This window comes from Arachis hypogaea, chromosome 5, assembly GCF_003086295.3.
Source record: "Arachis hypogaea cultivar Tifrunner chromosome 5, arahy.Tifrunner.gnm2.J5K5, whole genome shotgun sequence".
In the NCBI taxonomy this organism is placed as follows: domain Eukaryota; kingdom Viridiplantae; phylum Streptophyta; class Magnoliopsida; order Fabales; family Fabaceae; genus Arachis; species Arachis hypogaea.
Genome location: NC_092040.1, coordinates 6504084 through 6572837, shown reverse-complemented (window position 1 = coordinate 6572837; position 68754 = coordinate 6504084). Strand labels below are relative to the sequence as shown.

At 33.3% G+C, this 68754-nt stretch overlaps 4 protein-coding genes and 2 pseudogenes across 8 annotated transcripts; 2 read left to right on the top strand and 4 right to left on the bottom strand.

Annotated features, from left to right (window-relative positions):
* Positions 1–16762: 16762 nt before the first annotated feature.
* On the bottom strand, positions 16763–24945 carry LOC112804094 (uncharacterized). The gene is made up of 8 exons (XM_072237964.1): positions 24795–24945; positions 24181–24366; positions 24007–24087; positions 23831–23884; positions 21395–21833; positions 20355–21277; positions 18715–19932; positions 16763–18438 (listed from the first exon to the last, which is right to left on the bottom strand). The coding sequence occupies exons 1-8, from the start codon at positions 24943–24945 to the stop codon at positions 16763–16765; spliced, it is 4728 nt and encodes a 1575-aa protein (XP_072094065.1).
* A 1598-nt stretch (positions 24946–26543) lies between these two features.
* Positions 26544–27686, bottom strand: LOC140184791 (uncharacterized). Its single transcript, XM_072237963.1, has one exon. The coding sequence runs from the start codon at positions 27684–27686 to the stop codon at positions 26544–26546; it is 1143 nt and encodes a 380-aa protein (XP_072094064.1).
* A 12096-nt stretch (positions 27687–39782) lies between these two features.
* LOC140184790 (tubby-like F-box protein 3) lies at positions 39783–41967 on the top strand (annotated as a pseudogene).
* Positions 41968–43035: 1068 nt separating this feature from the next.
* LOC112800463 (inactive beta-amylase 9-like) lies at positions 43036–45588 on the bottom strand (annotated as a pseudogene).
* Positions 45589–46316: 728 nt separating this feature from the next.
* On the bottom strand, positions 46317–47442 carry LOC112800465 (probable ribose-5-phosphate isomerase 2). Its single transcript, XM_025842751.3, has one exon. It carries the CDS (start codon positions 47440–47442, stop codon positions 46642–46644), a length of 801 nt encoding a protein of 266 aa, XP_025698536.2. The 3' UTR covers positions 46317–46641.
* Positions 47443–51252: 3810 nt separating this feature from the next.
* LOC112803189 (uncharacterized) lies at positions 51253–67465 on the top strand. Of its 5 annotated transcripts, none has more exons than XM_072236645.1 (10): positions 51253–51484; positions 52040–52206; positions 52490–53414; positions 53539–53734; positions 53891–54002; positions 54074–54228; positions 63117–63334; positions 63563–63591; positions 63823–66841; positions 67227–67465. In XM_072236645.1, the coding sequence occupies exons 3-9, from the start codon at positions 53402–53404 to the stop codon at positions 63844–63846; spliced, it is 747 nt and encodes a 248-aa protein (XP_072092746.1). In that variant the 5' UTR covers positions 51253–51484; positions 52040–52206; positions 52490–53401; the 3' UTR covers positions 63847–66841; positions 67227–67465. The 5 variants fall into 5 exon arrangements, with proteins under 5 accessions (XP_072092746.1, XP_072092749.1, XP_072092750.1 ...); XM_072236648.1 differs by lacking the exon at positions 63117–63334 and adding an exon at positions 58250–58301; XM_072236649.1 differs by lacking the exon at positions 67227–67465 and adding an exon at positions 58250–58301 and having other exon boundaries at positions 63823–64049.
* The last annotated feature ends 1289 nt before the right edge of the window (positions 67466–68754 follow it).

Here is a 68754-nt window from a genome sequence, read left to right as displayed (position 1 = left end):
TATGAAGTTATGAACAATGTACATCCCTTCTAGAGCTTCTCTAAACAATAAAAAAAGGAACCAAGAAAGAGGTTGAAGGCATCTGGCAGAAAATTTTCAACCAAATAAAACCAAGTCCTCAAAATATTCTAACATTTGCCAGACTCATAGAAGTAGAATACATAGAAAGCATAGATCAATCAGAGCAATTGTAATATCATACCATACAGTCTTACGTTTAAGCCGTAAAGCAGTGGTAGCAAAGTATTACGACTTCTGAAAAAATACAAATATAGATATAATTGAAAGGAAATTGTAACTAGGAGTCTTGAAGAAAAAGCTAAACAAGAATGTAACAGAAAATCGCAATTACACACGTTCAAATAAACATAAAACAGATAAACCAGATCGAAAGAAAGGGTAAAACATATATAAAGACCAGAGTTCTAAAATATACACATATCGAGTTCTAGGCTTAACCTGCGAAACTAAGGCTGGTTAGAGTATACATATATATATACAACCCAAAAGTATCCCAAAAGATAAAAATACAAAATTTGTTTCTCCAAGTCATCTCTAAGAGGGACAAACATACAAGTTATATACAGAGGAGAACATAACTACAAATATACAATCTAAATACAAAAAATAAAGGCCCAAATATAGTTCTTTGCTTCCAAAGGATATCCAGTATTCTCAATGAGGTGTCTCTTGATTTGCATCTGAAAAACACCAGAATATATATGGAATGGGAACCAGGGGTTCTCAGTATGGTAAATGTGCCCATATAGATAATATATAAGGCCCTGGAAAAGCTAGAGGCATTCCTAGAACTCCGACACTCAGAATCAAACTTAAAATTTGTTTCTAAAACAGAAATCTTGGGAATCTATCTAAGGGATTCTAGTTCTAATCTAACTATTCACTTTTCATTTCCTTCACATCTCCTAAACACCGGGTGGAATAACCCTCGTCAAGTCTCCACCATATGAGAGATTTCTCAGATACAAACACAAACAAAACAGACAAGAAAAACACATATATAGATAGCACTTACAGCAAATAGGACAAGTAGTAGTTAATTGCAGTCAAACAATTAGGCAAGCCAAAACAAAACATACAAATGCATCTGATGTACGCCTGTCCTGTAGCTGATAAGTCTCATCTGTCGGTTATATAGCCAAATCCAACATGTTCGGTATCTACCCCAGACATTGTCTCTTTGTTGCGCATAATTTTCTCAGCATATCGGCTGACTGTTAGAGTGAGAGTACCCTATCACCATTAGAGAGAATATGTGCCTCGTCACCATTAGAGGGAATATGTGTCCTGTTATATATCATTTACAATCAAAGAGAATTCATAAACATATTCATCATCAATCATCCTCACCTCTCATTATCATAATCATTCTTATCATATTTGTTGAGTTTGGAAAACTAATATTAAACTAAAATGATGAACAAATATTATTAAAAAATTATTAAGTGTTTATTAAAATATTACCAATTGGTTGTTTAATATATTTAATCAAGTGTGAAGGAAATAAAAAGAAACAAGTTGGCCCAAAGAACAAATGTCGAAAGCCCAAGTCAATACTCTATTTTGTCCATCATAACCAAGTCAAACCCCATCAAAAATCTTTGATCCAAAATAAAAGAAAAGAAGGAAATGACCAAAATTCTTCAAAGCACTTTTCGGTTACCTACTCCCCTGGTTCAAGAAAATTAATTCCTAAGTTCCAATTCATTTTTAATTTCCTTGAAACTTCTACCGAAAGCCATCACTTCTTTCTTCTTTCTCTTCCCTCTCTTGCATCGGTCAGATCAACCAAAGATGAAGAAAGAAGAAAATGGAAAGCACAGAAGAAAGGTTATGAAGAAAAGCAAAAGGGGTATTGCCAAAATCAAGTAAGAAAGAAAGGCTACAACCAAGTAGCTAATCTCACTAGGTCAAAGCACATCAAAAGTTTCGTTCCTCACTTGTGCTACGCCGAGGAACCAAGAAAAAAGCTACAAGGTCTTAAGCACAGAAGAAGCAACAATCGAGAATGTGAAGTCAACTTTATTCAGAAGCTCATCAGCGCTCAAAATCAAAACTTGAACCCAAAGTCAAGTTCAATGGTCATGATTGAAAAAGCTTGAAGAAAAAAATGAGAGAGAACAGGTGAGTTGCATGCAACAGATTCAGTCTTCTCTCTCCTCTCTGATGAAGCCACTGCTAGTCTCTGAAGATGAAAAAGAAGACAGTGGTAGGGTTGAACTTGTTTCAACCTTGGAAGCTTCACTCTTCTATATTAAAGATGAACGGCCAAGGGTTGAAGACAAGGAGAGTAAGTGAAAAGCACAAAGTTCACTCTCATAGCTACCCAAGCTGTTTAAGTCATTCTCCTTCATGTAGTTCATTTAGTATTTTCTTTTTCTCAGTTTAATCTATCTGAGTCTCATTGTAAAAGGCAAACATGATGATGTTTGTATGAAAAAGTCAATGAGAGAAAAAAGACAGTGAGTTAAATTGTGAGAAAAAGCCATAAAATGTCTCAGGTTTGCTTTATACATCTTTCTGTTTTGTGTCATGATCCTGTGGGGATTCCCTTGCAAGTTGGGTTAGCACTTTGTAGTTGAAAGCTAGGGATAATTCTAGTCAAAATTCAAATTGGGTTAGAATCTGGATTTGTCCCAGATATGATTAAAAAGATCCTACGGAAGCATTAGTGTTTGTAATCATGAAAAAGAGATAGTGAAATTCCATCATAATTGTGATGGAGTAGCTGTAGGCTACATTGCATTAAATAGCCAAACCAAGATACATCTGTGTGTTTTTTATTATTTTCTACTTTATTTTTGTTTCGTTACATAGAAGAGAAAATAAAAATTCCTCTTAGTTAATCACGAGACAAAAGTAAAAATATCTCCTAAATTTGTTTGAAAAAGCAAAAGCACGTTACAGCAGAAAAAGAAGCTAAGATTCAACCTCCATTCTCTTAGCCACTGATAACCATCAATATCTTAATCAAACTCACTCATCATCATCTCATAATGTCATAACTATTCTCAATCGTGTCTCATTCATCACTTTTAATATCTAGTCAAATCAATCATTCACTTCTCAATTCTCCTTCGTTACAAATTCTAACTTCCTTAATATACTCACTCTTATGTTGTAGCCTAAAACCTAACTATCGGACCTTAAATAGAGTTTACAGAAGTTTGAAAAATTATATGAATGATTGATAGCTCAAAAATTGTGAATTTTTAACAAAACAGTGGTTACGAAGGTTTACAAACTTGCCGAAAAGGTCAAACAATTAAAAACAAGGTTTTAGTGCAAAATAAGGGCATCATGCGTACGCATCATACTGTGCATATGCACGCACCAGACAACTTTTCCAGCATGTACGTACCCATCAAAGTGTGCGTATGCACAACTTGCAAAACTTCCAGAGTGTGCGTACGCACGACCCTCCCCACACGATTTCCTATTTTTCTGCAAATTCTGTTTTTAAACCCAATTTTCAAATGCACATAACTTTTTCGTTAAAAAATTATATTCCGTTCGTTCTTTGAACGTCATAAATTTCACAGACTCAATTTTCTTTCAAAATAAATTTCACAAAGTTTGGGAATCCAAAAGCCAAGTTATGGTGCGTCAAAGTTGGTTAAAATTGTTGATTTTACCAAAGACACAAACCTCAAGCTTTTTCCAAAGTTTCTAATCTAAAATCCAACCAAATCCTAACCAAATCCATCTCAAGCATTACCATTACTCACCTAAAATGCAAATACTTCATTATCAATTCAACATCATATTCATTACATAGATATGCATATATACGATGATTACCTCAACTCCAACTATTTTACCATTAAATTCAACATCATACTTTATATTCAAGACCAACCACACCACATTCATCTCAACATATAATTTATCAATGCCACTCACTAATTTTTCACTACAATTCACATCAAACTCATTACATACATACATACACATAATTCCATTTTTACACACACTTCCATTCACTACACCATTCAATATCAACATCCAACCCTTTTAATTATTCAACATTTTCATATATGATTTCCCTACAAACTTAACATATATCACCACTAATCATAAAACATCAACAATTCATATAATTCAACTTATCCGATGGTCAACTAGCCTAAGTTTTTACGTAACATTATACATTAACTACGAGAAACCAAAATCATACCTTGACCGATTTCTCCCAAAGCTCAAAACGTTCAACTTCAAGCTTCAAAGACTATAATTCAATTCCAATAAATTCCAGCCATCCAAAGCTAAGTTCCAAGCGTTCCAAATTCCAATTCACCAATTCAACTCCAATTCAACACAATTTCAATATAATCCATACAATTCACCACAATTAATGCCAGAGTTCACAAAATTGGACAAACCACAAGGATTTAGAGTTTTTTTACCTTACCCATTGATGATGGGGTAAAACATAACAATTATCAAATATTAGATTGTACCTAAACTACCGAAATCATCAAAATTCCTCAATACCCAAACTAAAAATGTAGAAAAGAGAAGAACAGAAAATTGGGCAAAAAAATTAAAGGCCCATGCCATTTTGTTGGATTAGAATTGAAGAGCTCGATGAGACGAACGCGTGGCCGCAAACGGTGCGACGATTGAAACTCCGATTTAAAAGTTATGGAAGATTGAAGTTGGAGGTAATTTTGGGAGGTTAGGTTTTCTTTTTCAATCTCTCTTCTCGCCTCCCCCTCGTGAGTTATGAAAGAAAGATGGATTGTTTGCAATCTTATATATGCTGGGCCTTGGGCCCAAAACAAGTCCAGTCTAATCGATTTAGTCCGTTTACTTAATTTTGGACTAAAATCTTTAAAATTATTATTAAAATTCATATTTTAAATAATTTTACTCTTTTAACTTATTAAATTTAATTTTTTAATTTCTTTAAATAATAATTAATTTATTGGTTAATTATTTATTAATTATCCAGAGATTACAGTAATCACTGATAATTCAAAATAGGAGAAAATGCTTACCAGTTCATTGGAAAGCTCCCTCACCTGGATGGACCAAAATCAATGTTGACGCAGCATTCACCCATAGCTCCAACTCTGGTACAATGGCGATGATCATTCGAGACAGTATGGGTGTGATTCAGGGTGGTGCTGCCTCTACAATCAAAGCACATCTATGCAATGCGAGAAGCTATTATCTTGGCAGACAATATGGAGATGAAGAGTTCTTATAGAGTTTGATTGTTTACCTTTGGTTGAGGCAATCAAGTCGAGTTCCAACATCTGGGAAATAGACGCTGTACTTTAGGATATACGAGATTACAGAGCAAAACTCCCCAATTGTAGCATCACATGGACTCTAAAGGCAGGGAATGAACTTGCACAGACAATTACAAAATTTAAGAGTCAAAATCAACTATCCCTCAATTGGACCCTTAATCCCCACCCCAGGTAGTAGAACTCATTAGGAAGGAGAAGATTAGAGTCGTACGATGCAATTCTCAGCGACATTCCCCCTTTACAGATGTTAGTCCAATAGTGCTGGGTTTCACAACTACCTTGATAATTAATGATAACCTCCTATACTGAGAGGCTTTTCAAATTAAGCAGGTGTGGATGAAAGAATAAGAATTATAGTAATGGGGAAAGCATAGTGGTTAGCCATTGGAGCTCATCTCAATTTTTGTCGCGGCAGGAACGGGTCTCATTTTGCATTTATAATATCCCTTGAGCGTCGATGAGACTCCCGGTCAAGCAGTTCTGAGTTGTCTCAAGACTTCAACAATGCAGGAAACATTAGCGCGTCAAAAATGCTCTCTCACCTCTCTCGTGACAGCTACTTTGTTCTCCATCTTTCCAATGCTTTATTTTGTTTTAATTGCCAGTAGTTATTGATTAGTGCTATTAGGTGCAGGGAATTAAAACCAATTCTAGTTGTATTCCTTAGCTAAGTTATTGTCTTTGTGGTGTAGGTTGGGCTTTGTCGTAACCCACAATCAAGTCCAAAAAAAAAAGTTCAATCATTAACAAATTCAACTAAGTGATAATTTTCAGCAACAGAAAGATTTAGTTAAGTAATTATTTGAGCAAGATAACAACAAATTGAAATTTCAATGATGATAATTAACAACAAATTCATCTCAATAATAATTTTCAACAAAAAAAAATCTAGCCCAGTTATATTTTCAGCTACAAATTTTAGCAACAAATTAGGTAACAAATTCATGTTAATGATGATTTTCAGCATTAAAAACACTAGTTCAGTGACATTTTCAGCAACAAATTTAAGCAACAAATTCAACTTTCAGCAACAAAATCAAAGTGCAATGATGAATTACAGCAACAAAACAGAAACAAAAAGAACAGAAGATTTTGTTGAAACTCACCAAATCGGGTTTAAGGCTTCTGGTTGCATGAAGGAAGTTGATAGTGAGACTCGAAACAAGAAGACGACAACGACGACCAGTCCCGGCACCTGCTGCTTCTGCCACCGGTGACGACAAGCGCAAGGAAGACGCGCGATTGAGTGTTAGACAGTGACGAGATAGAGAGTAACGATGACGACTAGTTTCCAGATCTGTTGCTTCTTTTGACGGCGACAACCAACGTAGAGAAGGTGCACGAGCGCGATGCGAGACGGTGATGAATGGCAACACAGAGAGTGACAACCAGCTTTAGTGTGAGACCAGAGACAGTGAAAGATCGGAGACAAGAGAGGGAGAGAGCTTGAGTGCGACTATGCGAGAGCCAAAATACCACAGTGAGAGAGATAAAAGAGTTCGAGCTTCAGTGAGAGAGTGACAAGAAGAAGGAGATGAGTAACGAGAAGAAGGAGGCGTTGAGGGGCTAGGGTAAAAGGTTTTGATGAATGGAAACGACGTCGTTCTCAAAATTTGAAAAAAAATTAAACATGACCGATCCGGGTTTTAAAAACCGACCGAGTCACTGATTTTAATGAAAACTGGATGGGTCGAACCGATTTTTACCGAGTTTGATGGTTGGACGGTTTGAAGGATCTCTCAATATGGCCAAGTGACTGAATTTTCAGTTGAATCGCCCGGGTCGAGCCGGGTGATTCTACCTAAAATCAATATAAAAGACAGTGCTACGGTGTTGAAGGTCATTTAATTACTTCTATACACGTGGTTTATATGTTGGGTAGTGAAAATAATTACTGAATCGAAGACAGAAACATGATGAGCTTGTCACTTCAGATGTTATAATTAGCATAAGTTAATGCTAATGTTAATGGTGTAATTTGTAGGCCATTTTTGGTGAGCCTAAAAGTTTGTACAAAGTGGTTATAGGTCTCTTTTTTTCTTTTAAATTCAAAAATAGAAGTGTTATGGGTAGTTTTTTTAATCCAAAAAAGAGGATTATGGATAGCAAAAAGTTAAGAAAAAAAATCTGTTGCTGAAAAATAAAACAAAAAACACTTGTTCTTGTCCCAAAAAAAAAAGAACATGATGATGAATATAACAGTGATGACATGAGCTGAAAAAAAGTGGCAATTATAGAAAGAATAACACTAGCAATAGCAATAATAATAATAATAACAATAATAATAATAATTAGAGAATTATGTTTAAGATTTAATAAATATTACAAATTGTTCGACTTTTTGATTTAGGATTTAGAGTGTGTTTTGAGTGTGATAATTTTTGTAGAAGAACAAATTTTTTATTTAGGATTTAAATAATAAGATATATTTTAAAATTTTATTTTTTAGGTTTTATATTTTAAAAAAATTGAATAACCTTTTTTTCAAAAATTCAATTAAGATGTCTCTCTTGCTATTTATATTAGTAAATAATTATTTAAAAATCTACTTCTCATGTAATTAGAAGCCAACTCTTACTAATATTTATAATTAAAAAAATTCTTTAAATTAATGCAGTTGCTACCGAAAAAGCTCAAACTAATTTCAAAATAAGATAAATAATATTCTTTTGAATTAATTTATAACAAACAACACAAATTCATTTAAACTGAAAATTGATCATTCTAATAGACATCTAATATAAAATTTTTAAATTGACTATTAAATATCAAAAGTTAAATAACAAATTATTATGGGATCAAATTTAATAATTTAATAGGATAAATAAATATTATTATCATATACTACTAAAAAAAATTTAAATTATAGTAGAAATACTTGTCTCCACAAATTAGTACATATAAAACTATCTCTGCTTAACAATATTCATTTTTTTTCTAAAATCATCTAACAAAAATTTGTTCCTCCACAAAAATTATCACACTCAAAACACACTCTAAATCATAAATAAAAAAGTCGAACAATTTGTGATGTTTATTAAATCATTCTCTTATTATTATTATTATTATTATTATTATTATTATTATTATTATTATTATTATTATTATTATTAGTGTTACTCTTTCTATAATTGTCACTTTTTTTTCAGCTCATGTCATCACTGTTATGTTCATCATCATGGTTTTTTTTTTTTTGGGACAAGAACAAGTATTTTTTGTTTTATTTTTCAGCAAAAGATTTTCTTTTTCTTTACTTTTTGCTATCTATAATCCTCTTTTTTAATTAAAAAAATTACTCATAATACTTCTAATTTTGAATTTAAAAGAAAAAAAAAGAGACCCATAATCATTTTGTACAAAATTTTTAGGCCCACCAAAAATAGCCTACAAATTACACCGTTGTTAACACTGCTAATTATAACATCTGAAGTGACAAGTTCATTATGCTTCTGTTTTTGATTCAGTAATTGTTTTCACTGCACTCAGCATATAAACCACGTGTATAGAAGCAATTTTAGCCACGTATTTTCATCACATAACAGCACCGTAACACTGTCCTTATATAAAATCATTTTCATTCAAATTCCAATTTGACAAACGTTAATCCAAGTACACACTATAAGTTTATGATAACTTCGACATTTATCTACTATAACATGTTTATTTATGAAAGATCGTCATGTAAATATATTTATGAAAGATTATTATGGTTATGCAGATAACAATTTTTAGAACAAAACTTCATTTATTTTGATAGAATTCGTAATGAATAGAGAATAGTTGATATATATTATATGAAAAGTTAAAAGATAATAAGTATTTTATTTTCTAAAATTACATCGTTTTTATATTCATGTAATAGTAATGTACCACTATAAATAACAAAATATATAGACAATTTCATTTTCATACTATCTATTAACAAAAAATATACATATCCATTGTTTATTATCATAAAGAACTAATACTTTTTTTTCACCAACTAATTAGCCTAAAGTTAAAATTCTTATAATCTAATTGTCATTTTTTTAAGTATAATTAATCTATGTATCACTTTTTTTTTGTTTTGGTATCCCACAATATTCCCAAACCCGACAGATCAAGGACTAATCCGCTGCGGTACTGAGCTCCATTTAAGGGTTTGTCGTTGGTCAATGGATTACTGCATGCACAAGGCGGGATTCGAACCCCCGACACTTACTTAAACGGACTAATAAACTAACCACTATACCAACCCAACTTGGTTAATCTATGTATCACTTTGCTCCTTACCAAATAGACCAACATTTTTCTTATAGTTAGTTATGTTACTAACTCTTTTTGTTTTGGTCAGGGGATCTGGGCCAATTACATTACTAACTTGACATAAGAAGCTAAGAAGCATAGTATTTTTAACGTTTTTTCTCACCTTTTCTTGTTAGAAGTTCTTATTCATTTGGGTCAACGCTTCCTTTCTTGCTTAAGGTATGGACAAGTTTCATTGGCTGGCGCAGTTTACCAAGAACTAGTGGAAGGCCCGCGCTACGCGCGGGGCATTTGTGAATTCATTGTAAAATATTTTTATTATATTTTGAATGTTATTATACATGTAATCTATGAGTACCAAAAACATTTGTTATATAAAATTATAAAAATTTATTGTAACATTTTATAGCCTATTCTATTAGTGGCCCATTATTAATTTTTTTTGGACTCACATTAATAAATTTTTTAGGCCCAATATTTTTTCATTACATATAACCCATAACAGCACCTATTATTTATAAAAAAGGTTTAAAGTTACCCATTACCTACAAATTATACTAAAAGGGACAGTTAACGGTAAATTTTGTCCCCACCGCTAATACATATAAAAATATATATATAAATAGTATGTAAAATTAGAAGTTGAATTTAAATGTTTCATTTTTTGAAATATGAATACGTTAAATGAAACACAGTATCCAACGTTCTTGATAATAAATGTTAATGAACATAATAACTCCCTTTTCACCTACCAATGTGCTGCTTTCATTACAGCAAAGTTCAAAAAAAAAAAAAGCATAAACAACAGTTCATCAAAACTTCTTCCTTTCTAATCCACAGCAGCGAAAGTTCAGGAAGAACTTCACTAATTATCAGCATAAACATTGTACTGGGATATGAATTTCAGATCTGCAAGTCCCAGTGAGTGTTCCTTTGATTGAGATTGTTTTGCAATTGTTCACTTTCATGTTATCAGTTAAGACTGTTTGTCTTCTTCAGCTATAGCCATCAAATGATTTTGGTCCAAGGTAAATCTTGTAACAAATTTTGCAATTATCACTTGAGAAAAAAAATCCGTCACCTATTCATAACATGTATTGAAATCATGCCTTTGATTAGGATCTTCATGTATTTCTTAAACAGTATCTATATTGACTCTTCTCTGACCTACATACACTGGGTAACAGATAATGGAAAAAAATATGAAATGCTACACAATCTATCTTCAATATAGCTGATGCCTAAATGTTCACAAAATAAGTTTACTCATTAAGCAAATTCACTGCTTCATTGAAAATACATTCTTAAAAAATCCATTCGGTATCTCCATCCTCCAATTGAAAATTTCCTAAAAAAAGGGGAAAAAAACTGATATAAATTTTTGTTTTCACTATGAATGTATCTCTTAACTACATATAATTTTGGTGCTGAAGCAATATTATAATGCTTGATGTCAGTTTAAATCTTATAATTGTTAGGTTTCCATTATCTAATATAATTGGGGAAACTTATTTTTCTCTATGTATCATATATGGTGTGTGTATCTCACTCTTCCTTTATTATTTTTTTTGAACTGGTATTGACCCTACTGATAGTTTTCAAGCGTTGTTAGTTTGTTTAATAATGTTATGAAAGTGTAAAAATTCTGAAGTTTGTTAATGAATACTTGAATGAAACATTGAAACATGAATGAAATGTTTTGTATGGGAAGAAAGAGGGATTAAAAGACAGAGTAGAGGCAAATGCAACATGCATGTCTTGGAAAAAGGATATAGGTTATAAGTTTAGTGTGCACTGCAATCTAGAATTTACTTTTGATCTCTAATTTGGTTGAAACTGGGGAGCATTTTTGTGCTGTTGACAGAGAACATTTCCTCTTTTTCCTTCTTTTCCTATTTTTGTATAGAGGATAGCTGTTACTTTTCCTAGGATTATAATATCTTTCATTATTTTATACACGTGAAGCTAACAATACTTTTAGATTCCATCCAGTGTGAACATTTTGGACAATGGCTAATGGACAATGCTTTCCAAAGTTAATCCTCAAACATGGATCTTTTCATGTAATTAATGCATGATCATAATCTAACTAATACCCTTACAAATTCATTTTATTGTGGCTGAGTTAGCAAACCTATATCTTATATCTCGATCTACACCTAATCATCATATCAATTATCTTCAATTTTCAATTCTCAAACTTAATTAATGTATGATTTATTGACAGAGTTAACAATCGATTTTTCCGCTTAGTGGAGACTGAAACCAATCAAGTTGTCTGCTCTTGTTAAAATCCAAGTAAGTCACTTATATTCTATGATACTCATAAGTAGCTTATATTATATGTGATTTGTTTAAGTGGCATATGACCTTTGATATACAGATGTACTTGATAATAATGGGTAAAGGATTTTACCTCTATTTTCAGCTCAAAACAAAAACAGTTTTGTTTTCACTTTCAAGATGTGAAATTCCTGCTTAAAGTGACACTTCCTCTAAGAATTTTAACGGTTCATTGATATATTTAAGGTTTAAGTACTCTATTGATCTTTATAATTTTGCGAAGTTTTTAATTAGGTATTTATACCTTCTTTTCCTTTTAATTGAGTTTTTGGACTGATATTTTTTTTTAACTGAGCCCCTACACCTTTTTTTTCTTTTATTTGGGTCCGTGCATCTTATTTTTTTAGTTGGGTCCCAGTAAAATTAAGTCAGTTACTGTCAAGAGGGACCTAATTAAAAAAAAAATTAGTGCAGTAATCCAATTAAAAGAAAAAAAAGGGATAGGGGCCTAATTAAAAATCGTACAAAACTATAAGAACCAACAGAATAATTAAACCCATATATAATAATAAGAAATAAGATCGAAACTTATATTATTATATGCTTGTTAAAAATTAATATTTTTCCAACAACGACTGTTTTATATAATTGCTTAGGCTTTGTTTGGTAAAATTTTTACTTTTCCAATGCGACTTATGAAAGCTGTATTTTAAAAGACAGTTTTTTAAAAGTTGCAGCACTTGCGTTTGGTAAAATCAAATTAAAAATGACTTTTAATAAGTATAAGTACCACAATTGTGTTTTGTAAAACAACTTTTAAAAATTTAGAAGATACATATTTATAACGAAAAATAATTTGTTGCTTTAAATTCTTTAAAATTTGATATAATATTTTAAAATAAAAAATTTATAATAAACATAAACATAACAAATAAACTCTTTATTTTTGAACATTAAAGTTTTATATAAGTATTTGTGATAAAGATGTATTTATGAAGATTAGGTTGAAAAATAAAAAATAAATAAAGATTGTGTTAGAGTTGGTGAAGGTTAGGATGAGAAGTTAGAAATACATGAGGATTCCAATGGCAATATCATGGCCAGAAATATGTCCAGGAAATATGTGCAAGAAAATAAATAAGATTTGGTAAGCAGAAGTCAGTTTTAAAAAGCTCCCTCTCAGATTCTTTCGGAAATACCCTAACTTTTAGAAGCTGCAACTGCAAGTACGTACAAGTACTTTGACTCTTTAATTTACCAAAAACAAATAAAATGAGGTGTTTGTACCTTTAAGCACCTCCTCAAAAAGTTTTACCAAATAAAGGCTCAGTCCTAAGGAAATTTTTTTAATAAATTTTTATTGAAAGTTAATATATGTTATATTGACAATGTCTTTAATATGACTTACCAATAGAAAAAATCCTTTAATGTTGGTTTAAGAAGATTTTGTCGTAACATATTCAGTTACAAAATAATAAACTTATTTGAGTTTTCTTCTCTGTAAATTTGGTATATTGTTTTTAATATTTAACTAATGCAATCTAATTCTACATTAGTTATGGGGTTACTGTTGGCAGAGAAGACATGTTAATTATTTATGAAATTCTATAAAAAAATGTGTCTTTTTATGAGTAAGTGTTGACACATTTTAGTATTTTATGTTAAAAATTTAAACATTTAGAATAAAAAGTTGTGCACGATTTTATGCTTTTTCTGAGAAAACAGTGCACATTGACTGATTTTATGCTTTCTCTTAAAAAGTTGTGCACATTGATTGATATCTACTTATTCAACCAATAAGAGATGGGTTTTATTGACCCAAATTAAATTCTATGATATTTAGAACTAACTCCACATTCATCAAATATATCCTTTTGTTAGTTGAGAATATTTATAGGACGAAAATCAAGTTTAGCTTCAGGTAGACAGTTCTGATAATATCATGTAAAGTGAATTTATTTTCTATCTACTACACATGTAACAACCAAAATAACCGGTTAAACCGGTAGATCACAATAAAATGAAAAGAAATTTGTGTCATATCAGAGCCAATTAACCTTTCTTCACCATTCACGAAGACCCTGGAGCACCCTAACCGTCCCCTGCAAAAGTTAGCATAGTGGTCTCTATATTTTTTGAACTTCTATTGGATTTCATTCTTTTTGTTCGTTGTTGGAGCTCATCAAAGGGTGAGAATCAGGATTTTTTATTGACTGGTATGGCAGGAACTTTTAAAAATCTGTGTCGACCGTAGGTACAGATGATATATGCATGAAAGATGAGTTTTTTGCTGGTTATTTTATGTAATAAGCAAGATGAAAACTCCGACTCTACCAAAAAAATTTAGTTTAGTTTTCGAAAATATAGATAGAAAAATCATTTTTTGTATGATTAATCAAGGAATTTATGTAGTCAAGTTAACAAAGACTGCATCCAATTTGAATGATAGCTTTTGATCAATTGTAATGATGGAGTATTTTTTATAGAAAATTTACTTCACCAATTTCAATAAAATGACTAAAGGTTTGTCTTTATCCATGAATACTAAACAGAACCGGGAGGGTTGGAGTTTGGAGATGTGACCAAATCAACCTAGTTCACTGCTTGAAGATACAACTTTTCTGGGTGACGATAAGAATTGTGCTGATTTTGTAAAGGTAGATCCACTTCCTTCTCGTCTACTTGTATATGGAATCTCATACTCTTTTTCTCTCTTGATCGGTGATGACATACATCCTTGCATCGTGTAATAGTCGGACTGTTCATTTCATTTACTCTCTTTAATTGGCATCACCCTACACTTGGTTGTGAGTTACATGATTCATTGTTGATTTGTTCTTTAGCCGTGTTTATAACTTGGAAAATATGGACCAATCCAAAAAATTTGGATTTTATAATAGTGGTTGTAGGTGTTGTATTTGCCCTCATTCAATCTCTCTCGGTTATTTGAAGTTATTTTTTCGGGAAAAAAATAATCATGTCACATTTTTTTTTCTAATTAAAAATTCAACTCAGAAGGTAACCTAAAATTGAAGACTCAATTCGCTGGAATGTTATCTATCAAAGAATAAAAAGAAATCTGAAGACTATTTACTTTATTTGATATTTCAGCTATTTTAGTTATCTATTCTAGCTTCTGTTGGTGTTATATAATGTGTTTAAAATATAAATAACAAAGTCAAGCTTTTTGCAACTTGAATATTTATCTTGTGAATGAATTATTAATCCCTTAAGTGCAAGTAGTTGTTGTTGTTGTAAGAATTTGTTGATGTACATTTTTTTAAATGGAGAGTTGAAATCTTAGGCTTCAAAATGGAGGCCCCCTGCTTTGTGAGAACCAACAACCATTGAATATTAACACTACATATTTACAATGTTGTTCTTTCCATTTGATTATTGCATAGCATAACAATGTCAATGTGTTTCGCAGTAGCCCACCATGTTATGCCGTTATGCCATTATGCCACTTATCAATGTCTTTGGAGGTGATGTGGTGTCGCTAAGCGGATTGAGGCAGTTTTTATTACAAAAGGTTATTTTGCCAAACTAATTTGTGTCTAACGGATGTTCTTAAATAGATTTGACCACTAAATCAGATGAGGTTGTATTAGAATTCTTTTGTATTGTGAAATGATGACCTATGAACTCTGAAGGGGATTAGTTTTATCATTCCTTCTAACCCAAATTTTGGAAGACGGCAAATAGTAATCTATGGCTTGATGTTTTGGTAAAATGAATGGATTAGTTGAACCATTTAGCAATCCAATGGATTGTATGCTGCTTAGAGACATATTAGGAATATGCGAAGTTATAGCAAATAATTAATGTTTATAAATTTTTTTAGGAAAGATGTGAGAATGATTAAGTATGGAGAATTATACTGGTGTTAAAAACATCTTTCAATTTTTTTTTTGTGAAATGAGGCAATAACATTTACGCAATAGAATGGTAACTCAAGATCAAGTTATTCCCTTTTAATAATAGTTCTTTTGAGTGGTCATGTTGAAAATAAATTAAGAGAATAGTTGATATTGTGCTAGAGAAAGGAATCAGTATTGCTACTTAAACGATTTATTTGGTCTCGATGTTATTGTTAGCAATTATTGGGTAATTTAACCATTCTGAGTCTAATTTACAATTGTTTCATTTTGTCAATAAATATTTACAGCTTGGAGAATCTTCTAAAATGATGATTTATTCGTGTAAAAGCTGCTGGGATGTAGTCTCGAATGGCACATGTTGCAACGGAAGTGTATACCCAGAAACGGTAAAGTATTTATGATTTTGAAGTCTTGCAAAATTAAGTTAATATGATTGACAGACACTGATAGATATGACATACTTTGTTGTTGGAAAACTTGTATTTGTTGTGATGACAGTTTTGACGAATAAATCTTGACATTAATATTAGATAAGTAGGTGGGTGTGCGGGCGGCTCTAATAGGAGGTTAAACAAAGACTATTTAAGTTTTTGAATGGTTTAGGGGTTGGGTGCATGTTGGTTATGCAGCAAATAAAACAACAAAAAGAGAACTGACATAATAGCATGAAAATGTGATAAAACTCCATACGAACTAAGGTACAACACATCTATTATTGGAAAAAACGATAAGATTGGTGCCTACATTAAAGACTAAATTCCATCCATAGAATCCTTAAGCTGCAATGGTTAATTGTAGGCCGCAGCTGTCATTAAGTCATGTGGAATATCATGCTACCAAGAACGTTGGAGTACTTAGCTCGAAACCTGCATCAGAATTTAATCAGGTGAGTATCTATAAATAGTACTATGGCTATGGAATACAGATAGATTGAATATTGATGAAACTGTTTTGACATTTGGTGGAAAAACATAATTGGTTAGAGCTACTATTGCCCAATTAATGAGATAAGGTTATAGTGGATAGTGGAGTCTGGTAATGCATACTCCATCTAAAACTGGTGATCATATTTTTTCAGGCAACATTTCTGAATACTTCCTTGAAAACCACATTGTCTGTCTCTTTGTTATCACCTTCCTCATGACATAACAAAACCTTTAGCCCCTTCTTGTGTGTAACTCTTGAGAGGGCAACATATAACTGACCGTGGGTAAAAACTGGCTTTTTTAAAATCAAACCAACTTTCGAAAGTGATTGCCCTTGGCTTTTATTGATAGTCATGGCATAGGATACCATAACGGGAAATTGTCTTCGTTGGAACCTGAATGGTATTCTGTGATCCGAAGGACTTAAGGTCATTCTTGGGATAAACACCTTTTGGCCAGAATTTCTCCCTGCTATGCTCCTTGCTTCAATGATATGTTTTCCAAGTTTAGTGATTACTAAGCGTGTTCCATTACACAGCCCGGCAGAATGATCAATGTTCCGCAATAGCATTATAGGTGTCCCAACCTTCACAGTTAACTCATGATTTGGTACTCCAGAACACTTGATTGTGTTTAGAAATTCAGGAGTATGTATAGATGCTAGCAAGTCATTGTTGGCTTCTGTTGCACAAGCTTTGTCAGAGCTATAATATGTTATAGTTTCAGCTGGGTTCAAGCTCATCATATATTGGTTTATCTCATCCACAATTTGCAAGGTCGGTGCTAGTATGGCTCGATCCTCTGCTCTATATTCAACATTTGTTCCTCTAAACATTTCCGGGTAAGTAGCTTTACAAATAGCTACAATAGGATCATCCCAATCATTAATTAGGATGTCATCCGGGATTTTTACACTATCAACTCCATCATTAGATGTACCATATCTTCCATCCCCAATAGCCAATATCCAATCTGCAAACTGCTTTAACTCCTGACATGTTGTATGGCTCCCGTTTGTTTGTAGACGCATATTTTTTGTTAGAGATAAAATCTTGCAGCTGTTCCATATATACGATGAATTTATCGTTGCATTGACAATTTCCTGTCTAGTACCTTTCGGTATCACAGGTAGTATTTGACGAAAGTCACCTCCGAATACAATTGTCTTCCCTCCAAATGGCTCGTTGAGGCTGTTAGAATTCTTGAATCGTAAGATATCTCGCATAGTCCTATCAAGAGCTTCAATACAGTGCTTGTTTACCATTGGTGCTTCATCCCAAATGATGAGTTTGCTTTTAATTAATAGTTCAGCTAGATGACTACCTTGCTTTATGTTGCATGTTGAGTACTCATCTAAGTTAAGTGGAATTGCAAAGCGTGAGTGTGCTGTCCGCCCACCTGGTAATAGAAGAGATGCTATTCCGCTTGAGGCAACAGTTAGTACAATTTCGCCTTTAGATCTCAATGCGGAAGCCAAGGTCTTCCAAACAAATGTTTTTCCTGTTCCACCATATCCATAAAGGAAGAATACTCCCCCTTTCCTACTATGAACAGCCAACATGATTTCTTTGTACACCACTTTCTGCTCATCTGTCAATTGTTGTAAGTAAGTAGCATGTTCTTCTGCTAATCTTCGCCTATCATATCGAAGCTCATCACATATCAGCCGATTAGTCCCACTTGCCATCAACTGCAATGAACATGCGTCCATGTTTGGGAACGGCATTGTTGGGAAATCCTTGAGGCTCCTGTTATAGATATTCATTATGTTCTCAACATCTATTAGAGTTAATTCCTTTAACTCTTCATCTGTTAGGTGCAAATCTGTACAAAGAAACAAAAACCAAACCATTCATTATAATAAAGTGTTCTTATAATCCGTGTAGAATAAAAATAATTTATTAAGATATGCTCCGATTATATCATGTTGTTATTCCAAAGTAACTTTATGCACATGTGTACACGACATTTGAAATTTCTATGTAAAAACCATGTCTAATTTAATTCTTTAGAGATTGTATTAAATAAATATAAACTCAATTTTTTAATATTAATAATTGTATCCCAAAACTATATACATAACTTAAACATGGTGCTTACCAGGGTTGTCGAGGAGGGTTCTTTGACGATGAAGTATGTCATCGGATAACAAACTCCATGTGTTTTCCCATACATGTTCAGGCCTCTCCATTGAATTTGAAAACAACAATGTCGCAAAGAGTTTGCGCAAAAATATTCCTGAACCCCAATGACTTGCTTCCTCTATTGCATCGATATATTCTCTATCATCATCTAGAAGACCTCTTGCATAGCATGCATCTCTAAAGGTTGGGTACAAAATTCCATCAACAGTCCTGATATCTTCATAGCATGTAGGTCCTTTGGCAAAGTTAAGTAGTAGCCTTAGATAGTATACTTCCCCAGATCCAGGTGGTACAAAGAAAATCCTGCCAATAACCGAATGAGATTTACGTGGACACCATTCCCTTTCTTTAGCCTTCCAAACAAACTTTGTAGGAAATTCAGCATAGGTTAGGGATCTTGCTGCAGAATATTGTTTATTTGCATCAAACCATCCCAAAAACATAGATTCTTTAATGGAGGCTTCTCTAGCAACATCGTCTATGTTTTCATGGTCTTTGAAAATAATGGTTTGCTCATTCTCCAAGTGGAACCCCAGCCTTACAACAGAGGGATCTCTATAATGGAGATTGTATCCAAAAATTCTCCAAGCTGCTTCACATGGAGATATGTATCTACAATCATAATACATGCTAACTTTATCAATTTTGTCATCTTCAGGATCTTCAGTAGCACTCCTATAAAAAGAAGCTGTAACACGGTCATTTCCTTTGTTCACATACTTAAATAAGTACTTAATTGACCTTGACTGATTACACCACTCCACATTAATATGTGCTCCATATTTCAATAATAATGATCTATTGTGTGGTACGACATATCGGTTGTCAAGATCAACACCGGACTTATTTATTGTTTTGTCATCATCTCTTCGTCTATATATTGGATACCCATCATCATCGATTGTTGTGGTGTCAACAAATCTTTTAGGAAAGTGGCGTATGCATTTGCCATTCTCCATGCATGGAGACTCTTTCCTAAGTGTACCACATGGACCATGCATCATGTGTTTTTCAACAGCTTCGTAATATTCTTGATCTTGGTACTTGTCCGGTATCTCAGCTGAAATAATTTTGTCTATGTCATCCGCAGTTGGATACTTATCATCCCGATGAAGGAAAATGAGTATGTGGGCATGTGGGAGTCCACGTTTTTGAAATTCAATGGTATAAACAACTGAAAAAATACATAATTTGTCGTTAGTAATCTACAAATAACCCTAAAAAGAAATCATATTTCAAATGGCGCAGATAAATTTTCTACCTTATTGAATTCATAGAAATGTCTCCCACAGTAACCGCATTAACTTGTAATTTAAGAAGTGTGTTTGAAAATTATTTAACATCCTTTTCCACCATTATATTTTTATTTATGTTTGAGATAGCTAAAAATGGACTTTATAATTTTGGAAAACAATAAATTTATTAATGACAACAATTGTGAACTAATAATCTAAACTCTAAGACAAAATATTCTCTTTGATGCTTCATGCAATCTTTTGTCATGAAAGTCCTGAAACATTGTTAAATAGGATGTTCTATAAATATTTTCTTATATTAATAGCTTGAGAATATAGAAGATGAGTTAGAATTGATAACCTGCACAAACTCTACCGAATATCTTGTTTGTTTTGATATCTTTTATTAAATGATCCAATTTCACTTTGAAAGCCCTGCAAATCATGTCTGGACGGTCTTCTGCATTTAGTTCTCTGTTTTTTAGGAAGTCTTCCAGCTCAGGCCACTTAGGATTGCATGTGAATGTAATGAACAGATCGGGATAACCAACCACTTTACATATAGCCATAGCATCTTGGTAGTTTTGGATCATATACCTTGGTCCTCCAGTAAATGATGAGGGTAAAATAATTCTTTTACCACAGGATGACGGTCTAGTTTCTCCACTTAAAACAGCTTCTTTAATTCCCTTGTACATCTCACATCTGAACTTCTCTTGATCAAGACGTATATAATTTAACCTTGCTGACTCAATCATGGAGTAACCATCAACCAGAAACTGTTGGAACAATCTTCTTGAATATAGTAATGGGGATCCATCAGCCAATCTCTCTTGTATTCGGAAAGCAAAGAATTCCTTCATGGATACCTCTTGTCTTCCTTTTCCTTTATTAGCATTACTCTTATTGAGGGGTATCTCTTCTTTGTATCCATCCTCTCCATAGGGAAACAATAACGGATATTGTAAGCCTAAATATGCAGGATTAAGTTGAGTAATCCGTTGCAATTTATGACTTTGTGTCTCTACCACGATGTCCCTATCAGTTCTGTTTATATCAAAATCACCCACAATCAAAGCTGCCACCTCGTTGGTTGATGGTAAATTATACCTTCTACCATCCTTGCCTCTCTTACCCAATAGCCTCAATTTCACCATTGATCTAGGCTCAACACTAATTGATTCCCTAACCATGCGAAATGCTTTGACCAAAACATTATGCTCATCAAGCATTTTCTTCAAGTCTCTGACAATATCTTCGTGAATTTTATTGTTCTCTTCCCCCCTATATATTAAATTAAAATATAGAACAGAATGAGTTACAAATATCGAGTACGTCTTATAATAAGCAATAGGTTTTCTAATATATTATAGTTGTAGATAGTTTGGTTTGATTACTTACCTGATAACAGCGATACGATTTTGCACCTCATTTTGGGTATCAAATACATACAGTTGTGCAAATTTAGCAGGACTCCCTACTTTGGGTATCAAACTACCCATCAAGTGATAATTCTCACCACATAGAATAAATGTCGGTGGTCCCCTTTTGGAATTGATATTACGGTCAACCTTTGCCCCCATCGATGTGAATTGAAACATACTATTATAAGTCCTTATGTTGTCACGAAAGTGCTTGCTTTTGGCATCATCATTGTACAACAAATCATACAACACTTTAGGAGCATCCTGTAAGTGTGGAATCTCTACTTGCCCACCTCTACAACAAAGTGTATATTTGGGATCACTCGTATTGTAATGTTTTCGGATTCTTTCGTCATACCAAAACAACGCATGACAATATTCACATTGATAGCGTAGATCACCCATGTGCCAATATTCTGCAAATGATATTAGAACCACACTTTTATTTGATCTAATTGATAAAATTATTAAGAAATGGGCCTTTAAAGTAATAAATAACATTAACTACATAGTACCCGTATGTTCTTTTGCATGATTAGCTTTTTTATTCCTTGACTTCCTGTTAATCACCCCTACAAATGGATCCCACGAGTTGCACCAGCATTGTGAGTGACCTCAAACATAATAGATTCATGAACAATTGATTTAAGTTAGGATTTTATGTTGACATAATACTAAATAATCACCTTCAGAACGTGTGTTCTTATTACATTGCTTTGCTACAGCAAATTTGGGCAACTTAGCTGCACATGTGGTTCTTTGGCATATGAGTTGAGTAAACAAAGAAATTCTTATAAGGAGTCCTCAACTCTTAAAGTGAAGTAGTTCACACACAAAGTAATAATGTCAAAAATGAGGTAAAATTACCTATATTAAGTTGACTTTGAGCGGATGAGTCCAGTTGAGTGTTGGCACCATTTAAATAATTCGGTGTTATCATGTGTGACGTACTGGCTTGATTTATCGTAGTAAATGAGTCACTGAGTAATTGGGAAAAATTGAGGGAGATACTGCCACCTGAGAAAATTGATGAATATAAGCATGGTAAACGAAATTTTGTATAATTCTATTAACATTTTGACTGATTCTGTTTCTTGTATAAAATTATTGGACCTGATATAAGCACAGTTTAGCTCATTAATGTGCTCCAAATTTTTTATAATTGTATCTTTTTGTTTTTTTAGTTTCTATTATGCAAACTACTGTAAAAGAATTATCAATATTATAGCATTAAATAGCCACGGTTTCTTTTGTCCAATATGAAGTTCATATCAAGTCTAAAAACATCATTTTTTGTCCAGTTATATGTGGTAGCTCATTTAAAAATGACTCAACTAATGGCTTAAAAGATATTGATAAGTATGTTCTTGGCTTTGATTCATTTTGTTTTTTTTTTTCATTGTGTGTCCCAAAACTATCCTTATTACTCTCTTGATATTGTGACAAAGGTTGTAAATGATTCAGTGTAAACCTCTGGATTAAACCTCATTACTAAGACATGTGATTGAACAAAAAGTTGATAGGATGACCCCCCAAAAAAAATGTTTTATTAAGAATTACACTATGTGAAAATTAATGATATGAGGATCATCTATGAGGTGAATTATCTGCAAACACAAAATTTAATGTATAATTACTTACTACTGCTTTTTACGGTGATTTGACTATAATTATTTCAAGTAAATAGCATTGAGAAAATTTAATTGATTTTCTTGTTAGAGAAAGTTTTCTTATTTAAAATAATTGATTAATCATGATATTGCACTACAAAGAGTTTTAAAGTTTTATGAAATTTATATTTTTTATAGCCATGTAGTGCATGATTTTCATAATGATTTAGTTAGTTTATTAAATTATGAGTCCCAGAAATTGGAGAAGGTGTTGAGTCAACATTCTTAATTTCAATTACGTGGACTTCATATACTTTCGTCATACATATATTGCTGGATGAAATAATATATTAGTTGATTAAGATAGAAAAAGACAAATTATTTTCTTTGATTACTAAATTAATAAATACATTTTCCTAGTATATATTTTTATCTATAAATTCATGTCATTCTCAAGACTAACGACACAATGTATGTTCCTTTGAAACATCTGGTTGGCCTAATTATAAGGTATCGATTATTCTTCTAATTAAAATTTATAGATTATCCATAATTTCTTCAATATTTCTGGAATTTATATTATACTTAACCGATACAATACATCTCATTATTACATGTTCTTAAGTAGTCTTTTTATATTCATTATTTGAAATATTATGAACTGAGTACGCTAACATAGTTCTTAATTATAGATTATTTGGATTCTGTTTTTTTGCAACCATGTGTGCCTTCCACTATAGTTATAAGGAAACAAAAAGCTGTTTCAACTTCAGATATACATTTACAAATAATAGATTTAATACCTGGAGATCCATGGGTTGTTGGACTCTCATAAAGGGTAGTTGTTCCTCGCATACCTTCACAGCGTATACGTTCAAAATATAATGATATGAGCAATAGAGATTAGCAAATTTGTGCAATGTCAAGTTTAATCAGCTTCCACATTTAATTAAAATTTACACTTTTAATTAAATTTAACCTTGTTGAAATTGAGTGGTGTTATAGTGCCTACTCTCAGCTAGTTTCAATGCTCTGACTCTTCTAGCATTCTTTTTTGTCTCTGATAGAAAGAAAAGAATAGTTTGTTTACATAGGTTCAACTTTGCTTAAATTCAACCAACTTGTCTAGGTCGAATTAGGAATACCTAAGTACCTATATCCTGTGGCAAGTTAGCAGTATTGAAGGGTAAATCTGCGAGAGCTGTTCTGCAATTTGTTGACCATTTGACTTTGCTATCCTTCTGATTCATAGCATGAGAATCTATTGTATAGGGCATGTTTTCCTTATCTGGATGTAGGCTTTGGTGTGGTGTGTTACTTAGTAATGTGTCCATTGTGCCTGAAATGATTCTCATATAATTTAATAACATTGCGAATTGATTTTACTAACTGAAATCCTTACAATGGTGATTACCAGTTGTTTCAATAAACCATCCCGGAAGGTGTTGTCCTGCCCCATCATGCGAACTGGTATGTGTTTCGATATTTCTGTTGGCCATCTTTTGACAGCTAGAATTGTTTTGAACCTTCCTTGACTTGTTAGAACATGTTTCTGCTACTGGTTGTGAAGTAAAACAATACAAATTATAAAATATATGCTGGTTTATCCTCAAGATATAAGTATAAAACACAAAGGCATAAATCTCATATACCACAACTTCATAATAGCTAAAATATTCTTCTTCTGTTCACAATGATTGGTTGAGATATCATGCTCTATTAAGCTTGAACCTGAAACAAAATTTATATGTTGTATAATTTTAGTACCTGGTTTTCTGGAGGAAGATGAGTTGCTGTTGTGTTGGATAGGCATTTTTAAATACTTTTCGCGTTGCTCTAGTATTCTCATCCTCTTCCTCTTGTCATTAATAATTATCCTTCTTTTCTTCCTGGCCTCTGAAGAAGGCATTTGCTCCATTGCTACCGTGTCTATCTAACATAACATAGGTTGAATGTATTTTAGGTTATGAAGATTGTAGTGCATCGTACTTTGAATACCCATTATTAATTTCACCAAGAGTTTTTTTTTTGACGAAGCTAACTTGTGCCACGTGAACCTAAAAGCTTATATTTGTAGGTAGACCAGGTTGGACTTAGTTAACTTAGAAATGATTTTTTAATAATAATATTGGCTAAATTTTCATTTATTGTGAGCATACCACTAAGTAAACATTAAGTACTCTTATAGGGATTATTCAATCATGTCTCAAAATATCTATTTTTATTCACAACTATATTTAACTGAGGACTTTAACATTTAATCCTCCCCATCTTAATTGCATGAAGATAGATCTTTGAGTCATATCACAGCTAGCATTGTATCTTTGTTTAAGGGTTTGTGACCATTCTCATGACTAAACTAACATTAGTTATTATATATAGGTACCACTTATTGATAACTTCCTATTATTATATTTCTTTAAAAGTATGAACTGTTTACCTCAAATTTTTTATAGATCATAAAAAACATTGAAAAATACGTCATGTACTAATGATTATATTACTATAATCACAACGGCACACATTTAGATTTTGTTACACATTTTTCCTTAAAAAATTATAAGTTATTTATTTGATCCTCCAAATTTAATTTTGTGAGAAGAGATCTATTAAAGAATGCTATGTGTTTTTTTTATTACTCTATCGGTTCCTTAGTTTCGCAAAATCTTTAATTAGGTCTCTTTTTTATTTTAATTGAGTACTTGCACCAGATTTTTTTTTAATTGAATCTCTACACTTTTTTTCCTTTGATTTGGGTTCCTGCAGCAATTTTTTTTTAGTTGGGTCCCTAAAAAATTAAGCTAATTACAGTCAAGAGGGGCCTAATTGAAAAAAAAAAAACTGGTCTAGGGACGCAATTAAAAGAAAAAAGAACATAGAGACCTAATTGAAAATTTCGCAAAATTATAGGGACCAATAGAATAATGAAAACTTTTTTTATCATTCATAGTATGTTGATACTTGTTACAACAACAATTTGAGAGTGAACGCATAGATAGGTCCTTCCAAAATGTTTGAATTCAACAACTTAGCATGTTTGCTACTCTGGACTTGTATATTTTATCATGAAGTTTATTCTATAGCCAGTAATAATTTATGTAAAGCTAAATAGTAAAAATTATGAAATTATTGTAAATTTATTAATTTTGATTTACTTGGTTGGTTGCCACAAGAATAAAAAGAAAATAATTCATATTATACTTATGTAAGGATAATAATGTTGTAATTTCATTAGATTAATCACACAAACACACTATTCTAACCTAAATAATATACCAGCCCTAAAAAATCGATGACAACATAGCTAGGAAGTTAAATCATACAGACGACTGCCAGATTACTACATTCATGAACTAAACCCTCAAATATTTTAAATACAACAATTAGAAACAACACTGCTTAAGAAGACATTTAGTGAATGTTAAAGACTCATAATTCAGATTGAACACTAAATGTATACGTCATAAATACTTAAAGAACATACACAACTCTTCATCTAACACATTAGTGATACTTCTACACCATGTAAAGTCCCTGTGAGTGGAGAGTAACTGTTTTCACAAAAAGAGACTCATTCCAAGTTCGATGCATCAAATGTTTTGTCTTAAAAGTATTGAACTTATTCCTTGATAAAAGAAGTTCAGTTTTCTCTCCATCATTAGCTCCACCATGATTGTTCCTAGACTCCAAAAGTGAAATAATATCTTTACCAACAAACAAAGTAGGATTGTAAGGAATCCGCAAGCCAGAAATTTTTAGCATCTTTTCCCAAATCAGCTGATCTTGACCATCACGAATAATTTTCCACAAATTAATTTGGATGGTCCATCCTACATATAGTGTGGATATGAACCCAACTCCATCATTGAAGTGTGTTAAGGAGTGGTAAGTTGATTTAACAGCATCCGGGACCTCACCCTCGTAACATAGCCTTTGTTGCAAGTTGAAAGTGACGATTAATGCTGGTTGAGCATAGGAGGTGCCTTCCCACCCTATCCAATAAACAATCCCATTTTTCATAATGTACTTCGGGCCAATCTTCTGGACTTTGCTTTGAATTGTTCCGAAGTGCTTCCAATTCCTCTCGTATGAATTGTAGAGAGTCCAAGACATTTTGGTGTCAGAATAGTGCCTTTTGTACACATGCACTATCCCATACTCAATGGTATCTTCCAAATAACCAAAAGCATAGATAGAAACAGCATACCGTGAATGTTTTCTTGCTTCATCAGACGCAAAAGCAATCATTCGAGTTAAAGGATTCCAAATAAGAAGTCGAGAGATAAGGCCATCCTGAGAGTACCTTAGACAGAGATTCCCATGATCAGAACCTATAAGAGCATAGTAGCCAAAGTTGTTTATGGCCACTGGTATATTCAAATCAAGATGCTCGCCAGTTTGAGCATCAACCCTCTCAAACCACTGGGAGTTTTCATTAGCTGGATAGTATCCAATACCAATTATGATACTCTGCTCTCTATTTTTATTTTGCTTGTAATGTTCCTTCAGAAAGGCTGGTGTCGACAATGTATATCTCCATGACTTGTTTGTACTCCTACATCTCCCAACTGTCTTGGAATCAGCCTTAGCAAATATTTGCCAAACCAGTTCATCACCTAGATGAGGCATGCAAACTCTCTTTGATGGGGTGTGACTCATTTTTGAGATAGAACCGAGTAATGTTTGTGCAAAGCATGTTAAGTGAGAAGATGTTAGTTTGTGTTTTGAGTTTCCGACAATATAAAAAGGTGAGGCTTTTAGTGGTGTGTTCGTAAACATAAAGGTCGTTGGATAAAAAAATTAAGGTAATTCAAGTTTTAGAATTCAACTTGGTAGTACTAAGATGCCTTTTATTACTTATGTGTTTTTTAAAAAGTTCCATTACATTCTGTCAAAATTATTTTAGACTGTTTAAATAATTTAATGAATAATTTTCTTAACTCTTAACGTGTAAGTCCACAACCCATTAAAGTTGTGATGTTGAGACACGTACAAATATTCAATTAACTTTTTTATGCATAATGGTTACATATGTTGAAAATTATTTAAACTGGTTTATTAATTAGTGATCCTTTTATAGTTTTCTTCTTTCTTAGTTATGGAGTGCAATAGTGTGTATTAATTTGTATTGAATGTGGGTGGAATATAACTCTAATTTAGTCATAAAAAAAAATAAAAGAGAATTAGTTCTGTAATTAACTAATTCAAGGTATTTGAAAAGAAATTGAAGTTCCCTTAATGTATTGTTTTAACATTAACAATCTTAATGTCAAGAGGGGTTACCATCTAAGCGACTGTCTAGTACATTATACATGGAATTCCAGCTGTCATCAATTTGTAAATACGTATAGAGATGTAATTATCATCATCCAAAATGAATTTCATTTAAAACTCTATCATTACATCTATTATATAGTCCTTGTGGGTAATTGTGCATATCATTCCTATGACCATAAAGATCATTTGATCATTCCAAAATATTTGAATGATTTGGAAGATAATAAGTTACATACCTTGGTCGTGACTAATTATTTATTCAACATATGTATTGCTTATAACTTGATTTGATTGCATTCAAGTTGATTTAAATTGAAGAAAATTTTACTCCTCTCTTATTAGAGAAATTAAAATGATATTCTTTTTCTCTTTATTTTTGCTAAAATGTACATCTTTTTCTCTTTTAACTTTTAAAAGTTTTTTTCTTTAATCTTTTTAATTTTTTTGTGTTAATTAATGTTAATTTTATCTATTTCTCAAGAAAAGTAGATTTTTTTACAGAAATACCCTTTAATAAAAGTTTTATTTTTTTATCATTAAATTTTGCTTACCAAAATATCATTTAATAATTTTTTTTATTAAGTGATATTTTTACCAAAAGATGAGGAAAAAAATAGAATTAATTTTTTTAAGATATCATTTAAAAATATTTTAATTCTTAAATTGTGATTTAACAAAAACTTGCGTTAACAATTAATTTTATATTTTACTTTAATTTTTGTTATATCGATATATTATTTTAACAATAAATGAAAATTTTTTTACCACTTTTAATATGTATAATAATTAATATATATTGATATCGAGAAATAATTCAACCATATTTTTTTTATTTAATGTTAGAATAATATATATTGATATGGAAAATGAATCTAAAATATAACTGTAATTGTTAATGAAAATGTTGGTAAAATCATATTTTACTATTAAAAAAATTATTTTAGGGTATCTTTATAAAAAGTTCCTTAATAACTAAAATTTCTTAAAAAATTTTGTAGTCAAAATACAATTGAATCAATCCAAAAATAATCTATGAAAGGATATTTTGGTAAGCAAAGTTTAATGACAACACAAAAATTTTTGTTAATAGGTATTTTTGTAAGAAATAATTTATTTTTTCTTTTTAAATGGATAGATTTAATATTAATTAACACAAAAAATTTAAAATAGATTAAAAATGAGATTTTCTAATACTCATAAAGAAAAAAAAACATTTTACAAATAAAAGAGAGGAAAATGTCATCTGAGTATCTTTCAAAATAGGAGAATGGAAATTTCTCTTTAAAATGCAGTAAATGTGTATCTTTCATAGTAATTTATAGAATAACATTTTTTTGACCCTTTGACACATGGATTTTGTTTATAAATAAAGCAATATACTCCGCTTGCCATACGGCCTCTCATATAATGCTCTGCTTGTCAGGATTTTTTTCTATGTATATAGTGTAATGATAATTCTTGTGCAATTGGAATTCCATTTAAAATAAATTCACTCTCACTAAAGATTTATCTGAGGTTTTTAAAATCCAATATAAAATTAAATCTCATATTAGTTAATAGTTATTAAGAGGTTATAATTAGCCCTAAGTTATAATTAGCACATATTCTAAATCTTGTAGGATTATGGCCAACCGTTTAGTCTCTACCTGCTGGTTACAAAATCACTGGGATCCTCTTTGCCTACAACCTCACCAATTATATCTACATGTCGAGAAACAAAATAAGCTTAGCTTTAGAAAACAAATCCAAGTTACGGGGTTGGGGAAAATGTTTATATTAGAAAGTTATGTAGACCACCAAAGGATTTCTTACCAATAAGTTCAGAGTTGTCGAACTTATCAAAAGTAAGATATTCCTTAAATGACTTTAAGCGAAAGGCATCAAGTGGAAAGCTTGGATGTTCAACGTGATGAATCCTGGTCCGATGTGAGAAAACCAATATATATTTATCCGGAGTTACGTTGGGGTATATAGTGTTATCCAAAACAACGAAATTTTTCATCGTGTACATCTAAAACTCCAATATGACATCCTTCCACTTCTTAATCAACGGTATCGAAGCTTTGCAACCTATGAAAAATAAATATTATTTATGGATAAAATAATTTAAATAATTCATTAAATTTATTTCTGTTTAATTCTTATTGATAGGTTGTAAAATGCTTATTTAAAAACTACCTTTGTTTTAGAAATTAGTAATTTGTATTTTTTTTTTGGTATTATTATTGGTAGGTTGTAGAAGGTTATTTGAAAAGTACGTTGGTTTTATTCATTTTGTTTCTCCGTTTGGGTTCTCCTTGTCTTTCTGCAGTTCTTTTAATTATAGTTCTTATTAAGGGGCTCAATGCTCTGTGTTATGTTTCCAGATTTTTTTTTTCTAGTAATGCAAAATGTCTTTCTTGCTTTCCCTACAAATGCACACAGTTTCTATTCTGAGGTAAATAAGAGTAGGGCATAGTAGTTGATGACAATGAACATATCAATGTCTTAAAAGAAATCCTTGATTTGGTATCATGAGACGTGACTGCTGAAATAATCTACTTGTTTTCCTTCTCATTGATTAGCCAATATAGGAGCCATGGGTCCTATTAGGTAACGTTTTAGGTCAACTAATATATTTAGAGGTGGTCTTATTCAACTTTTTTATCTCTAGTGTTGGATAATGGTATAATACAATAGACACTAACCTTGTATTATTATATAATGGCACAGCCTGAACTTCGAGAAAAAAAAGTATTGCAGTGCATGACCCTTAATAATATATTTGACAGGATTGCACTACTTATTGTGTTTAGGATAGATATATAGCATTATTGACCATTAGTCCAGATTTCACATAGCTTCAAAAAGAAACTGGCATGACCAGCAGACTTGAAGCATGTTAAATTGATCTGATGTCCTGCGTAAAACCTTTCCACTTTTGTCGTTAGCTTACGATTTGGATAATTTACTGTGCCCTTTAAAAAAGCTCTTTTTGAGAATGGTTTTGTGAATTCCTGTTACTCATAAAGATAAGCTATGTTCATTAAGAGAACACTATTGTTAAGAACATGATTATCTTTTGTCCATGATAAAGATAAGTGTAAAAGATATATAACATTATTGATCATTAGTCAATAAAAATAAGTGCAAAAGACAATCAGTTATAAGCTAATATTATTAGTAAGGAGTTTTAAAACTACATGTAGATGAACAAAGAACCGTCTTAAAAAATGTTGGGTTTTGTATAATAAAACACTATTATCCCTTTCTTTGATGATCCAATATAAGAGACATGGCTCCTATTAGTTCATGTTTTAGGTCAACTAATATGATTAGAGATGATATTATTTAACAATTTATACTCTAACATTGGTAGTGAGATTATATAATGGACAATAACCTTGTATTGTTTTATTATATAATAATACATCCTGAATTCTGAAACTTGATTTGAATGATCCAAAAATATTTTTTATTAAGGGTTAGATACATACCACTATTAACTTTTAGTCTACATCCCTATATAACTTGAAGATGAAAATAGCACATTGACCAATACACTAAATGCATTTTAAATTTGGTGATATATCTTGGCTAAAATCTTTCACTTTCCATTGTTAGCTTAAGATTTTGGTTGTTTAATGTGCCCTCAGAAAAGCTCTTTTTCAACGATCTGTCCCTGATAAATATCTACAACATTCATGAGTTTGGAAAATTTAAATGGCTTTCCATATTAAAAGGAAACACTATTGTTAAGAAAGTGATTATCTTTTGTCACTCATAAAGATAAGTTCATAAAATTGAAACAATATTATTAGTGTCTTGAAAAAGTTGGGTTTAATGATCTCTTTAAATATTCTTTCATTAAAATTAACTTATTGTCTTAACTAAGAGAGAGACTATGTGTGTGTAATTGAAATTTCTTTTAAGGTATTTTTCAAATGCACAAAATCATTACTTAAGAAGTTATGAAATCCCAAAAAAAATATCTATACTTTCTCGAAGAATAAGTTAGACCAAAATTGATACACTTTTTTACTCTAGATGTGACTTAAAAAATTTGGGAGGGTGGGAGTACATGTCCAATGGATATCTTCATGGACTTAACCAATATTATAGACTATAGATAAACAATGGAAATTTAGTCTTGACTAATGCCTAATCTCTTTCCCTTTTACTTTCCATTGTAAGCTTAAAATTTGACTTGTTTGAATAATACGAAAAAGTGTGATTGTAGATTGATTGATATAAATTGTTTCTTTACTTTGACGTAAAAGTTTATCTCATCGATTTAGCGTGTGAGAATGCCTTACCTTCATGACGGAAATAATTACTATGTTAGTATTGTTTAATTATTAATTTCAAATTATACATTGAAATCTGAGTCCATATCAATAGTTACTTTAATTTGTTTGATGAGACAAAATCCTAATAGGAATATAAAGCACTTATCATATTTTAAAATAAAAATTTGTCAGACAAAAAGGTGATTGAAATTGGATTTTTTATACACATATAGATTCTTCAAATGTAATATATCTATAGAGTATTTTTGGTTGATTTTATTATATTTTAAAGAGTAAGTCATGGTCCTCATTGCATAATATGTCTTGTCCACCACAGCTGAAAATTTATTTTGATGTAAAGAACTTATTTATTTGATTTTAGGTTGAATTACTCTGTTGGTCCCTTTATTTTATAATTTTTTCAAATAGGTTCTAAAACTTTTTTTCTTTTTAAATAGGTTTTTGCACCAACTTATTTTTTTTTAATTAGGTCCATCTTGGTTATAAAAGATATGTTTATAGGAACCCAACTAAACAAAAAAAATGGTGCAGGCACCCGGATATCCTAACAAAAATTTGGTGCAAGTACTCAATTAAAATGAAAAAAAGTACAGAGACTTAATTAAATTTTTCGCAAAACTATAGGGAGGAACAAAGTAATTAAACCTTTCTTTTACTATTAGCAATGAGAACCTTGATCAATTTTAAACTTCATGGCATTCTTTTAAGGATTATGTTTCATTTTCTTTATCTAGCCGAATTTCATATATGTGTTTCCTATTGAGTTTATTGGTATAGATATCGTAATTTAATTAGTATAGAACTATCATTTCTCTCCTTTTCACTTTAAAATATTAAAATATTCAACTTTCTAGGTAAAAGAAAAACAAATGAAATCTTGATCTCTTCCTCACATGTAGATATGATGGGATAACTTTTTGGCATGCTGTCATTCTAATTTATCGTAAACTTTAATTTTTGTTCCATCTAATATCTTATACTTGGCAAAACTATTTAGGCACACGGTTCTTGTACTTATTAAATGAAATATTTTAAGATTCTGTAATTGTATATTCTTTATACAACATAGATCTAACTTTAGTAAATTTCATTGTTCATGACATGTTCTTTGTCCAACTGAAATCCCAAGTTCTCTTATTGATGACAATAATATTGATATGATTATATAGTTATGCTAAATTGTTGTAGTTACATTGGATATACATAAACTATTTACCTCTAGATATGCTAATGCAAATTATGACTACACTTCTCTAATGATGGTTTGGCTGTCTATTTCATTTAGCATCAAAAGTCTGTCTTCTTTTAAAGTTTACGGATTTCACTTAAGTGCAATACAAAACATTGTCATGACATTACAAACTTAAACATTGCATAAAATATAGCCATTAAACAGTGTACTTTGACAATGTAGTCTTAAATTGTAGCAAATGTTCTTAGGTTCATAAATATTACAAAATAAAAGACATACAAAATATTTTATAACATTATCTAACATTCCATTTTTATGACTCAATGCTGCACTTGAGCCATATTTGCCTTGATCTTCTTTACACCCTTCCTGCCACCTCTATTAGTTGACAGTTGTCCTTCATCCTCATTCTCATTCATTTCTTGATTGGCTGGATTTAAGAGGCTGGTAGTTCTCTTACCAGGGGTTTTGCATTTGAGGGTTGATATACACTCCTCCATTCCATCCTACATAGAAAGATATCTCAATACATACCATGATATATTTAAAATAGGAATCTCTCCAAATCTTGATAGATATAAGCAAAATTAGTCTACTCTTTAAACCTTAAACATATCTTTACTTACCAGTGTAAACTGAGGATCAGTATCAGACTTAATATTAACAATATTTTCTGACATGTCCAAGGAGTTGTTGCCCCCAATTTCCTATTTTGAAAAAAAATATTTCTCTATTTAGGTATTATAGTTAACCCACATTGAATAATTCATTCTGCTTGACACTTTAAACATAAGTTATAAACGTACAGTAAAAAATGTAGATGTACTCTCAGCAATTTCTTTGGGCATATTCTTCTCAATGATATCTTCATCATCACAAATTTTCATAACAGTATATATTTGATCAAAACCCTTGATATTAGCAGACTTCACATTAATCTTAAATAGAACTTTCCTATCCATCATGTTATCAAAGGTGGGTGGATAAGCATCATCACCTATAACCTGCAAGTTATGACATGACTTTATAAAACTATAACATGCAAACTATAGGTTATATGATGAATATAAGAATGAAATGCCACTTTCTAAACACTAAAAAGCCTTTGATTGTACTGACATCATCCTCCATTACTTGTTCAGCTTTCTTTCCGCAAAGTTGACTTGTTTCCTTATCCCAAAGCAAGAGGGTGATACTCCCAGTTCCATCGTGGACCATGACCTGTACCTTGAACCTAAGATTACATATTAAGGAATAATATCATTTGAGAATCCAAACAGGTTTATAGTTTAAGATAATGATATAATTTTATTGATGAAAATAAATTTATCCACACCTCAAAGAAGCACAACCATGAGTGTGTCCACACCTGGTACATTCATATCTATTTCCAATAGGAGTATCAACTTTTTTTGGACATTTTCTGCATGATTTGTAAAACCAATCATCCTTGCCAACATTTAAAGATACAATGCTTGCACATATCCATATCGGACCTTCCTGTTTTCATTAACAACTTGAGTATTATCCTTTCAGTAAGACTGCAAAAAGTAACTAATATAAAAGGGATGAACTGAAAGTTATCATATATTATTTACCTCTTTAACATTAAGTGCTTGCTCAATAGTCTTCACCAAAACAGCACCTTGGTTTATCTCATCAGCTCCAGACCATCCCCCCTGAGATGAAACTTGGCTAATCCTAGAGGAACTTGCAGCCACTCCGCTAAGCAATCTACAAAATTCCCAAAGTTCTTTTAATATATTTTCCGCCTAGTGCTTATATTTTCAATGTATAAAAATGCATTTTGATGTATAATAAGATGATGCTAACCTATTTCGGAATCCAACAACTTCTTTTAAACCATCATTGATGTGCAGCTTGGAAACATAGAAATGACTCTGGACAGATGTTTTACCTAGTTTTTGTGCATTAATCCATCATAATACTTATGTCAGTAGGAGTTACTATATCAGGACAATTATAGTGATTTTTTCTCGTTTGTACAGCATGAAGAAGACATACCATTCCATCTATTGGGTTTAAAATATTGGAGCACTACAATGAGAGGTTCAACCCTTCCATCGTGAAGATGAGGTAAAAGCTCGTCTACCATTTTACCAAACAAAGCACAGCTAATCTTATTATTGCTGCCAATTGCATGAAAAAAATGTTGCATGAGACAACATGCACTAATTAAAGATTTATACATGTAAAGCCCTTAGTTATAATTAGCACATACTCTAAATCTTGTAGGATTATGGCCAACCGTTTAGTCTCCACCCCTTTGCTGGTTACCAAATCTCTGGGATCCTCTTTGCCTACAACCTCACCAATTATATCTACATGTCCAGAAACAAAATAAGCTTAGCTTTAGAAAATAAATCCATGTTCGGGGGTTGGGGGAAATGTTTATATTAGAAAGTTATGTACACCACCAAAGGAATTCTTACCAATAAGTTCAGAGTCGTCCAACTTATCAGCATTAAGCAATTCCTTAAATGACTTCAAGCGAAAGGCATCAAGTGGAAAGCTTGGATGTTCAACGTGATGAACCCTGGTCCGGTGTGAGAAAACTAATATATATTTATCCGGAGTTACCTTGGGGTATGTAGTGTTATCCAAAACAACGAAATTTTTCATCGTGTACATCTGAAACTCCACTATGACATCCTTCCACTTCTTAACCAATGGTTTTGGTATCGAAGCTTGCAACCTATGACCCTACCATTCACAATGCACATGTTTAATCACATTAGGTTCTTTACTAATACATAAACACCTTACAAAAATGAAAAAAAAAAAAACCAAAAAGCTCTAAATGTAGACTACTTGCCTTACTGTCCTGAAGCACCAGCTCCATGCTCATAACCTCTTTGTCATTAAATCTACTTGGAACATCCCATGCCCTAACGACAAAGACCTTGAAACTCCAATGAAGAGTTTTTGCATTCACATCAGCAAGGTAATCAAAGTTCTCAGCCATGATGATACAGTTTGCAGGGGGCGAAACTCTTTTTTCTTTTTGGTGATGGATGAATATCTTGTTTCGTTTTTTGAAAGAGAGTACAGCAGTTTGCGATGTCAAAGAAAAAAGGATGTTATAAATAAATAGCAGTTTTTTTGGTCATTGTAATGTATTTAACTTTTAACAGTTGCCGCCTTTTTTTCCAGGATTGTTCAAAAGCATGTGTTTTAAATCTCACTATTATTCTAATATATTTTGATACAACATTTTTGGTATTACGGTATTCACTACTTTTCTTGTTATACATAAATATAAAAAATAAGATAATATATATATGTATATATATTTCAAAAACAAATAAGTAAAAGAAAGTAATATATAAGTTGAACACTTGTCAATAAAAGAAAGTTCCACTTGTCATGCACCTAACTATTCACTGCTCTCTTATTATATATAATAAGATAAGATATTGTATTTCAGGATCATGTTTTCTTAGCCCTACACTCTATAACTCTGCTACTTCGATAAGATACCTCTCAAAAATTCTCATATTACATTCTCGTTGTCAAAACACAATCAAGCCTGCTTAAATTTTAAATGAGTAATTAAATTTTAAATGAGTAATTTAATAGCGCAAGGCTGTAGCAGATAAGTATTACTTAAAAAGAATAAACACATTTCAAACGAAATATTTATTTTTTTATTAATAAGATTTATAATAATAAAGTTACGCAGAAATATAATATTCTCACATAAATACATGATCAAACCAAACATTTTGCATGTATAATTGTACGTGTATCTTTTGTATTGGATCGGTGCTTGAGGTATAAGTTGATTTTTTAATAAAGTGAGTATAATTAAATAAATCGTTCAACATAACATATATGAAACAAGCGACCAACGTTTTATACACAAACCGCTAACTCAAACTACGTCCAAAAACCATTATCAAAAACAACAATCACTTAAAACTTTTATCATAAACAACTACCCTAAACCTAAACCCATGACTAAAACCACTATCCAAAACCATTCTCAAAAACCGCTTACAAAAAATAATTTCACTAAAACCACTATCCAAAATCATTCACTAAAACCACTATCCAAAACCATTCACTAAAACCACTTGCTAAAACCGCTATAAAAAATCATTAACATGGTCCACTAGCCTAAACCACCATCCTAAACCTAAACCCTTAACCGCTAACCATCACTAAAACCACTATCCAAAACCATTCACAAAAACTGCTTACAAAAAACCATTTCAAAATCCCCTAACAAAAACCACTGGCCTACACCACTTGCTTAAACTGCTAACACTAAAATAAACCGCTATAAAAAATCATTAACAAAAACCACTAGCCTACACCACTATCCTAAACCACTATCCTAAACCACTAACAGTAACATAAACCATTATCAAAAACCATTAACAAATACCATTATCATAAACCGCTTTCATCAACCACTAACAAAAAACACAATCAACAGCGCAACATCATAAACCACTAACCTCGTCGTTGATTACACCGGCGATATGAGCAACTCCATCCAAACGATAAAGCCTCCCTGGATCGTCCCCTGTCGACTAAAAATGCCGCTCTGGTCTTACTCGGCCCGAATGTTGGTTGTTTTCTCTGGGATTTGGTGGGGTTGGAGAATGACAAAGTGATTCGAATGAACTTGGTTCGAACTCCTTATATAGCCGAATCCCTTGTAATTCGAATCAACTTGATTCGAATTACTATGCAAAACGAATTTCACCTAATTTGAATCAACTAGATTCGAACCTCTCTCTTGTGTTCTTCTCCATCTAATTCGAATTAATATCACTCGAATTACACTTTTATAATTCGAAATTATTTGTTTCGAATTACTAGGCTGGATTGCATGCTTAATTCGATTTGAATTGATTCGAATTAGCTTATACTTGTTTCTGAGAGTAGTTCGAATTGATTCGAATTACATGTTATATTAATTCGAATCTTATTGATTCGAATTATATTAAAATTGGTCCTGGTGGATTCAGGTATAGAAGTTTGATTTGGCTGATTTGGGTTATATTGACCTGTGCTTGGCTCATTTGAATTTTTTACCCTTATTATTATTATTATTATATATAGGTCACCATTAAGATAATAACTTGTCACTAATAAAATTTTAGCATAATAAATAAAAAATAGAATTATATCAATATAATTAAAATCAATATAATTAAAATAGTTAAAAATATTTTTGATTGATAATTAGGTTAGTAATACATTAATTATTAATTTTATATAATTATAATAGAGATATTTTTCTAAATTAGTATAATTATGAATTATTCATTAAATGCTAAGTATACTATTGTTATATAATTATAATTAAAATAATTTTCTGAAATAAATTTAAAAAAATTAATATAATTATAATAAAGAGATTATCTTAAATTAGTATAATTATGTATCATTCATTAAATACTAATTATAATCTAATTATATCAATTAAAGATAATTTTTAAAAATAAATTTAAAAGAGAGAAATAGTGCAATCATTTTGGAAGAAAAATATATTCACGAGAAAATGACACCTCACCATCATAAGTTGGAGAAAAACTCAGTTTTAGTATATTAAGTAGATAGATTAGTATAAATTATATAACATTTAAAAAGAAAATAAAATGAATAAGAAAAAAATAAAAATAAATAAAATAGATAGAAGACTACAATAAAATAAATTGAATGTGAGAGTTTTTTTTTGGTACATTTCATATCGCATCCGTTTCAATAATAATAATGAATAAAAATACATCAATTTGATATCTGAGAAAAAATTATGAGATAAAATCATAATACAGTTCTAAAGTAAAAGCTTAAATTAGAACATAATATCATTACACAACACATATTGAAAGTAATTTCACACTGCAATATATCACAAACAGGTAAATGACTTAAATTTAAATACGAAACAATTTTTATTTATGCATATATGATAACACCATGGTCTATAAATACTTCATAGATAACATATCTTATATAGCTATGAATGATGAGCACGAAAGTTGGAGAGTGTGGTAGTTTGTGTCCACGATAGTTGCCTTCTTGCAACGACGTCTCATAGGAAGAAAAAGAATTTTTGTAAAAGCTATCAAATGAAAGAATAATTGGTAAACGAATGATATTTTCTTCTAGCATACATGGTCTTTTAAAGTGGTAAAATAAAAATAGAAGAAATTAAATTTTATATATTTATAGTAGGAATAGAATTTGATATTTATCCTAATAAAATTATTATTATTATCAATATAAATAGGTTAATAACTTGCCACTAATAAAATCATTGAATAATGAATAAGAATTAGAAGGATATCAATATAATTAAAATGAATATAATTAAAATGTTTAAAAATATTTTCGATTGATAATTAGTTTAATAATGCATTAAATATTGATTTTATATAATTATAACAAAGATATTTTTTTAAATTAGTATAATTATGCATTATTCATTAAAATAATTAAAAATATTTTTGATTAATAATTGATAAGTAGTTTAATAATGCATTAAATATTGATTTTATATAATTATAATAAAGATATTTTTCTAAATTAGTATAATTATGCATTTATTCATTAAATGCACTCATTTTGGAGGGAAAATAGATTCACAAGAAAGTAACAACTCACTTTCATTAGTTGAAAAAAACCCAATTTTAATATATTAAGTATATATCTAAAGATTCTAACTCTAAATGTGTCTGTTTCTTTGGCTATTTTCTCTCCAATTCAGCACTATCTGAAGATGGGAAGTTCCTTTTGGCTGCACGCAAATGCAGACGTCCCACCTGCACAGATTATATCATCTGTCAAAGGGAAGCAACACCTATGTTGGAAAACTGAGGTGATGTTTCTAATCATGAAACATGAGAATTCATTATTTTCTTCCTTATTAGTGTGAATACTTACACCTTTTTCTTCCCCTTTAATAAGATCATTCACAATCTATGATGGCCAGCCTCCCCATGCCCGAGCAAAGATTACAAAAAGTCGCTCCACCAAACAAGTTGCACCCAAGGTTCCTACAGGCTCACATATCATATGAATTGAATGTGCTAGGCTCTAGGCAAGCATTATGTACTATGCAACTATCTTCTTTGGATTAACTCAATTCTTAAACTAAAACATTTTATCCAAGTAGTGGAATATTTTGCTGAAAATCTATTTGCTTATTGTGTACTTTTCTACCTCAATATGGCAAGCAGGGGGCCTAGGAGAATGAACTGCATCATGGATTCCCTTCCTGCTTCTGCAATTGAACCGGGAGGGGTGGCCCCTACACAGACCGAGTTTTCCCTCAGCAATGCAGATATGTTCCCCACATTCCCTTTTTTTTTGACAAATCTCTTTCTGGACCCCTGGCTGATCAAAAGGATGGGGTTCTGGTGTTAAAAAACAAGGCGCCCAGGTGGCACGAGCAGCTGCAGTGTTGGTGCTTGAACTTTCATGGGCGGGTGACAATTGCTTCCGTTGGTGGCTTCCCCAGAAAATGGACCTGCTGGACCGGAACATGATAAGATCATACTCCAATTTGGAAAAGTTGGGAAGGATCTGTTTACAATGGCATTTCAGGCATTTGCAATCTGCCTCAGCAGCTTTGATACCAAGATTGCATGTGAATGACATTTGAACAGGTGCACATTTGAAAGCAAACCCCAATATGTAAAAACTCAAATATGGCTGAGATGATACATAAACAAATAGAAAGACAGAGAAGCTAAAGGAGTTTTAATAGTGTTACTACTATCTTATTGCCAATATTATGAAATTCCCGGCTGGGAGGTTTGTTGTGTATTATCCTATTTCTGGTATTAATAATGGTGACCAAATTTATCTAATGAACAAAAACAATTGAGCATTGTCTTACTTTTTTCTGTTAACTTAAATATAATAATTTAGGATTTATTTAGCCATGTCCACCAATTACTGTATAGGAGAACATCGTTGCATGAAATTTTTTTCTGGGTACTGCTTTCTTTGATGTCTAGGTTTTTTCAGTTTGCTAATTGATGTGCTTGCTTCTTGTTCTTTCCAGCTCTCAGCCATATTGATATTGCTATGGTGCTGGAGAAGCTAGATTTGAATCCCACTTGGTGGGAATCTATCTCTAGAAAACCGTTTGGTAAAGGTGATTGTTGGTTGGTGTTGAAACTGAGTTTGAATGGATGAGTTTCACTTGGTTCCTGGGATCACAAGCTTCTGGGGAAGGTCACAACATCAGATGAAATTGTAATGTTCCAATGTTGAATCCAGTTCTCCATGTAAATAAATTTAATTCTTTTTTTTTAAACTCTTTATTTCCTTACAATTTGCCCTCCATTTGGTTGTTTATGCAATACAGTGGTGGTATCTGTTGAGATTATTATGTAAGTAGGAGTAACTGCTGCAACTTTGGATAGCCCTGACTTCATCCTCTCATATGAACATATTAAGTGTGCAAGAGCACAATTTCAAAAAGTTGTTTCCTCTACTTTGATGTTATGCCTTTGAAACTCTTGGCTGAGAAATAGCAATGAGTTATCAAGAGCATTAAAGAATTCAGCTCTTTTCATTATGTAGTTGGCTACTTAATAATATATTATGAACTTTGTTGTGAAATGCAACTATTCAACATGTTCAGATTACAACCATTACATTATGCTTATCAAAACATCAATAAAAGCAGTTAACATGCAAATAAGACAGACATGGGGAGACAGACAAACTTTGGTTTTCAAAATGAGTCGAGTCCATCGGGATGACCTGTTTTAACTACTTTAAATAGGCGGATTTTTGCTCAAAAATAGGTTTGTAAAAATGAAATCTTTAATGGGTCTAACCTGATTAACCCATATTGGGTTGGCCATTTTGTCCATTTGACACTCCTATTTGCTACCTACAGAGACAGGCCAGAAAAATTTCTCTTGGTGCTTCTCACTCTGACTCTCTGAGTCAGTGTTCATCTGCAACCTTCTCTTCTTCTATAAGCTTCCCTGTAATAGATTGAGATTGTTATGGACCTTAAATCTAAGTCTAATTCATTGGATAACATTGTCATGTCATGGCTATCACAAGTGCTTCTCCCTTCTTTGTAAAAGTATTGCTCCCTCCTCACCTTCCCAGTAGAGAAATGTTATTTGAATCCCCAAAATTACATCCAACAAAATGTTGAGGTGAAAAAAGAAGATTTTGTATTAGAGTGAAGATCACATCAAAATCAAACACATTATGAATGAGAGAGAGAAAGTAACCACATTAGTGAAGATAAAGTATTACTTCTACCATATAAAATGTTTTTAAGCCAAATAATAATATATTGACTAGCAAGGTCATTTGCCATTCACCTTGACTATTTTACAAGACACATAATTGTCATGGAACTAGGCTTGTTGAGGTTATAATAAATAGGCAACCTCACTCACTCATCTTACAAAATAAGCTGTCCTCAAATCTGTTGCAGGAATAATAAATTGGTATATATACATGAGACTATCAACATCGCAAAAGGTACAATAATGGTTAGGCTGCTTGCATGCTAACGCTTGATTCTTGGCTCGTAATCATAGATTGAGTGCCTTCTTCTTCTCCGGCAATTGGTAGATCATCAGAGTGCAGTTCCGGTTGATTAAGGCTCCTCACAAATTCAGTGAATGATGGAAAATGATCTGGAGAAAAGAAATATGCTCCCATTCTTTGATATGTGAACAAGTCCAATACATTATCTCCACCTAAATTCTTCTTGATTTGTTCAAAACCTCCCAGAACTTGCACGCCATGCTTTTTGCAAGCTGCCATGATTTGTGCAAGAAGCAACTCAGGGCTTGAACGGGTTTCATTTGGCTGGTATGCATCGGACAGGTCCATTCCAGGTAGTATCATTTTGCACGAGTTCCTAGCAAACAACTCGGCCACTGGCTCATACCCATCCCCCTTAGCCGTGTTATAGAACCCTGCTGTTAGCTCGGAAGGATGGGATCTAGTTTCATACCAAAGAGTGCATAAGTGGGATTTTTCCATACACTGTCACTCCAGTGTCGAAGAAGCTAATGAAAGGATGCTATCTCCATGAGCCATAAGCTGTTTGGAATACCATGAAAGAAAGAAGTCCCCGTATGGAGACTCCCAAGAAGCCCCATCCGTGAAGAAACTGGAGAACGGTGGCTGATCATAGGTAATGAGAACGCTAGGCATGTTTTGGTCATAACACTGGAACTTCCCAACTCCTTGAGTTTTACCATCACTTGAGAGATGATGGTGAGATGGATAACGTAGCTCACCATCTGGTCCTAAACCCATCGATATGCCCTGCAATATTTAAAGATATTGATTACAACCTTATCAACCATACATACTAATCTTAAATTGGATATTTGATCACATAGTTGTCGGATCCAAAAGTCTTACAGTAATTGTAGAGCCCATGAAGGGAGAGAACGAAGACTTGAAGCTCTCGCAGAAACTCTGATACACTTGAATTGGAGTCTTCCCATCAACTGCCAGCGACAGGCACTCTTTGTAATGCTGTCCTGACCGATCCTTGAAGTAAATATTGGGTTGAGACTTGCCAATCCGGGTAACCCAATTGGGCAAGGGGATATTGGGTTTTGTAGATCCATGAAAGCAAAGTGTCACATGGAGCTTAAGACCCACCTTCTGAACCATCTCAGCAATAGCAAGATAGCCAGACCAGTCATATTTTCCTGCAGCATCTTTCTCAACAATTCCCCACCAAACAGGGAGCTCAACACCTTCAACTCCTAATAACTTCAAAGCTTTTAGACCAGCTGCAATTGCTCTAGCATGGTTTAGTGAATTGCAGTCTTTAGAAACTGCATCTAAAGGCAGACCCACAAATAATCTTACACCATCCTGCATCATATTATCTTAGCCATGTCAGTTTCTTTTTAATCCTTGACCTTGAACACATATAACAACACCTAATGCATTTAGTTTGACCCAACATGTAACATGAGATTTGAAATGATGCAAACAAATCATAGCAAGAACTTCAACAATATATTATACAGGGATAGCTCTACTAATTAGCATAAAATCCAGATGAAGAGAGAATATCTTATCCACATTTAGCCCATACAAAACACTCTAGTCTTTGATTCTCATGGTTTTCAGTTTTCATTAATAAAAAAATCTAGGTTAATGTAAGAAAACCATACCCATTCTGAAAACAATCAAGCTTCTTCCCCATCTTCTAAGCCTGAGGTTCCCCTCAAACACTGCAGCAGTAATAGGTCTTCTCCTCATGCGCCACCTTCAGCTTCAAGTTGTGCTGCTAGCATGCATGTTCAGACAACTTGTGATGCCACTGCTGTTGTTGGTGGGTCGCCTCCCCCCTCCTTGGTGTCAAATTCTGCTGTTACATTGCAGTCTCGGGCTCCTGGATCCAAACGTCACAACCAAAAAGCTGTTCAAGCGCAAGAGGAAGAAGGGCTTGCAGATGAGTATAGATATGATATTTGGGGTGAGCATTTTTCTGGATTTCACTTGTTAGGTCCAAAAAATGTTACTTCCATGAAGTCCAGTCCTGCAGAAAATAATTTTGACAGCTTCTTTGTAAGGGGCCCTCGAACCCTCATGACAAATTCTCAAGAAGGCTAGTAAGTTGAAAATCGTTATTTCACACTTTCTTGCCTAGTCTATGTTGAAAAAATGAATAGAAATAAAGGATTTGATATATCTCTCATGGCTTCCCACATGCACATCCATTGTCATCTCTGTGTAAAAGGCACTCAATTTTGTGAATATGTTAACGAAATCAGTATCTGCAATCCTATAATTCCAGAGAATAAAACTTGGAAATGGACCATATGGAGAATCTACTTGAACATGTCAAGTATAGATTTTTTACCGGCATACCCTGTCAATGATTGGTGAAAATCCAAGTAGATTTTCTGATTGAGATTTGGCAGGATTGACTCTCAAAAAACATGAAAGCTGAAACCTCCCAACAGCTTCTGCATGTTTGGACTGAAGTTGCTGTTCAGATCCATGTTAAAAATATTATTGTCCTTTACTTGATCTCGTTGGTGATATGTTATCCATCATAGCATATTTGGCATGCAAGCCATAGTGGAAGCCAATGCTAAACAAGCATGTATAAGCCAATATCCAAATAATTACACTTAAAATCTAAAAAGAGAAAAAAGCAAAGAAAAATGAAACTTTTATGAGCCATAACCAATCACATCAACTATTAACTATTGAGTACTTTGACTATTAATACACGCCATAAACTAAATTTAAAAAAAAATGGTATGAGGATGCAAAGTTGTACAAATTGCTGATGTAACAAACAATATGAGGTAGTAGTAGAGTTACTACAAGATCTATGGTCTATTCAATTGGTCATTGCAGTAACCAGTAATTGAATCACTCGGAAAGAAGTGGTCCATAATATTATCTTATCATTCTACCACGTACAGATTATGTAGTTGGCTACTTAAAAGAAGTGGTCCATAATATTATCTTATCTATTCAGCTCTTTTCATTATGTAGTTGGCTACTTAATAATATATTATGAACTTTGTTGTGAAAGGCAACTATTCAACATGTTCAGATTACAACCATTACATTATGCTTATCAAAACATCAATAAAAGCAGTTAACATGCAAATAAGACAGACATGTGCTTGCTTGCTCAAACTAGGTCAAAAATAACAAAATTGGCGGAGAAATTAAGATATTTTCTCCAGCAATTGCAACTACACCAGATATCGTATGTTAGAAGCCCCCAAAGGGCTCCCCAAATGTCAAAGCATCAACCTTGACGAATTAAACTACCTCCCTGATCATTCCAATTTTGCCTACATTATTGTTCATGTCATTTAATGGTGTTTGAATTAAGCTACTACTTATTCTTGACAATTAGGCCAAGTTCACCTGCAACAATAACAGTGGTAGCCATGTCAATGAACATTCCATGCTCCACAACACCGGCGATTTGCAGAATGGAATCGCTGGCAGCCTTCAAATCCCCAATACTCTGCTTGAAATACAAATCAATGATATAGTTGCCATTATCAGTGACATAAGGCTCAGCCTTTTCGCCCAAAGTTCTGAGCTTTGCAACGCAACCAGATTCCTGAAAGAGATTCTGAAGCCTGGAAGCAGTGAACTTCCAACAAAATTGAATAACTTCAACGGGCATAGCCAAACCGCTACCACCAATATAGTTAACGAGCTTGGACTCATCGACGATTACAACGAACTTCTTGCAAGCACCTTCAACCATCTTCTCCCTCAAGAGGGAGCCACCGCGGCCCTTGACGAGGTTAAGGTAAGGATCAACCTCGTCGGCGCCGTCAATGGCGAGATCAACGACGGGGTGAGAGTCCAGATCCGACAAGGGGATCCCGAGAGAGAGGGCTTGCTCGTGCGTCTTCTTGGAAGTGGGGATTCCGACGATGTCCTTGAGCTTGCCCTGACGGAGAAGCTTGCCGATTCGGTCGACGGCGTGTTTGGCAGTGGAGCCGGTTCCGAGGCCGAGAACCATACCGGATTCGATGTACTCGACGGCTTTGTAGGCGGCGATTTTCTTCAAATCGTCTTGGGTGAGAATGAGCTGAGAGAGAGAGGAAGAGGGGAGAGGAAGGCCAGCTTCCATGGCTGCTTTCTCCGAGGCAATGAAATGGGCGCAGGGGATTGGCATTGAATTGGGTTTGGGGGGAAATGAATGAATGTGAATGTGTGGTGGTGAGTGAATGTGTGAAGATAGGGTTCGTGTGGAAGAGAAGAGAAATGAGATGAGAAGAGAAGAGAAGAGAGGTGGAGAGGGCTTGTTTGGTTGTGGGGGTTTATATATTGACAGAAAAAAACAGAGGAAGGGATGCAAGTGGAAGTGTGTCTTACGCGACCTTTTGTCTCACGTTTACCGGTTTCAAAGAAAAAGTGCGTGCGAGAGTTCCACACCTTTATATATGATGTTACCCCCAATTCTTCTTTATCCATTTTCAAAATCTCTTCTTTCATTCAGATACTTCATTTCCTGTGTTAATTATCTCGGAAATTTTGAGTGGGTTTTTCTGATTCATTTTTATTACGGTATATTTCGTTCGGTGTGATTATTACTAGGGTTTTTTGCTGTTGATCATGGAGATTTCGGTGATTGGGAGTCCAAGATAAATTGGGAATGCCCGAATTGGAAAATAGGGAGCTGGGTTTTATTAATTTGAAGGATGGTTTTAGGGTTTCGAATGATGGGGTTTGTTTCGGGAAAAATATTAGGTGGAAGAAAGCGGGGATTAGATTCACTCTGAGAGCTCTTCAGTCTGAACCTGTTCAAGCGGAGAAGCATTCTGGTGCTGGTAGAATATCCAATAACTTTAGTTTTATTACTTATTGTTTTCTCTCCAGTTGATAATACTATAAAGCTCAATGGAGCTGGTGCATTTGCATTTCATCCAACTCTCGAATGGATTTTTGTTGGTGATCGACGTGGTACACTTCTGGCATGGGATGTATCAACTGAGAGACCTAGTTTGATTGGAATGTGAGTGGCTGTAATTTACCTATGGTTGATGTTTTCTCATTCTGTAATTGAGCAACCTAGGGTAATAGTTATGCTCTCTTTTGCATTTGTTTTTCATTTTTTTTCCAGCCAGTTGTTGGCAATGTTTAACATGAGGCTTGTAGTTTCTGTTGCTCTTGTTCTTGACTTTGGATCTGTGCATTTTATTATTGCTATTTCAGAACACAAGTTAGCTCACAGCCGATAACATCAGTTGCTTGGCTAGCCTTGTTGCGTTTACTTGTAACAGTAACGAGGGATGGGAATTTGCAAGTTTGGAAAACACGGGTTATAGTTAATCCTAACAGACCTCCTGTGCAGGCAAATTTTTTTGAGACTGCCGGTAGCTATCTTAACTCTTACTGACTGTACTCTGTATTTCCTCTGTTTTTGAAAGCTTGTGTCGCCTATATTAATTGTATTCTAAGTTTTCTGTTGCTTCACTATTCTGTTTTTCATTTCAGTAAATTTGGTTTCTAACAGATACTACTTTCTGATGCAGCAATTGAATCACTGGATATTCCTCGCATCCTTTCGCAACAGGGTGGAGAAGCAGTGTATCCCTTACCACGGATTAAAACTTTAGAATTTCATCCAAAATCTAATTTAGCAGCACTAGTGTTTGGAGTTACGTGTGACCTTACACTTCTTATATTTTGCTTGCAAGTGAATATAGTAAATATAAATTTGGTGTTCATTTTATCAGAACGTACCAAGTGGAGACCCTTCTAAAAGTAAGGCCACATCCAGTAGAGAAGGGAGAAAGCAACTTTTTGCAGTTTTGCAAAGTGCACGGGGATCGTCAGGTAATTGTCTTTATTTAGCTGGAATCACAGTTAATGTCCTTAGTATTTCAGAATGTTTGCTATTTGAATTTTGAAGAAATAAAAACTTCTACAATTTGTGTTTGGTATGTTTTCCACTATACTTCCACTTGTCATTATGATGCTTCATAATATTCAGTGAGTTTTCATGTTTATTTTTTTGTGGCATGTGATTTATCCCCCCCCCCCCTCTTTTCTTCTTACCTTTCATAAATATATTTCATAATATTCTATTTAATTTCCTTTTAGTGCACAATTTTATGTAATGTCTTCACAACAACATCAAATTATTAGCCCATTAGTTGAGGTTGGCTATATGGATCAAACAATGCTATTGTGTCCAGTCATGGATCATGTCTGTACTTAATCTGATTCCTCCTAACTAGATGCTCGTTTGGCCTTCTCTCAACATGTCCAAACCACCTAAGGCTGTCCAATGTCTTCAATTGCAAGGCTTAATTTAGTTATTTAAATTTCTATCATATATGTTTGTATCTATGTCTATATATACTCATTTGTGAACTTATTTTATGAAGTTACTGTTGCATGCTGTGTGTTCTCTTTTGCTTCTATTAGAACCATGCATGTCATGTTTATTGAATATTTGCCTTTTCTCCGTCTATTCCTTTCCACATATGTTAATAGTAGAATTGCTATGCAGCATCTGTGTTAAAGGAAAAATTGGCAGCCTTGGGATCCTCTGGAGTTTTAGCTGATCATCAGCTTCAAGCTCAACTACAAGAACATCATCTGAAAGGGTGAGTTGGCATTTGAAATTAGGTAGATGAAAATAAGCCACCTGAACTATATAGAAAAATGGGGCTTGAATTCATTCGGTTAATTATATGATTTCACTCGAATGCCCCCAATGTTTTTGCTTTGATATATGGTCATGAAGGTTGATTGGGTATATACTATATACTGAATAGTATCTGAAATTTTACTTGATATCTGTTCCTGCTTGTTAGATTTTGCTGTGACAATTTCGTAATATTAGTGTGTCACTATGCATATCATGCTGTTTCCCATGGGATTGATTTTCCATAAACTTCTGTTGGAGATTAAGCCTTAACTAACTAGTTCGAGTTTTGAAACCATTACAAATGCTTTTGCAACTCAATATTGATTATTTTCTCCTGCCATTATATAGTACATGAAGCATGTGACATGTAATTATCTTATGCTGTCATTGACAATCTCATTCCTTCTTCCAGCCACCGTCATCTTACGATATCAGACATTGCAAGGAAAGCTTTTCTTTACAGTGTATGTTACTTTCATATTTTTTTTTGTCTTTCTTATAAGCCTCAAGTCAGAAGGATTCAAAAGCTTACCTGAATTCTGATCACGAAATTTGGTGGATGCTGTTGTATGTTCCCTTACTCCACGTTGTCCTTGTAGCATTTCATGGAAGGCCATGCAAAAAGTACTCCGATATCTCGCTTGCCCTTGATCACTGTTTTAGATACCAAGCATCACCTGAAGGACATTCCAGTTGTCCAGGTATGATCCCTTTGGCGATCTGATTCTGGTACTTGATTGCCTGTCCTTACTTCTGTTGGGTTCATTCTACTGATACAATTTATGCACTGCCAGCCATTTCATTTGGAGCTAAATTTCTTTAGCAAAGCAAACCGAGTTCTTTATTATCCTGTCACGGCTTTCTTTGTGGATGGACCAAATCTTGTGGCACATAATCTCTCATCTGGATCTGAGAGTATCTACAGGAAGCTCTATAATTCGGTAATGTGGAAAGTATAGTATATTTAACATCTATCTTGTCCCTGTAACTTGTATAGATTAGTGTAGATACTATGATTCCTGTGGGTGTTGTAAGTGAAAAGGAATCCTGTATTCAACCTTCTAATGCTTATCCCCTTGTATAGATTCCTGGGAACGTGGAGTATCATGCAAAATACTTGGTTTACAGTAAAAAGCAACGCCTGTTTCTTATAGTTTACGAATTTAGTGGTGCTACAAATGAAGTTGTGCTGTACTGGGAAAATACTGTCGCAGAGACAGCAAATAGTAAAAGCAGCACAGTGAAAGGTACTTCCACGTGTGGAATGTATTTCTTTTCTATTGCTGGTCATGCTTTATATGACATAATAATTCGATTGTCTTGTAGGTCGAGATGCAGCATTTATTGGTCCCAATGAAAACCAATTTGCCATTCTCGATGATGACAAGACAGGGTTGGCATTGTATGTTCTACCCAGGAGGGGCCTTGCAGGATCCTAAGGAAATTGAAAAAGCTTTCCAGGAAGACCAACCTACAGAAACTAATGTTGGCTCAATTCGTGGTCCTACGCCATTTCTGTTTGAGACTGAAGTTGATCGGATCTTTTCTACTCCATTAGGTACTTGAGTACACTGTTTGTATGCATGGGATCTATTGACAATGATATTAATAAACATTTTACACAAATGAATTGACTAAAATTTTCACAAAATCCATTATTTTAATAATTCTTTTTAAACTATTGATTTTATCTGCTACAAGATCACCTTTTTGGCCCCATTTGGGGCTCAACAAAAGGTCCGATTAAGGGTGTTCTCTTAGCTGAAACCTAAATGGATATTGGTGTGTCACATGTTCTTGTTTGTTAGGTCTTGAACGTTTACTATCTGTCTCATCCTCTTCTGTTCATTCTTATCTTAATCAAATTTCTTTTTCTATAAAAGTAAACGTATTTAGTGTTAAAATAATTATATTTTGTCCTAATAATATTTAATCATATTTTGGCAGTTGAATTTATTAAATAATTATCTAGACAAAAATCATTAACCATAACTGCATCAAGTCTTAATATGGGGTCAATAGATCCCTTTATACCCATAAACACATTCATTATGCGCTTAGCAGTAGTTTATTGTTAGGTATAAAATATTGAAAATTGTCCTTTTGGTTGTAGATTCAACTTTGATGTTTGCTACTCATGGGAACCAGATTGGATTAGTAAAGCTCATACAAGGATACCGCCTTTCAACTTCAAATTCAACTTCTGATGGTCACTATATATCAACCAAGGTTGAGGGCAAAAAGTCAATCAAATTGAGAAGACATGAGATTGTACTGCAGGTACTGTTCAAAACCATGCTTATTTAATTATTAACTACAAACTTAGAGCTTGCTCCGTTGTTATAACAGTGAAAACCTTTTTGTAATTTGCATAAAAAAAAATAAAGTTCTTTTGTGTCACTCACAATGAGAATGCATCTTTTTAATCCTTGCCTTCCTTCATAAAAGTCCTTAGTTCTAGTATTATTTGTTTTCGAGAATACACATATAAAAAAAAGTGTTATTAAAGGGCCCTGATTATGGTTCTGATTGGTAACAGATCATTTTTGTTCAAATTTGACAGGTGCACTGGCAAGAGACTCTTAGGGGACATGTTGCAGGAATTTTAACAAACACATAGAGTTCTTATAGTTTCAGCAGGTCTCGATATACTTGCAGGCACTTCTATAAATTTTGACAAGGGACTTCCTTCAATATCCTTATAATTTGTTTCTTACTTTCTTTTATAAAGTTTAAAATCAACTAACCATTTATTCACATTTAAATTAGCCCAGATAACATGAATGAGAAAGTGGAAAATAAACTGTACTCACTTGCACTCAAAGCCAGGAATTCTGTTGAAGATAATTTTCACTGTGTTCTTTATTTATACCTTTCCACTTTCTTCCTACTTGGCTGAGCAGACCTTAAATTGTACTTGTCATGTGGATTACCTTGCTTTTAAAGCCTTAAGGCTGCGTTTGTTTACAGAGACAGGACACTGAGACATGGACACAGAGATACAAAATCATGTTTGGCAGAGGAGATATGGACAGAGACAGTGTGTCTAGAGACACTGAATTAGTGTATTTTGTGTCCATCCTGACAGGAAGGACACAGAAACACTAACAAGGGACACAACTTATTTTTCATTATTTTTTGTTAATTTTTCATAATTGTATTTTTTTATTACTATATTTTTCATCTCAATTTTTTTGAATGAAAAAGATGAGAATAAATTAGATTCTCATAATTTGTTCTAGTTTATCACCAAACAGAATACAAGAACACAAAATTTTGTGTCTCTGTCCATCAGTGTCTTGTTCTATCCTATTCTTAATGTCTTGTCCTGTCCTGTTCTCAGAAACAAACGCAGCCTAACTGTTGCCCACTTTAGATCACTCTTATGAGTTGGACCTGCCCTTCTTTTTTCTACTGCCACTGCTATCAGTATACTTGGTTGGGATGGGAAAGCTAGGACTATCTCTCAATTAGTATGCCTTATGCAGGTAACTGTTACTGCATGCTGGGATGTCATTGTATCTTAGCCATCTGCTTTGGATGTTTTATTCTGTCAAAATATTGTAGGGTATTGTACTAATGATTTTTTTTTTTTCTTTTAATTTCTCACAGTCTTGGTTGGTGCATTGAATGATCGATTGTTGCTTGCTAGCCCCACAGAAATAAATCCCAGACAGAAGAAGGGGGTTGAGATTAAAAGCTGTCTTGTTGGTCTTCTTGAGCCTCTTCTCGTCGGATTTGCTACAATGCAGCAAACTTTTGAGCAGAAACTTGACTTGTCAGAAATACTATACCAAATAACGTCAAGGTTTCCTTCTCTACCACATATGTATTAGGACATCCTTAGGAAAAATCTAGCTTCTTTCTATATCTTATAAAGTTTTAGACATAAAGTTGTGTTTTTACATTTCTTTATCATGAAAGTTGGTAATGACTAATACTGTAAATTATTATATGTATGAAGGTTTGATAGCCTGCGCATAACACCAAGGTCTCTCGACATCCTTTCCAGAGGTTCTCCAGTTTGTGGAGATTTGGCAGTGTCATTATCCCAATCAGGTCCACAGTTCACCCAGGTAATGATGAAATTCTTTTGTCCTGCCACTTTAGTTATGGCCTATCTAATCTTGTTGAGGTGTGACCTTAGGTGATGCGAGGTGTCTATGCTGTGAAAGCTCTGAAGTTTTCCACTGCTTTATCTGTTTTGAAAGATGAATTTCTGCGTTCGAGAGATTATCCACGATGTCCTCCTACATCGCATTTATTTCATCAGTTCAGGCAGTTGGGTTATGCCTGTATCAGGTAGGTTGACTAGCAAATTTTATTGTATATATGATAGTCTCTTTATACCTCTTCAAACTAATACCTACACTGAAAGTATGCTCCATTAGCTATTACTTTTCTTTCAATATTGCTTGTGTTTGGTTCTACTTCATTGTCCCAGTCAATAGTTAATTGCTGATGCATAAAAATTATATATTGCATCTCCTCAATAATTATATTTTCATAATTGTTTTTTATTCTTGTGTGAATTAATATAGCAAGAGTGTGAATGAACTAGAGCTGCCTAACATATGGGTTGATTAACTCATTATCATGTTACTAGGAGCCAAAGCCAATGATAGATAGATTTTACCAAATTTTATCACTATTTAATTATGCTAGACCTCATATAACCAATTTGATAATTTAAAATAAAGGATTCATATGTCAAGGACTACTTATTCAAGCTGGAACCCACAAACAATAAGACATTACCTAATATTCTAGCAGTGCTCATACTATCGATGGTACTTTAATTACACGGTAGTGAGATAGAAAATTTTGCCCACACTTTTGTAATTTGAGATCTAATACAGGTTTGGTCAGTTTGATAGAGCAAAAGAAACCTTTGAAGTCATAATCTTGCTTTGCTTTTGAGAATACTCTAAAAATAAGAAAATTTACTTATATTGGAAAATCTTGTAATAACATGTGTTAGAAACAAGAGACTAGACTGGAGAAATGATTTGTATATTATTGAGTGTATTTAAGTTGTCTATTCAAGTTGTCTGGAATGATACAATATAAAAGGGTATTTATTAAAAACGTAATCTCCTATAATAAATATTCAGATATACTGAATAATGCTAATTGATCCTAATTATATTCTAACATCTCCCTCAAACTCAAGTGACAACTTGAGTTTGAAACTTATTTAAAATAACGAAATAAAGAGAAAAAAATGCATAAACTCTCTAAAACGAGTGCAGACGAAACTGTTGGAAGGAAGCGCAGGCGGAACCGCCGCTTGTCTGAAGGAAGTGCAGACGCAGACGGAACTTCCGCTTGTCTGAAGGAAGCGCAGGCGGAAGCGGCGGAACTGCCGTTTGTATGAAGGAAGCGCAGAAGGAACTGCCGCTTGTCTGAAGGAAGCGCAGACGGAACTGCCGCTTGTCTGAAGGAAGCGCAGGCGGAACTGCGGCGGAACTGCCGTTTGTATGAAGGAAGCGCAGAAGGAACTGCCGCTTGTCTGAAGGAAGCGCAGACGGAACTGCCGCTTGTCTAAAGGAAGTGCAGACGGAATTGCCGGAAAGAAAGGCAGATTGAACTGCCAAAAAAACACAGACGAAATGCAGACGGAACTGCTACGAGAGAACGCAAATGGAACTGCCACGAGAGAACGCAGACGGAACTGCCATGAGATAACGCGGACGGAACTGCCGAAAAAGAGTAAAAACTATATGATTTCTTCTGCCGAAAGAGAGTAAAAACTATATGATTTCTTCGTGAGAATAGAAAAACAGTGGATGACATTGGTGTTTGAACATTTGACTCGAAAAGACACAAGACGGAGAGAATAGGCTAGTCGGTGAGGTGAAAAAGCATCAAAGGAGTGACAAAAGGTAAAGAAAAATGGTATAGAAAAAAAAAGTGCAAAAACTACGGTGATTTCACCGCAAGAAAAATAACCTATCCTCTTCAAGGAGGATACTATGGCTTTGATACCATGTTAGAAACAAGAGACTAGACTGGAGAAAGGATTTGTATATTATTGAGTCTATTCAAGTTGTCTGGAATGATACAATATTAAAGGGTATTTATTAAAAACGTAATCTCCTATAATAAATATTCAGATATACTAAATAATGCTAATTGATCCTAATTATATTATAACAACATGAATAATGCTAGTGTGCCTGTTGCCATCAAACATTCTGCCTTCTATTTTATTAAAAAGTCCAAATTGTTATTAAGTTAAGCAGATTAGAAAAAAAACCCAACTTTCAGGAGTCAGCAACAAAATCATAAAATTTGAACACAGAATTAATAATTTTTTCATTTCCAACCATTATATAACAAAGGTAAGTTTCATTTACAGAATAAATGACAGGATGCACAATTTGAGTAATTTACTCTATCAGCTTAAAAAATGAGCTAAATCCTAACCCCGTATTGGTTACCACTTACCTGTACCACCTAGCAAAAAAATCCCATTGAAATTGCTAAATCACAGGAACACTCCCGTTTGGTTGTTGTATTATTCCGAGAGGATTTCCTACAAAACCAAGCCCACGTCACTTCTATGGACATCTAAGTTTTCCATAATATTAATACAACTACTACAACTACTAAAAAAAACCACACACACACTAACACACTCTCTCACTACTCAAACACTCTAACTATAACAACTAAATGTTATGTGGCTTATCCAAATGAAACAAAGGTGCTGCAACATATCTGTTTGCTCCTCGTCAAAGTTTATGCTTCAAAACTAGTTATGTAATAATTAATTAGTACCAAAATGCTGCGAACCCACTTATAGCTAGAGATACTCTTTTGATAATTGCCGAATTTACTTAATTTAGCACATGTCATGATCAGCATAAGTAGCTTGGTATAACAGTAAGACCAAATAAAACAACTTAATAACATATTACCTGTGTTGCTGGCAAAAGAATAAAGTTTTGAAAGAAAGTTGCTTCTTGTCAAATCCATATGGGTAGCTGCAGACCTTGAAACATTATCAACAAGTAACTGATTCGACAAGCTACCACTTGGCGGACCTTCTTTAAGCATGGATATTTCTGAGCTTTTTGCAAGAATATGACAAGAATTTTGTGCATGACACAAGGCAGGTAAATTGCTCTTCTTTTAGCATTGTGTTTGTATTTAAGTCAGATTTCTCCTAGTTTAATTTTAAAATTATAAAAAAATATATATTATTACCAAAATTTTAAAATATGAAAATATAAGTTAAAATAAAAATTAAAAAATTAAATTAAAATATATTAAAAATCACTATGTTGCATTAATTTAACACAATATATAAATAACTATTTTGATAATAAAATTATTATGATAAACTTTAATATAAGAATACTATTTAATATCTTATAAGTGTTGTGTGTTACTAGATCAACGAATTAAATTAGGAGCGTTTGAGAAATTTTTGTAATTATCTTATAAAATAATATTTTTGTATATAAAATGATTTCATTTATATTTTAATATAAGAATACATTGTTTATTTTAATTTTTTTTAACTATTTAACATTATATGATGAGGATGAAATATTAAAAAAAATTATTTTTTTGTCCTATAAATTTATTTGTTGAAACGAATTGTGTAAAGATACACGAAGTCTAAAAGAGTTGGACACCAAACTCTAGTAACTTTATATATTGTTTCATTAAGGAGTACTATGTTGTATGTAAATTTTTTTTAAAGTTAAACAGTAGATATCAGAAATATATAAATAGTGTATATTAATTTAACTAATTTTGTTATAGAATACCAATCAATATTATTATGACGTCTGTTACTTGTACCAACTCCATGATCATGCGCTTCCATTCCTAGATTTTTTGAAGAGTAGAATATAGATATTAAGCAAAAATTGAATTTATAGCAAAAAAAAAATTATCATGTTAAGTTTTGTATTACCTGAAATAAAATGAATCAATTTTAAATTTTATCGTGGGTAGAGTCATTTCTTTATAAAAAAAAAAGAATTGAATATGTAGTGGCAATTTTTTTTATTAAAAGTGAATTAGTTTTTAAATTCTGTCATGGGATAAAATTATTTTTTAATAAAAAAAAGGATAAAATAGAAAGAAGAAAATAGATACCAAACTTTCGTATCAGTATAGATGTTTTTCTATTATAATGTTAACTGTCTGTGTAGATGTTTTTTAATATGCATGTGCCCACTTTCCGCATAAAAGTTCACTGGAAGATCACTCTTCGCATGCTCATTGCAAGTATGAATTCGTATGTGAAAAATGTGGCAACAGATTGGAGTTACCATTTTCTTTTCTTTCGTTCTGGTGGTTTTAGATCAAGATGCGGTAATCGGTTTGAAACTGATCCCGCGAGAAGAGGCATCCAGGTAATCAATTTTTCTTTCATGGTTTGATTATTCCCAATTATCGTAACTAATAATTGTATTTTCAATTAGGAAACTTATAAATTATGCTTAGGTAATTAGGGTTAGAGTGCACGAGAGTACATGGGAGTACACTCAAATTGAATACTCCCAAAATGAAGAAATGAGGGGGGAAACACGGGAGGATGACGGCATGCCATCGGAAGAAACAAGGGAAAAGTGTGGGTGAGTGTGCATCTCGTGACAAGGAAGATCTTTTTTGGGATGATTTTCAGAAGATTCCTAAAGTCTCTTTTCGAGATAAGGTCATTGGTACAGCAAAGTCGAAGGCCTTTGGAGGGGATGGTATTGCGACGGTAATAGGCAAACAGGGTGATTCTCAACCACCATGTGTAAGCTTAACGACAGAGACGAAGACCTATTTGGTCGAATTTTATAGAGAAGCCTTGGTGATCAAGGTCCTGTACAAGAAGTATAGATACATAGCTCTTTATCAAAAGCTGAGGGTAGTATGACATAAAAAAAGTTTCACTTTGTTAGACGTGGAATTTGGGTACTTCCTGGTAAAATTCGATGTTGCTGAGGATTGTGAGAATGTCATGTTTGGTCGGTATTGGGTTGATTGAGGGTCACTACGTAGCGGTGAAATCATGGGATGTTGATTTCCGACCCGGTGAACAATCTTTCAGTTCTACGTTAGTTTGGATTCGGGTCTTCGGTCTCCCAATATGGTATTATCAGGAGCAGGCAATGCTACGTATTGCAGCTGTAAAAGTCGATTTGGCCACCAAACTGGCAAAGAATAAGAGATATGTCCGTGCTTGTGTTCAAATAAATTTAGAGTTGCTCATGATCAAGAATATCATAGTTGATGGTAGGGGTGTTCGCGGTGCGGTTTAGTTCGGTTTTTGAGGGAAAAGCCATCCGATCCGATCGTCTAATTAAAGTGCAGTTCGGTTTGGTTTGGTTTTTTGGTCAAGGTCATCCGAACCAAACCAAACCAATTAAAATCAGTTTGGTTTGGTTTGGTTTGTTCGGTTTTTTCAATCAAATCAAAAAAAATTCTACCATACTATTGTGCAAAGTCATAACATTGAAATCGACAAACTGAAATACACAATAGCTAACAAAGTCTTGATCTAATGAAATTTAACGACAACAGAATTCAAATACGACAATTAAAGAAGTTTAATAATTCAACAGTCAACACAACTGAAAATAAAAATAAATTGTCATTAAACCGATAGCAAAGTTATGATGTCTTCTCCAACAAAATAGCTAAACTTCTTAATGCAAACCAACCTGAAATAAAAAAAACAGTTACATAATAAGAACAACAATAATAATAATTATACAATGAAGCATTGGGGGGTTGCCATAATTGAACTTGAAATGATTCAGTTCTTCAATCAGACCCATGGTTCAATAGGGTACTGAGTCAAGCAAAGAAAGTTAGTCATACAGTGAAGTAAGCAAAAAGAACTGAATCAAATATGTATGTGAAACCTTGTTTTCTTTTAGGTCATTACCTCAGCATTTTCAAACAAATTAGATCCATCTGCAAAACCAGTAAAATCCTAGTTATTTACCTTCATCCACCAATCATTCAAAAAAGAATAAGATGAATGGCTGTGTGAAACAATGATAATTGTTAGAGAAAAATGCTAAATAATACCAAAGAGTCAGTTGTAAATTACACATAAGGATGAGAAAAACATAAGCGATGCAGTCAGTATTTCAAGTTTATAGAACAACTCTAGTCTCTCAACTCCAGTCTCTTACTAGATTCACTAGAATTAAACATAGCTACACAATGAATTACTTACGCATGAGCACGGCCATATCTGCACTGAAATCTCTCAGATTGCTCTCCAGAACCAAGGATTGTCTGTGATATTAATATTTGTGTAGTGAATTAAACCTATGAAGCCATATGAACCGTTAACTAGTTTTGATTCACGATCTGTGAAGGTTGGAATTCTTTCGCCTGCAATTTTCTTCGTGGAAGTGGGATAGTCTCCATGCAACAAGGGCTCCATCACCTTGAAATAGCACATAAAATTTGCAATATGCTTCACATTCAATAACCAGCATCCAGCAATAACCTGAAAAATAAGTCTATAACCAGCAATCCAGCAAGGAAGCAACCAGTATACACTTAAACAGCAACAAACACTTAAACAGCAACTAACAATAAACACTTAAACACTTAAATAGCAACCAGCAAGGCAACAATAAATCAATAAACACTTAAACACTTAAATCAAGGACAGAAACCAGCAAAAAATTGAAGTTTAAATCAATAAACAAGCAATAAACTGAACAAAACATGATAATCTGAACAATAAATCAAGGACAGAAATCAACAATAAATAAGCAATAAACTGAACAAAACATGATAATCTGAACAATAAATCAAGGATAGAAACCAGCAATAAACTGAAGTTTAAATCAATAACCAGCAATAAACAAGCAATAAAGTGAACAAGTCCTAGTAATCTGAACAATAAATCCAGCAATAAACTGAACAAAACCAATATGAACGATAAATCAAGGATTAGAACCAGCAATAAACTGAAGTTTAAATCAATAACCAACAATAAATCAGCAATGCCTGAAAAGAACCTGATAAACTGAACAAAACTTGAACAATAAACTCATAACTCTAAACTGAACAATAAATCAGCAAGACCAAATTACCAACAATAAACTGAATAGATGGTAAACAGCAATACCAACAATAACCCTAAACTGAATAAACCATCAAATCTAACAATGTATCAGTAAAGATTACCAGAATAGATGGCTCGGGCTCCATATGCACTTCAATCGGTGGCTGGGTGGGAGATTGGGATGGGCTGTCTTGATCATGGGTGACCCTAAATCCAGAACCCAGAAACGCTGCTGTGGAGGCGGCGAGGTCGGAGGTGGCGAGGTCGGAGGTCCTGTGTTGATCGTCGCCTGTCGGTGCTGTCTGCTGTGTTGCCCTGTGGCTTTTGGGTCCAGTGGGTGACTGGGTGGTGGCGAGCCAGGCGAGGTGCTGTGTTGAGCTGGGTCTTCGTCTTCGTGGTGCACCGGCGGTAGAAGATCTGCTCTGTTCGGTGGTGGGATTTGGAGGAAGGCTTCGAGACTCAAGGAGGTGGGTGGCTCAGGCTGGCTCCATGGCTGGGTGAGTGGGTGCGCAGGCCGCAGAGGGCGAGATATGGTGGCTCAGGCTGGCTCCGAGCTGGGATTTGGGGTTAGGTTTCCATGGGGGATTTGGGGAGGGATGGAGTCGCGCAGTAGTAAGGTAACACACACTAGGACTCGTTTTAGGGGGTTGGGGTTGGTAGTTTTTAATTTTTAGGGTTTTTGAGAGAACCGGTTCGGTTTGGTTCGGTTACTGAAAACCAAAAAAACTGAAAAACATGGTTCTGCTGTTTTTTTGCGGTTCTTATCAGTTTTCGGTTCTTACCACCAAAACCCTAACCGAACCAAATCGAACCGGTTCTCTCAAAAACCCTAAAAATTAAAAACTACCAACCCCAACCCCAACCCCCCTATAACGAGTCCTAGTGTGTGTTACCTTACTGTTGTGCGACTCTATCCCTCCCCAAATCCCCCATGGAAACCTAACCCCCAAATTCCAGATCGGAGCCAGCCTGAGCCACCATATCTCGCCCTCTGCGGCCTGCGCACCCACTCACCCAGCTACGGAGCCAGCCTGAGCCACCCACCTCCTTGAGTCTCGAAGCCTTCCTCCAAATCCCACCGCCGAACAGAGCAGATCCCCTACCGCCGGTGCACCACGAAGACGAAGACCCAGCTCAACACAGCACCTCGCCTGGCTTGCCACCACCCAAAAGCCACAGGGCAACACAGCAGACAGCACCGACGGGCGACGATCAACCAAGACCTCCGACCTCGCCACCTCCGACCTCGCCGCCTCCACCAGCAGCGTTTCTGGGTTCTGGATTTAGGGTCACCCACGATCAAGACAGCCCCTCCCAATCTCCCACCCAGCCACCGATTGAAGTGCATATGGAGCCCGAGCCATCTATTCAGGTAATCTTTACTGATGCATTGTTAGATTTGATGGTTATTGTTTAGTTTACTCAGTTTAGGGTTATTGTTGGTATTGCTGTTTTACCATCTATTCAGTTTATTGTTGGTAATTTGGTCTTGCTGATTTATTGTTCAGTTTAGGGTTATGAGTTTATTATTCAAGTTTTGTTCCGTTTATCAGGTTCTTTTCAGGCATTGCTGGTTATTGATTTAAACTTCAATTTATTGCTGGTTCTAATCCTTGATTTATTGTTCATATTGGTTTTGTTCAGTTTATTGCTGGATTTATTGTTCAGATTATTAGGGCTTGTTCACTTTATTGCTTGTTTATTGCTGGTTATTGATTTAAACTTCAGTTTATTGCTGGTTTCTGTCCTTGATTTATTGTTCAAATTATCATGTTTTGTTCAGTTTATTGCTGGTTATTGATTTAAAACTTCAGTTTATTGCTGGTTTTTGTTCTTGATTTATTGTTCAGATTATCATGTTTTGTTCAGTTTATTGCTTGTTTATTGCTGGTTATTGATTTAAACTTCATTTTTTTGCTGGTTTCTGTCCTTGATTTAAGTGTTTAAGTGTTTATTGATTTATTGCTGCCTTGCTGGTTGCTGTTTAAGTGTTTATTGCTAGTTGCTGTTTAAGTGTTTGTTGCTGTTTAAGTGTATACTGGTTGCTTCCTTGCTGGATTGCTGGTTGTAGATTTATTTTTCAGTTTATTGCTGGATGCTGGTTATTGAATGTGAAGCATATTGCAAATTTTATGTGCTATTTAAGGGTGATGAAGCCCTTGTTGCATGGAGACTATCCCACTTCCATGAAGAAAATTGCAAGCGAAAGAATTCCAACCTTCACAGATCGTGAATCAAAACTAGTTAAGGGTTCATATGGCTTCATAGGTTTAATTCACTACACAAATATTAATATCACATACAATTCCTTGGTTCTGGAGAGCAATCTGAGAGATTTCAGTGCAGATATGGCCGTGCTCATGCGTAAGTAATTCATTGTGTAGCTATGTTTAATTCTAGTGAATCTAGTAAGAGACTGGAGTTGAGAGACTAGAGTTGTTCTATAAACTTGAAATACTGACTGCATCGCTTATGTTTTTCTCATCCTTATGTGTAATTTACAACTAATTGTTTCACACAGCCATTCATCTTATTCTTTTTTGAATGATTGGTGGATGAAGGTAAATAACTAGGATTTTACTGGTTTTGCAGATGGATCTGATTTGTTTGAAAATGCTGAGGTAATGATCTAAAAGAAAACAAGGTTTCACATACATATTTGATTCAGTTCTTTTTGCTTACTTCACTGTATGACTAACTTTCTTTGCTTGACTCAGTACCCTATTGAACCATGGGGTCTGATATAAGAACTGAATCATTTCAAGCTCAATTATGGCAACCCCCCAATGCTTCACTGTATAATTATTATTATTGTTGTTGTTCTTTTTATGTAACTGTTTTTTTTATTTCAGGTTGGTTTGCATCAAAAAGTTTAGCTATTTTGTTGGAGAAGACATCATAACTTTGCTATCGGTTTAATGACAATTTATTTTTATTTTCAGTTGTGTTGACTGTTGAACTATTGAACTTCTTTAATTGTCGTATTTGAATTCTGTTGTCGTTAAATTTCATTAGATCAAGACTTTGTTAGCTATTGTGTATTTCAGTTTGTCGATTTCAATGTTATGACTTTGCACAATAGTATGGTAGAATTTTTTTTATTTGATTGAAAAAACTGAACCAAACCAAACCGATTTTAATTGGTTTGGTTTGGTTCGGATGACCTTGACAAAAAAATCGAACCAAACCGAACTGCACTTTAATTAGACGATCGGATCGGATGACTTTTCCGTCAAAAACCGAACCAAACCGCACCGCGAACACCCCTACCATCAACTATGATATTCTTGATCATGAGCAACTCTAAATTTATTTGAACACAAGCACGGACATATCTCTTATTCTTTGCCAGTTTGGTGGCCAAATCGACTTTTACAGTTGCAATACGTAGCATTTCCTGCTCCTGATAATACCATATTGGAGACCGGAGACCCGAATCCAAACTAACGTAGAACTGAAAGATTGTTCACCGGGTCGGAAATCAACAACACATGGTTTCACCGCTACGTAGTCACCCTCAATCAACCCAATACCGACCAAACATGACATTCTCACAATCCTCAGCAACATCGAATTTTACCAGGAAGTACCCAAATTCCACGTCTAACAAAGTGAAACTTTTTTTATGTCATACTATCCTCAGCTTTTGAGAAAGAGCTATGTATCTATACTTCCTGTACAGGACCTTGATCACCAAAGCTTCTCTATAAAATTCGACCAAATAGGTCTTCGTCTCTGTCGTTAAGCTTACACATGGTGGTTGAGAATCACCCTGTTTGCCTATTACCGTCGCAATACCATCCCCTCCAAAGGCCTTCGACTTTGCTGTACCAATGACCTTATTTCGAAAAGAGACTTTAGGAATCTTCTGAAAATCATCCCAAAAAAGATCTTCCTTGTCACGAGATGTACACTCACCCACACTCTTCCCTTGTTTCTTCCGATGGCATGCCGTCATCCTCCCGTGTTTCCCCTCATTTCTTCATTTTGGGAATATTCAATTTGAGTGTACTCCCATGTACTCTCGTGCACTCTAACCTTAATTACCTAGGTATAATTTATAAGTTTCCTAATTGAAAATGCAATTATTAGTTACGATAATTGGGAATAATCAAACCATGAAAGAAAAATTGATTACCTGGATGCCTCTTCTCACGGGATCGGTTTCAAACCGATTACCGCATCTTGATCTAAAACCACCAAAACGAAAGAAAAGAAAATGGTAACTCCAATCTGTTGCCACATTTTTCACATACGAATTCGTACTTTGAATGAGCATGCGAAGAGTGATCTTCCAGTCAACTTTTCTGCGGGAAAATGAGCACATGCATATTAAAAACCATCTACACAGACAGTTAACATTATAATAGAAAAACATCTATATCGATACGAAAGTTTGGTATCCAATTTCTTCTTTCTATTTTATCCTTTTTTTATTAAAAATAATTTTACCCCACGACAGAATTTAAAAACTAATTCACTTTTAATAAAAAAAATTGCCACTACATATTCAATTCTTTTTTTTATAAAGAAATGACTCTACCCACGATAAAATTTAAAATTGATTCATTTTATTTCAGGTAATACAAAACTTAAAATGATAATTTATTTTTTTGCTATAAATTCAATTTTTGCTTAATATCTATATTCTACTATTCAAAAAATCTAGGAATGGAAGCGCATGATCATGGAGCTGGTACAAGTAACAGACGTCATAATAATATAATTGATTGGTATTCTATAACAAAATTAGTTAAATTAATATACACTATTTATATATTTCTGATATCTATTGTTTAACTTTAAAAAAAAATTTACATACAACATAATACTCCTTAATGAAACAATATATAAAGTTACTAGAGTTTGGTGTCCAACTCTTTTAGACTTCGTGTATCTTTACGCAATTCATTTCAACAAATAAATTTATAGGACAAAAAAATAATTTTTTTAATATTTCATCCTCGTCATATAATATTAAATAGTTAAAAAAAATTAAAATAAACAATGTATTCATAAAACTAATAATAACAAATAGAATAAAAAGGAAAAATATAAATGTATCTCTTATTTCTTGTTATGTGTATTTTTGAATATGGGTGAATAGGTATATCTTACAAAGTAATAACTATGAAATAAAAATAAATTTATTACTCTATATTATAAAAGAAGTACCGAGTACTCTTTAACTAAAACTTTTATTATAAATTTATTACGAAAAAATGTATTTATATTTCAAAATAATATAGATGTTTGGGATAAAAAATAAAAAATCGAAGAATATGTCTTTGCATTCTTATATTAAAATATAAATGAAATCATTTTATATACAAAAATATTATTTTCTAAGATAACTACAAAAATTTCTTAAACGCTCCTAATTTAATTCGTTGATCTAGTAACACACAACACTTGATAAGATATTAAATAGTATTCTTATATTAAAGTTTATCATAATAATTTTATTATCAAAATAGTTATTTATATATTGTGTTAAATTAATGCAACATAGTGATTTTTAATATACTTTAATTTAATTTTTTAATTTTTATTTTAACTTATATTTTCATATTTTAAAATTTTGGTAATAATATATATTTTTTATAATTTTAAAATTAAACTAGGAGAAATCTGACTTAAATACAAACACAACGCTAGAGAAGAGCAATTTACCTGCCTTGTGTCATGCACAAAATTCTTGTCATATTCTTACAAAAAGCTCAGAAATATCCATGCTTAAAGAAGGTCCGCCAAGTGGTAGCTTGTCGAATCAGTTTCTTGTTGATAATGTTTCAAGGTCTGCAGCTACCCATATGGATTTGACAAGAAACAACTTTCTTTCAAAACTTTATTCTTTTGCCAGCAACACAGGTAATATGTTATTAAGTTGTTTTATTTGGTCTTACTGTTATACCAAGCTGCTTATGCTGATCATGACATGTGCTAAATTAAGTAAATTCGGCAATTATCAAAAGAGTATCTCTAGCTATAAGTGGGTTCGCAGAATTTTGGTACTAATTAATTATTACGTAACTAGTTTTGAAGCATAAACTTTGACAAGGAGCAAACAGATATGTTGCAGCACCTTTGTTGCATTTGGATAAGCCACATAACATTTAGTTGTTATAGTTAGAGTGTTTGAGTAGTGAGAGAGTGTGTTAGTGTGTGTGTGGTTTTTTTTAGTAGTTGTAGTAGTTGTATTAATATTATGGGAAACTTAGATGTCCATAGAAGTGACGTGGGCTTGGTTTTGTAGGAAATCCTCTCGGAACAATACAACAACCAAATGGGAGTGTTCCTGTGATTTAGCAACTTCGATGAGATTTTTTTGCTAGGTGGTACAGGTAACCAATACGAGGTTAGGATTTAGCTCCATTTTTTAAGCTGATAGAGTAAATTACTCAAATTGTGCATCCTGTCATTTACTCTGTAAATGAAACTTACCTTTGTTATATAATGGTTGGAAATGAAGAAATTATTAATTCTGTGTTCAAATTTTATGATTTTGTTGCTGACTCCTGAAAGTTGGGTTTCTTTTTCTAATCTGCTTAACTTCTTAACAATTGGACTTTTTAATAAAATAGAAGGCAGAATGTTTGGTGGCAACAGGCACACTGGCATCATTCATGTTGTTAGAATATAATTAGGATAAATTAGCATTATTTAGTATATCTGAATATTTATTATAGGAGATTACGTTTTTAATAAATACCCTTTTATATTGTATCATTCCAGACAACTTGAATAGACTCAATAATATACAAATCCTTTCTCCAGTCTAGTCTCTTGTTTCTAACATGGTATCAAAACCATAATATCCTCCTTGAAGAGGATATGTTATTTTCCATGCGGTGAAATCACCGTAGTTTTTGCACTTTTTTTTTCTATGCCATTTTTATTTACCTTTTGTCACTCCTTTGATGCTTTTTCACCTCCCGACTAGCGTATTCTCTCCGTCTTGTGTATTTTCGAGTCGAATGATCAAACACCAATGTCATCTACTGTTTTCCCATTCTCATGAAGAAATCATATAGTTTTTGCTCTCTTTCGCCAGTTTCGTCCGCGTTATCTCATGGCAGTTCCGTCGCGTTCTCTCGTGGTAGTTCCATTTGCGTTCTCTCGTAGCAGTTCCGTCTGCATTTCGTCTGTGTTTTTTTGTGGCAGTTCCATCTGCATTTCTTTCCGGAAATTCCGTCTGCACTTCCTTTAGACAAGCGGTAGTTCCGTCTGCGCTTCCTTCAGACAAGCGGCAGTTCCTTCTGCGCTTCCTTCATACTAACGACAGTTCCGTCTGCGCTTCCTTCAGACAAGCGGCAGTTCCGCCTGTGCTTCCTTCCAACAGTTCCGTCTGCACCCGTTTTAGAGAGTTTATGCATTTTTTTTCTCTTTATTTCGTTATTTTAAATAAGTTTCAAACTCAAGTTGTCACTTGAGTTTGAAGGGGGGTGTTAGAATATAATTAGGATCAATTAGCATTATTCAGTATATCTGAATATTTATTATAGGAGATTACGTTTTTAATAAATACCCTTTTATATTGTATCATTCCAGACAACTTGAATAGACAACTTAAATACACTCAATAATATACAAATCATTTCTCCAGTCTAGTCTCTTGTTTCTAACACATGTTATTACAAGATTTTCCAATATAAGTAAATTTTCTTATTTTTAGAGTATTCTCAAAAGCAAAGCAAGATTATGTCTTTAGATTCTATGTGATTTATCCAGGATCAAGTGTTGCTAAATTTGCAAGTACAGCAAATTTTGCACCATTCTGAGTA

Excerpts from the sequence above, each read along its gene's own strand:
- LOC112804094 (XM_072237964.1), bottom strand. The coding sequence starts at position 24,945 with ATGGAGCAAATGCCTTCTTCAGAGGCCAGGAAGAAAAGAAGGATAATT. Across the intron at positions 24,367-24,794 it reads ATCTTCCTCCAGAAAACCAG|GCACAATGGACACATTACTA; the intron begins GTACTAAAATTA and ends GAATCATTTCAG. Across the intron at positions 19,933-20,354 it reads ATTCGGTAGAGTTTGTGCAG|TTGTTTATACCATTGAATTT; the intron begins GTTATCAATTCT and ends GTATTTTTTCAG.
- LOC112803189 (XM_072236645.1), top strand. Across the intron at positions 53,735-53,890 it reads CTATACCAAATAACGTCAAG|GTTTGATAGCCTGCGCATAA; the intron begins GTTTCCTTCTCT and ends ATATGTATGAAG. Across the intron at positions 54,003-54,073 it reads CAGGTCCACAGTTCACCCAG|GTGATGCGAGGTGTCTATGC; the intron begins GTAATGATGAAA and ends GTGTGACCTTAG.
- LOC112800465 (XM_025842751.3), bottom strand. The coding sequence starts at position 47,442 with ATGCCAATCCCCTGCGCCCATTTCATTGCCTCGGAGAAAGCAGCCATG.
- LOC140184791 (XM_072237963.1), bottom strand. The coding sequence starts at position 27,686 with ATGAGTCACACCCCATCAAAGAGAGTTTGCATGCCTCATCTAGGTGAT.